At 38.9% G+C, this 72,089-nt stretch overlaps 2 non-coding genes across 2 annotated transcripts; both read right to left on the minus strand.

Moving 5' to 3' along the window:
• Nucleotides 1–35,907: 35,907 nt before the first annotated feature.
• On the minus strand, nucleotides 35,908–36,014 carry LOC141418280 (U6 spliceosomal RNA). The gene has a single exon (XR_012442963.1). It is a non-coding gene; the product is annotated as a U6 spliceosomal RNA (small nuclear RNA).
• A 6,881-nt stretch (nucleotides 36,015–42,895) lies between these two features.
• Trnat-agu (transfer RNA threonine (anticodon AGU)) lies at nucleotides 42,896–42,968 on the minus strand. Its single transcript has one exon. It is a non-coding gene; the product is annotated as a tRNA-Thr (tRNA).
• Nucleotides 42,969–72,089: the final 29,121 nt, after the last annotated feature.

A 72,089-nucleotide genomic window follows, 5' to 3' on the forward strand; every position in this document is an offset into this window, starting at 1 on the left:
TTTTTTGGCGAAGATCTCACATTTTTTGCCTAGGATCATGATCCTCCAACCTACACCTCATGTGTACCTGGAATATTGGTGCTTACTACCAATATTTTTGTTTGTTTGAGATGGGTTTTTGCTAACTTTTTGCTTTGGTTGGCCTCAAACCTCAATCCTCTCTATCTCCACCTCCCCAGTAACTGAGATTATAGACATAAGCTGATATACCAGGCAAGAAGGATATTTTTAAAAAAATCATTCCTACCTTATGGCTGAGAAACCCTTGTCCAAAGTCACATAGATAGGAAGCATGTTTGAACCCATGTCTGGCTTCAGAGGCCAGGTTACAGAATCAGCAGGAACACTGCCTGAAGTCAGGAGAAGGGCCTACGATGGGTGCACAGTTCTGGGGACATAACACAGGAAACTTTGGGAGGCAAGGCCTCAGTAGGAGTCTGTGTTCACCCCCCAAGTTGCATGACAAGGCCAGACTTTTACTGTTCTGGCTAATGCATCAGGAGCAAAGACAGCCCCAGCAGAATTTCCCAAGGGCCAGGGATAAGGGAGGAGCTTCTGGGAGCTGGGACCCTTGTCTTGGGAGGAGGGTGGCTGGGGCTGGTTTGAGAGGGATCAGGACTTGGAGGGTCTGCCCTGAGTAAAGGAGAGAACTGTGCTGGGCAGGAAAGTCCCATTGTGTGGGCTAAAACCTACCTCTGCTATTTGTGACCTTGAGTAATGTAGCCTCTCTGTGCCTTTCATCATTTGTGGGGACAATATGATATATGTTGCACAAGGTTGTCTTGGATAGCAAATGAATTGATGCAGGTAGAAAGCTGGTAAATTGTGAGATGGACCATGTACCAGCCTTGGTATGTCATTGTTCTCTCAGCTGAAAAACATACTGGCCACAATATTGGGGCAAGGGTTGAAGAAAGATGCTAGTGGCTTAGCTTAGGAGTAGAGAAGCCATCCTTGTGTTTCTGGCCAGGTTCCCTGGACCTTTGACTCTTTTATTGGTTTTGCCTAAGATGAACTGTCAAGTGTTGTTAAATAGCACATTTCCCAAGGTTGGTCGAGTTCCTCCAACTTAACGTGGTTGAAGGCCAATCTTTCAGGATAGTAGAGGGGCCTTCCATGTTCCACACATGTTCTTTGATTTTTCTTTGTTCTCTTTGTCAAAGATACTGAGTCGGGCTCTGGAGGAACAAGCCAGCCAAGATCCTTACCTTTGAGGAGGTCAAGTAAGAAGACATCCATTCATTGACTCAGGCATTCACTCAGCTACCATGTACCGAGCATTTACTTTGTGTCAGGATCTTCTTAGGCCCTGAGAACATAGCAAACATTAGCATGACAGAAAAGTTTGCTTTTGCCGTTGAGGCCCATGTGCAAGACTGATGGTTTGTATTTCCAGGGTGGTATGAGGATGCGTTTGATTTGGGTTGAACAAACTGACTGTGAGTCCCAACTCTTGGCAGTCACTGGGAATCAAAGGCTAGACAAGATGGCAGGTTGATAGCCTGGTCTCTGGAATCGGACAAGCCTAGCTTAGTATCTTGGCTTGCTCTTTACTAACTGTGGGACCCTGGGCAAATTGCTTTGTCTCTCTAGACCTGTTCTTTGTATATAAAATGGTAATAATTTTACCTTCTTCACAGGATCATAATAAGGACTAAACAAAATAACACATGAGAAGTGCTTAGAACAGGGCATGGTGCATGAGGAGTGCTTGCTGAGTGTGTACCTGCTGGTACCACTGTCATGACTCTCATTCCTGCTTGTAGTGCTCACCTGACACTCAGGGATGACTCTCCTTCCCATTTATTTTAGGGCTTACTAAATCCTATACTATAGATTTCTATAGTATAGTAACTCTATACTGATGGTTACTATAACCATTGGAATAGTCAAGCACATAATTCTAGTCCAGTTGATTAATTTCCTGAGTTTATAAATAAACTTTAAAACATCAACTTAAAAAGACAAACAATTCAGTGGAAAGCTAGGTAAAGATTTGAACAAGAGGTTCAGAGAAAAAGGTTTTATAAGCAAATGAAGTACTAATTAGCAAATGAAAAGCAGCTCAATCTTATGTTTTAAAAACTGTCTATTAATGCAGCAAGATACAGTTTTTGCTTTGCAACTGATGAAGATTTAAAAATTTGATGATGTATTTTACCAAAGGGGTGTGGAGAGACAGCACAGTCAGACATAAAGGGCAGAGAGTGAAAATTGGTCCAGACTTTTGGAGAAAAGTTGGGCCAGTTCTACAAAACTGCATTGTTCTTTTGACTTAGGAATTCCATACATAGGAAATTATCTTATGGATATATTCTTAAATGAATGCAGTCAGTGATTCATTTTATCACTGTTCATGATTTTTTTTTGGTGATACTGGGATTTGAACTCAGGGTCTCATTCTTGCTAGGCAGATGCTCTACCACTTAAGCCATGCCACCAGCTCCCATCACTGTTGATTATAACAAAAAAATGGAAAAAACTATACATGTCCACCAATAGAGGGCTGATTAAACTAAGGCACTTCTGTACAATGGATGACCTATAGCCATTATGAAGAATGTGCTGGACTATAGTATATCTTGGAAACATATTTCCAAGGTGTGTTAAGTACAGAAAAAGGAGGGTATAGAGCACTACATAAAGAGTACTCTCATTATATTAAAATATATTTTTCCATATGTGTTTACATATAGAGAATATACCCTAAGGATGCATAAGAACTATCCACAGTGATTGCCTCTAGACAGAGGAGTCCAGATAGGGAGAGAGGTTTACTGTTGTCAGAATTTTTATCATAGGCACAAATTACTTTTATAAATATAAAGAAAAAACTCATTAGCAGAATCTTCACATTCATAGTTAAGAGATGATGTGCTGCTCCAAGAATTGTGGGTGTGTTGGACGGATACAGTGTTTTACCTCTCAAGTCCTACTAAGGTATTCATTAAAAATGTCTTTCACCCCTTTAGCTAGTTCAAGCATAAACTGGAGTGTGGCTGTGCTTTGGCCAATGTGAAGTAAAAGCCAAGGGGCTGGCTCTGAACTTGCCAGTGGGCAGGGAACTCTGTCCTGCCAAGTGCTTCAAGAATAGGCACAGTTCACAGAGTGAAGGCTGCAGATCGTGGTACATCCTCAGAACCAACTTCCCCCCTGTGCTGGTTCATAGGTGTCCTCTAGGGAAGAGACTCCAAATTCATGCTGTCTTGGGGAAAGTTTGACTAATGGAGTCCTCCAAATGGGTGAGCAAATCTGCATTTCCTGTGAGAGCCACCAGACAGCTTTCATATGCATGGGATTTGAGATGCAATTTGTATACTATATTCCCTGAGTCTCCAGAAAGGAGAGGAGCTTCTGCCAGGAAGACAGAGAAGTGGGAACCTCTGAAACAGGATCAGGTCCCACTGATATGTGGCTTCTAGAAATAGGACCTCAGAGCTCAAAGCAACTGTGTGTCTTTCCCAGCTCTTCCACTTCCTCTTCAACTCCTCCTCATTTTTTCCCTACTTAGAGTTTTTTTTCAAATTAATTTTTGGTTTTATTTCATTTAAAAATAAAAACTACCTTTGTATAAAGAGAATCGTAGCTCTTGAATGCTTGTTGCAAACATACCCAGGTACATAATCCTGGACTTCTGTCCTTTCTCCCTCTTTCTACCTCCCAAAGGCATCCACTGTTAGTAATTTAGACTTTGATATTATCCCTGTATCTCTAAACAACATACTTATATTTATGTTACTTTAAATTTTCACTTTCTCATTTCTGTTGACTTTTCGCTAGGGAGAATGGAGTTCCAAGTTAGCTGTTTTTCATCACTGCTTGTCAACACCCACACTTACCATCTCTCATCTCTCAAAAACTGTTACAAGGTAATGTTATTAGATCAGCATTCAGTGGTTGCATTGTTTGGACCCGGAACACACTACTCACAGCTAAGCTGTGATGATTTGTACTTTCTCCATCAACATTTCCTCCCTGGAGTTAAGCTTTTCCCTCCTCTGCTTAGGTTATTTATGTCTCTGTTTCTAATTCAATACCAGATTCTGTTTCAGTTGAATAAGATTCATCTCTAGATTATATTCTTCTTCTATCTTCTTGAGGCAGTCTCTCCTGGGACCTTCCGAACCCAGCCGGATGCTTCCTAGAGCTTTTGGACAGCCATTTTTTGGAGATTGCGCTTCGTAAACTTCTTGGCAATTCTCTTGGTTTTCCTTTTCTGCTAGGTCTGCTTTTCTGAACTCCATGTCCATGTCTTTCTTGTTTTGGTGGAGCACATTTTTTTTCGTTAATTTATAAAGAGGTCACCAGATATGGTGTTGCGTGATGATAATCCCTGATACTTGGGGAGGGGAGGCAGGAGGATTGAAAGATTGAGGCCAGCTTGGGTGAAGGTAGTGAGACCCTCTCAAAAACAAAATAAAACCCAAAGGGCTGAGTGTGTGGCTTAAGTGATAGAGCACTTGCCTGGCATACAAAAGGCCCTGGGTTCAATCCCTAGTACTGCAAAAATGAACAAACAAACCAACTAAAGCGGTACATGGTATTTTTGAAACCTTACATGTCTGAAAATGTGTTTTTTTCTGCCTCATGCTTATTGATGATTTGGCTGGGTATAAAACCAGAACATGGATGGATTTGAACTACTGGTTTCAAGCTACCAGTGCTGCAAAGGTAGTCATTGCATGGAGTCTGTTTCTTTCTGAGCCTTTCTACTAGAGTAGATTTTCTTTGTCCCTGTTATTTTGAAATAAGATAATGTTTGGAGTGGATCCATTTTGCATATTGAGCAGGATACAGGGTAGATCTTCTCAATCTGGAAACCTACAACCTTCAGTGCAAAGTATTTCCTTGAGGAATTCTCATTTTTTTGTTGGCGCCAGCAGTGGGACCTTGCCTGTGTGAGTTGGTATCTGGCCTTGTGAGAAAGCCAGATGTCCAGAAAAACAGTATTCAAGCTTCCCAGATGGCTTCGTGTCCTTCAGATGTAAATAAGAAAGATATGCTGACCGTGTGCGTCTCCTGCTTCTCTGTTCCCATTTTTGAGGAGATAAAGAGTTAATTTTAACTGTGCTTCCCTGTACTAATGCAACCTTGACACATAATACTTGGCTTGCTTTTTCTGACCAAATGCTCTCTGTGTAAAAGGAGTTTATAAAAAGCAATGTATACTTCATTAAAGTGGCTATTGAGCAGGACTCAGTAGTCCCCTCATCTTTTTACGGCTTGGGCCACCCAGGTTCCACTGGTAAATGGCATTACAATTTTTTCCTTTGGGTTCCACCTTCATCCTTCCATCCTGAATTCCTGTTATTTGTATGTAGGATCTGCTGAACTATTTCTCCTATATAGGTATTTTTCCTATTTCCATATCTTTTTAAAAAAATTATTTATTTATTTAAAAAATTTTATTCATATGTGCATACAATGTTTGGGTCATTTCTTCCCCTTCCCCGGTATTTCCATATCTTTGTCTTCCATTTTCCAAGTCATTTCTTTAACTTTATCCTTGGAATTTTTATTATACTTATTTATACCATCATTTAAAATTTTTACCAAAAGTTCTTTTCCATTTTCTAAATGATACTACTTAAACACACATAATTGCATATATTAAAGGGTTACACTGCAGTTTTTTTATACATGCATGCAGCACACATCAATTATATCCAAACACCTTTCTTCTCCCCTCACCCTGCCCTCCATTTTCCAGTATCTAGTAATCATTATTTTACTTTTAGGTAGACTTTTTTTTGTTTCTGTATATGAGAGGAAACATGCAGTACTTGTCTTTCTGTGTCTGGCTTATTTTACTTAACATAGTGTCCTCCAGTTCTACACATTTTGCTACAAATGACAGGATTTCAGTTTTCTTTATGGCTAAATAATACTCCATTGTGGATATATACAACATATTTTCTTTCTCCATTCATCTGTTGATGGGCATCTAGACTGATATCCTAACTTGGCCATTCTGAATCAAACCTCAATAAACATGTTTTTTTTTTTTTATGGCCATTCTAACTGCAGTGAAGTGATATCTCATTATAGCTTTGATTTGCATTCCCCTGATGGATGATGATATTGAACAATTTTTTACATATTTATTGACCTTTGTATTTCTTTTTGAGGAGTGTCTGTTCATATAATTTGCCCATTTATTTTGTAATACTGAGGTTTGAACTCAGGGCCTGAAGTCAAGCTCTATTCCTCTTGAGCCACACCTCCAGCCTGTACATTTTTTTTAAAGTTTTTTGAATTCCTTCTATATTCTGGATATTAACTCTCTGTCAGATGGATAGATGGCAGATATTTTCATTTTCTCTGCTTCTGTAGGGGGTCTCTTCCTTCTGTTGAGTGTTTCCTTTGGTGTGCAGAACCTTTTTAGTTTGATGTGATCTGTTTTTGTTTCCTGTGTTTGGGAGATTCTTCCAGAAAAATCACTGCCTTTAGCAACGTCTCAAAGTGTTTCCTCTATGTTTTTCTCTCATAGTTTCAGAGTTTCGGGTCTTATATTTAGGTCTTTGAGATTTTTGATTTGATTTTTATATAGGGTGAGAGTTAGGGATTCTAAATCTCAGTTTCTGGCATGTGCATGTGGGTATCCAGTTTCCCCAGCACCATTTATTGAAGATGTTGTCCTTTCTCCAATGTATGCTTTTGGTACCTTGTTGAGAACCAATTGGTTCTAGACGTGTGGATTTACTTCTAGATTCTCTATTCTCGTCCATTGGTCTTTGTGTCTGTTTTTATGCCACTACTATGCTATTTTTTCTTACCATGGCTCTGTAGTGTGTCTTAAAACCAGGTGTTGGGATAACTCCAATTTTGTTATTTTTCCCAAGATTATTTGGCTATTCAGATTCCATATGAATCTTAGGATTATTTTTTTCTAGTTCTATAAAGAATTTCAGTGGTAAATTCCACTGGAAGGGTAGTTACACACACACAAAAAAACACAATAGAAAACAATCAAACATTATCAATACTGTAAACTCAATCAGAGAGGGACAAAAGAAAACTCAAAGCAACTAGAAGAAAATGAACAAAATGGCTTACGTCCATGCATTTCAATAATAACCTTGAATGTAAATTGACTAAATTCTCCAATTAAGTGTTCCTTTAAAAAAACAGCATCTTAAAAAACAGTTCCTTTAAAAAATGTGATATAGTTAAAAAACTGTATCACGTGATATAGTTTCTGATATTAATAATGTTAGTGAAGTTTTTTCCTCCTTACCTGTTTGTTTTGGTCTTTCTGTTATTTTCCTCAAATACCTAGTGATTCTTAATTGTTTCTCACTTGTTAGAGGGGAGGAAATAGAAACGCTGACGTGAACGTGTACTTGGATGGGGCTGTCTTAAACTATGAGCTTCTCTAAGTGTCATCTGGCTGGACGTTTTCATAGGGAATCCTCGATGTTGGTGGCTTTTTTCTTTTTCTACTGGACTAATCAGATTTTCCAGAAAAGTCTTCTCCAGTCTTTTGCACGGCAGACACATTTGTGACTGCCAGCATTCTGGGATCTTTGTAGAGGAAGGCCAGATGTCTCTTTATTCAACATGTGTATCTTGTATGACATCTTGCGATGTCATAATAAAATGCCATAGGCTGAATGGCTTAAACAATAGAAATTTACTTCTTGCAGTTGTGGAGGCTGGAAGTCCAAGTTCAAGGTGCAATAGAGTTGGTTTCAGGTGAGGTTTCTCTTCCTGGTATGTAGATGGCTGCCTTCTCATTGTGTCCTTGCATGGCCTTTCCCCTGAGCACCCATGGAGAGAGCTCCCACTTCTGGTATCACTTCCTCTCATAAAGAGACATCCTATCAGGTAAAGGTTTATGACATCATTTAACCTTAATTACCTCTATAAAGGCCCAATCTCCAAATTGCATTGGGGTTTAGGGCTTCAGTGTATTATTTTCGGGGACACAATTCATTCCATAACAGTATGTAAAGTGTCATTTAATCTTTTTGTTTCATTCTGGTACTTCTACCTTCAACTGTGCTTTGTGATCTTAAGAATGTTTTATCCTTTCCAGAAGCTAATCTTTGAGTTTTCTACTGGAGTGGTGACTGCAGGGAACAGCCATGGTATCTGAAGGTTTGGCAGTTCTTAAACAGATTGTAAAGCAGCCCCCATTCTTTTAGCTACCCATTCCAGAGCACATGTGCCAGTTGCTGACTGGCCAATTTTTAGCTTTCATTACTGTTGGTTTAGAGCTAACATTTGCAGATCTGCTCAGTTGGTTGCCACTTACTCTGCTTCCCAACTGTTCTCACTGTTGTCTTCTCTCCTGTTCTGGTTGAGGATGGGAATTATACCATAACAACATTTCAACACTTAGTTGAGTGGTGGTTCTGGAGGGAGAGGAGGTAAACATATACTTGTTCTATCTTTAGCTAGAAATTAATGTCCCCTTTCATGACAGCAAGTGGGAGCACTTCAAAGGTCAGCTTTGATTCCAAGTCTGTTGCTTCCTCAAATCAGGTGTTTCCACAGAATGTTCTGCTGCCTCCATTTTCGTTTGGCAGTGATGTGTGCTTGGCCTTTGAGGACAGATGGTCTGGTACTGCTTGATCAAAGGATATGGTGCTCACTCTGGGCTCATCACAAGTGTCCAGATGTCTTAATAAGCTCAGACAATTGTTTGTGCTTGGATTGAACAAGGCCACCACATTTTCCTGAGCACCATTTCCCTACAATTTATTTTATTCTTTTTTTTTTTTGGTGGTATCATGCTTGTAGGGCAAAGACTTTACCACTTGAGTCACACCTCCAGCCCTATTTCCCTATATTTTAAAACTTAGTGTATCTCTAGGGGAATGTAATCCATATGTATCTTGTTTCTTTTTATTTTTTGCTTTTAGTACATTATAATATTGCTTCAGCAAGCACTGTTGAAGTTAACAGTCTTTATTGGCTTTTAACTTATGTAAACTTTTCTCTTAGCTTTTATTAAAACTACATTGTTCAAAACTTCCCAATCATAGAGTCTAACTGAACAACCTCCTGCAAAGAGCTGAGTTTTATTTGAAATTTTGACTTTGGTTGGGCATAATTCGAGTAAACCCATGTTCACTAAAGTTTTGTGGGCTCTGTTTGTGTTTCTCAGCTAAGCAAATCTGCACCCAGAACACATTTCACAATGCATCTTACTTCGTGGTGGTTTTGGCCACGAAGGAAGCAGATATTTGTGAGTCCCTGCAGCACACTTATCATTGTGGTCCCCTGTTACCATCAGGAAGACAAAAGTAAAAGCAGATATGGCCCCTGCCCTTGGGGGACTCTCAGCCTCATTAGGGAAGCTAGAGAAAAAAGGACATGCACCTACTGCATGTCAGGTGCTGAACTAGCCATTATTGTGCTAGTTAAACCTAAGCATAAGCATTATTATTATCTATATTAAGTCTTCATAATAATCCTTCAGAAGAAATAGAATTATTATCCCCACTTACAAAAGAAGTGTAGTGAGGCTTGGATAGTTATTAAACTTGCCCAAGAATGTACCATTAGTACACGGTAGAGGTTGGTTTAAAATGTAGGTGGGATGCCAACACATGGAAATGACCTCTGAAAGCGGGAAGATGATTCAGAACCTGGCGCTGAGCAGATGTGCAATCATGTTTGTGGAATTAACATAATAGGGTCAGCGATACATTGCCGTAAGAGGTAGGAGGAGATTTATGATGACTGTCCTCCTAAGAGAAGATGTTGTAGAGAAGACTGTTATTTCAGATCTGCTTCAGTCTTCACTATGACCACAACAGTCCAAGTCACTGTCATCTCTTCCCTGGATAACTGCAGCTGCTCTTCCTCTCCATCTAGCCACATTCCTGTCTATTTTTCATTTTTATTACCATAGTTAGTTGTACAAAGGGGTTTCATTGTCATGCTTCCATACATGCATACAGTGTACTCTGATCAAATTCACCCCCTCTATCACTTCCCCCTCATCCCTGTCTTCTCTTAAAACAATTTCAGCAGGTCCTATTTTCATACATGTATAAAGTACATCTACCATGCACACCCCTCCACACACACCACACACCCCTCCACACACACACACCCCTTCTTCTGCCTTCCTTCCTCTCACTACCCCCCCTTGCCAAACAGAACCGGTTTTATATTTGTGTCTCTCATTTTTAAGGACTGAATTCTGCATCTGGGAGAGCACATGTGGTTTTTTTTTTTTTCAGTCTGTTTTTTTTTGCTTAACATGACGGTGTCTAGTTCCATCCATTTTCCTGCAGAAGGATTTCATTCTTTTTTATGATTGGATAATACTCAGTTGTGTATATATACACATTTTCTTTATCCAGTCATTGGTTAATGGGCACCTAGGCTTTTTCTATATATATTGACTATTGTGAATAGTGGGTATGCAGTTATCTTGATAGTATGTTGACTTACATTCCTCTGGATATATGCCCAGAAGTGGTATAGCAGGATTATATGGTAGTTATAGCTTTAGTTTTTTTGAAGAAACTCCATACTGATTTCCATAGTGGCTGCACTAATTTATATTCCCAACAAGAGTATATAAGGGTCCCCTTTCCCCTACATCATTGCCAGCATTTATTGTTTTTTTGATGATAGCCATTCTGACTGAGATGGAATCTCCATGATGTTTTGATTTATAGTTCCTTTATGGAAAGAGATGTTGAACATGTCTTCATTAGTTATTTGTACTTCTTTTAAGGTCTGTTTGTTCAATTCATTTGCCCATTAATTGAATTATATATTCTTTATGGTGTTTACTTTTTGGAGCTCTTTATATATCTGGATATTCTTTATCTTTTGAATAACTGGCAAAGATTTTTCTTCCTTTATGTAGGCTTTATTTTGATTCTGGTAATTGTTTCTTTTGCTGTGCAGAAACATTTTTAATTTGATGCAATCCAATAGTTCAATTATTATTTTTTGGGAAGTTGGGTTTCTATTCAGAAAAGTATTACCTATGACTGTATCTTCAAGGCTTTTCCCTATGTTTTCAAAGTTTCTGGTCTTGTATCAAAACCTTTGATGTATTTGGAATTGATTTGTGTCAGAGTGAGAGATAGGTGTCTAGCTTCAGTCTTTCACATGTGAATCTCCAGTTTTCTCAAGACTGTTTGTTGAAGAGGCTGTCTTTTCTCCAATTTCAGTTTTTGATGCCTTTGTCAAAAATAAAATGGCTGTAGCTGTGTGGACTTATATAGCTGTCTGGATATTCTGTTCTATTCCATTAGTTTACATATTTGTTCATTGCTATGCTGTTTTTATTACTATAGCTGTATAGTACAATTTGAAGAAAGGTATTTTGATACCTTCAGCATTGCTCTTTTTGTTCAATATTGCTTTGGCTGTTCCAGGAAATTTTTATTTCTAAATTAATTTTAGAATTGATTTTTCTATTTCTGTGGAAAACAGCATTGAAATTTTAATGGGGATTATATTGGATCTATAGATTGTTCTTGGTAGTATAGCCACTTTCATAATATTAATACTGCTTATTATGAACATGGGAGGTCTTTCTGTCTTCTAGTGTCTTTGTCAATTTCTTTTTTTAATATTTTATAGTTTTCATTATAAAGATCTTTTATCTCTTTAGACTTATTCCTAGCTATTTAATTTTTTGAGGCTGTTGTGAATGGAATTGTTATCCTGATGTCTTTCTCAGCCTGTTCATTATTGGTATATAGAAAAGCTACTTATTTTTGCATGTTAATTTTGTATCCTGCTACTTTGCTGAAAATGTTTATCAGATCTAAGAGTTTTTGGTGGAGTCTCTAGGGTCCTTTAAGTATAGGATAATACCATCTTCAAATAGGGATAATTTGACTTGTGGTTTGCCTATTTGTATCCCTTTTATTTTTTTTCTTGCCTTGCTGCTCTGGCTAAGAATTCTGCACTACATTGAATAAGAATGTAGAGAATGGATACCCTTGCCTCATTCAGTTTTTCCCCATTGTGGATGACATTTGTGATATTTTCTTCATATGTATCCTTTTTTTCTCTGTTGAGGTATGTCCCTTTTATTCCTAGCTTCTTTAATCATAAAGCGATGTTGAATTTTGTCAAAAGCTTTTTCTGCATCTATTGAAGTAATCATGTGATTTTTGTCCTTGCTTCTGTTTATGTGCTGTAAAACATCCATTGATTTGCATGTGTTGGACTACTCTTGTATCTGTGAAATGAAAGCAACTTGATCATAATTTATGATCTTTTTAATGTGTTGTTGAATTTGGTTCTGAGTATTTTGTTGAGAATTTTTGTGTCTGTGTTCATCAGGGAAATTGGTCTATAATTTTCATTTTTGTCCTGAGTTTATCTGCTTTTGTTATCATGGTACACTGATAGTATACCTTGATACCATTGGTAGTGTTCCTTCCCTTTCTATTTTATGGGATAGTTTAAGGGGCACTGATGTTATCAGATCCATCTGGATCTTGGCTTTTCTTTTTTGGGAGACTTTATTATTTAAGTCTCATTGCCTGTTATACTTCTAATTATGTGGTTTATATTCTTGTGGCTCAATTTTGGTAAGGCAAATGCATCTAGAAATTTATCCATTTCTTCTAGATTTTCCAATCTATTAGAATATAGGTTTTCATAGTGTTCCCTAGTGATCCTCTGGATTTCTTTGGTGTTTGTTTTGATGTCCCCATCTCATTTCTAATTCTATTAATTTGAGTCCTCTCTCTCTTCCTTTTGTTAGTTTGGTTAAAGATTTGTAAATCTCGTTTATTTTCTTAAGGAACCAACTTTTTGTTTCATTGATTATTTTGTTCTTTTAGTTTCTGTTTCATTAGTTTCTGCTCTGATCTTTGTTATTTCTTTTTATCTACTGCTTTTAGGTTTGGCTTGTTCTTTTTTTTTCCCTAAGAGCTTGAGATACATTGTTAGGTTCTTTTAATGTAAGCATTCCTATCAGCTTTTCTCTTATCACTGCCTTTGTGTATCTCAAAATTCTCATAAGTTGTGTTTTTGTTCTCGTTTGCTTCTAGGAATTTTTTATTCCCCATTTATTTCTTCAATGACTCACTGACTTTTCAAAAGCAAATTGTTCAGTCTCCTAGTATTAAAATACTTTTAAAACTTACCTTGTTATGGATTTCTAGTTTTATACCATTGTGATTTGCTAAAATATAGGAAGTGATTTCACTTTTCTTGTATGTGTTAAAACTTGTTTTATGACCTAAGATATGATCTGTTTTGCCAAGAGTTCTGTGGACTGCTAAGCAGAATGTATATTGGGTGGAATATTCTGTAGATTTCTGTTATGCCCATTTGATCCATAGTGTCGACTAATTCTGAAGTTTTCTTGTTGATTTTTTTGTCTGGAATAGATATCTATTGATGAAAGTTACTATTATTGTTGGGGTCTATCTAAGTTCTTATGTGTCATAGTGTTTCCTTTATAAAATTAGGTGTGCCAATATTCAGTGAGGACATGCTTATAATCATTAATTCCTTCTAATGAATTGTTTCCTTTATCCATATGAAGTGACCTTCTTTGTCTTTTCTAATTTTGGCTTGAAGTCTGCTTTGTCAGATATGAGTATAGCTACTCCTGCTTTCTTTGGGGCTGCATTTGCTTAGAAAATCTTTTCCCATTTTAAGCCCATGTTTGTCTTTGTCAGTGAGGTGCATTTCTTGTGGCAACAAATGGTTGATTCTTGTTTTTTAACAATCCACCAATCTTCACATTTTGATTTGATAATAATTGAGACCATTAATATTCAGAGTTACTATAGAAAGATATGTAGCAATTCCTGAAGTTTTATTGTATTTGTGGTGTTTGATTCTTCCCACATTTGATTATCTATCCATTACTTTTTCCCATACTTTCATGGTTGCATTTATCTTCCTTTTCTGTGTATAGGATTCCTTTGAGTATCTTCTGCAGTGCTGGTTTAGTGGTCATAAATTGCTTTAATGTTTTTTTTTTTTATCATGGAAGTTTCTTATTTTCTTTCAATTATAAATGATAGCTTTGCTGGGTAGAGTAATCTAAGTCGGCAGTTATTTTCTTTCAGAGCTTGAAATACATTGTTCCAATGCCCTTCTTGCTTTTGAGATTTCTGTGGAAAAATTTGTTATTCTGATGGGTTTGCCTTTATAGGTGATTTGGCACCCCTCCCTTGCAGGTTTCAATATTCTTTCCTTGTTCTCTATAATTAATATTTTAAGTATAATATGATGTGAAGAGATTCTGTTTTGTGCTTGACTGCTTGGAGTCCTAAAGGCCTCCTGTATTTGGATGGGCATCTCTTTCTCAAGATTTTAGATGTTTCCTTCTATTTATTGAATATGTTTCCTATGCCTTTAGCTTGCATCTCTTCTCCTACTATACCCATGATTTGTAGGTTTGATCTTTTCATGGAATACCAGAGTTATTTCATATTCCATTTGTACTGTTTTTTCTTTATCGTCATCTGGTTTTTCTAGTACATCTATCTTGTCTTCAAACTCTGATATTCTGTCTTCCATTTGGTTCAGTTTCCTGGAGAGGTTCTTAACTGAACTTTTGACTTACAGAGCTTTTCATTTCCAGAACTTCACTTTGATTTTTTTCAGGATTTCCATATATTTATTGAGTTTCCCTTTTTGGACTTCCATTGTCCTCCTTGTTCAATTTGTATCCTCTTTAAATTCACTTAGCTGTTTATTTGTATTATTTTTAAATTATTTAGCTGTTTATTTGTATTTGATGATTTTATTGAGGTGTTCATAAATCTTCTTATATCTGTTGATCATTTTTACCATTCTTCTTCTGAGATCAATATTTGAGATTTCATATACTTCACTATCATTCAGATCTTTTATGTGATTGATCACTTTTTCAGGTGTCATGTTGACTTGCTTTTCATATTCGTCATGCTTCTGCATTGATATTTGCTCATTTGAAGTCAAACTAAGGTTTGAGGCTTTAATCTCATAAATTCTTTCAGTTGAATTATTCTCTATGTTCTGGCAAAACTGGGTAGTGACACTGTTTATTTGCTATTTCTCACCTCTGTTCTAAGGGTATAACTAAGCAATAACAAATTTGGCAATTCAATACCAAACCAGATATTTACATGAAATAAAAAACCATGGGTGCTATTATCTATACCACCAGTCATGTTATATATGAAAGGCACTAGTGTTCTTATATAGTGTAGTATGGGGTTAGGAAAAAATTATTTGTGTATGAGTTAAAAATTAAGCAGTAAAAATAAGGGGGTGAGGAAAGAAATAAGAAAGGATGATGGGGAGAAGGGAGTGAGGTGTGTGGGTTGAAAATAACAAAATAACAGTCTGCAGGAATACAGTTCAATTATTGTGTGGAAAGATGCTATAGTTAGGAATTGCAAAGAATAGAAAAGTTAATAATAATTTTAAAAATGAGGTGGAATAAGTCACCAACAGAAAAAATTTGTGAAGGGCTGGCAGAGTGGCTCAAGTGCCACTGCCTAGCAAACATGAAACTCTTGAGTTCAAGCCCTGCTACTGCCAAAAAACAAAAAACAAAAACAACAACAACAAAATCTAGCAACATTCCTTTAAAATAAGTCTTTCTTCTACTGATTGGATTGCTTTGACTCTTACCAAAATTTTTGTATGTGTGAATCTATTTCTGGATTATCCATTCTATCCCACCTGGTTATATTTAATTATCTTTACACTAACACTACACTGTATTAACAATGATAACTTTATAATAAATCTTAAAATCAGGTGGTGAAGTTCTCCAAATTTGTTCCCAAATTTATATTTTTATTGCAATAAAAATGTACTTCAGGTAAACATATGAAGTTTTGATGCATAGTGAAATGGTTGGTATAGTTGTGCAAATTAACATCTATCATTTTATGTAAAATAATGCAATATTTTCTGCATAAAAATAAGTGAGATCCTGCTTTTATCTTGTGATCAAAGTCCAATCCCCTTGTTGTGTTTGCCCTTGATCTAATGTCCACATATGAGGGAGAACAATGATTTTTGGTCTTTTGGGCCAGGATAACCTCACTCAGAATGATGTTCTCCAATTCCATCCATTTACCAGCGAATGATAACATTTTGTTCTACTTCATGGCTGCATAAAATTCCATTGTGTGTAGATACCACATTTTCTTTTCTTTCTTTTTTTTTTCATCCTTAACTATTTTTTTTTGTGCTTTGGTTATTTTTTTTTCTTTTTTATTATTCATATGTGCATACAAGGTTTGGGCCATTTCTCCCCCCTGTTCACACCCCCTCCCTTACCACCCACTCCACCCCTCCCTCTCCCCCCCACCCCCTCAATACCCAGCAGAAACTATTTTGCCCTTATTTCTAATTTTGTTGAAGAGAGAGTATAAGCAATAATAGGAAGGAACAAGGGTTTTTGCTGGTTGAGGTAAGGATAGCTATACAGTGAGTTGACTCACATTAATTTCCTGTGCGTGTGTGTTACCTTCTAGGTTAATTCTTTTTGATCTCACCTTTTCTTTACTTCCTGGTCCCCTTTTCCTATTGGTCTCAGTTGCTTTTAAGGTATCTGCTTTAGCTTCTCTGTGTTAAGGGCAACAAATGCTAGCTAATTTTTTAGGTGTCTTACCTATCCTCATCCCTCCCTTGTGTGCTCTCGCTTTTATCAGATACCACATTTTGTTAATCCACTCATCAGTGTTGGGGCATCTTGGCTGTTTCCATAACTTGGCTATTGTGAATAGTGCTGCAATAAACATGGGTGTGCAGGTGCCTCTGGAGTAACCTGTGTCACAGTCTTTTGGGTATATCCTCAAGAGTGGTATTGCTGGATCAAATGGTAGATCAATGTTTAGCTTTTTAAGTAGCCTCCAAAGTTTTTTCCAGAGTGGTTGTACTAGTTTACATTCCCACCAACAGTGTAAAAGAGTTCCTTTTTCCCCCGCATCCTCGCTAACACCTGTTGTTGGTGGTGTTGCTAATGATGGCTATTCTAACAGGGGTGAGGTGGAATCTTAGCTTGGTTTTAATTTGCATTTCCTTTATTGCTAGAGATGGTGAGCATGTTTTCATGTGTTTTTTGACCATTTGAATTTCTTCTTTTGAGAAAGTTCTGTTTAGTTCACTTGCCCATTCCTTTATTGGCTCATTAGTTTTGGGAGAATTTAGTTTTTTAAGTTCCCTATATATTCTGGTTATCAGTCCTTTGTCTGATGTGTAGCTGGCAAATATTTTCTCCCACTCTGTGGGTGTTCTCTTCAGTTTAGAGACCATTTCTTTTGTTGAGCAGAAGCTTTTTAGTTTTGTGAAGTCCCATTTATCTATGCTATCTCTTAGTTGCTGTGCTGCTGGGGTTTCATTGACAAAGTTCTTACCTATACCTACTAACTCCAGAGTAGTTCCTACTCTTTCCTGTATCAACTTAAGAGTTTGGGGTCTGATATTAAGATCCTTGATCCATTTTGAGTTAATCTTGGTATAGGGTGATATACATGGATCTAGTTTCAGTTTTTTGCAGACTGCTAACCAGTTTTCCCAGCAGTTTTTGTTGAAGAGGCTGCTTTTTCTCTATCGTATATTTTTAGCTCCTTTGTCAAAGATAAGTTGGTTATAGTTGTGTGGCTTCATATCTGGGTCTTCTATTCTGTTCCACTGGTCTTCATGTCTGTTTTTGTGCCAGTACCATGCTGTTTTTATTGTTATTGCTTTGTAATATAGTTTGAAGTCAGGTATTGTGATACCTCCTGCATTGTTCTTTTGACTGAGTATTGCCTTGGCTATTCGTGGTCTCTTGTGTTTCCATACAAATTTCACAGTAGATTTTTCAATCTCTTTAATGAATGTCATTGGAATTTTGATGGGAATTGCATTAAACATGTAGATTACTTTTGGGAGTATCGACATTTTTACTATGTTGATTCTACCAATCCATGAGCATGGGAGATCTCTCCACTTTCTATAGTCTTCCTCAATCTCTTTCTTCAGAAGTGTATAGTTTTCCTTGTAGAGGTCTTTCACATCTTTTGTTAGGTTTACACCTAGGTATTTGATTTTTTTGAGGCTATTGTAAATGGAATTGTTTTCATACATTCTTTTTCAGTTTGCTCATTGTTAGTGTATAGAAATGCTAATGATTTTTCTATGTTGATTTTATATCCTGCTACCTTGCTATAGCTATTGATGATGTCTAGAAGCTTCTGAGTAGAGTTTTTTGGGTCTTTAAGGTATAGGATCATGTCGTCTGCAAATAGGGATATTTTGACAGTTTCTTTACCTATTTGTATTCCTTTTATTCCTTCTTCTTGCCTAATTGCTCTGGCTAGGAATTCCAGTACTATGTTGAATAGGAGTGGAGATAGTGGGCATCCTTGTCTGGTTCCTGATTTTAGAGGGAATGGTTTCAGTTTTTCTCCGTTAAGTATAATGCTGGCTGTAGGTTTGTCATATATAGCTTTTATAATGTTGAGGAACTTTCCTTCTATTCCTAGTTTTCTTAGAGCTTTTATCATGAAATGGTGTTGGATCTTATCAAAGGCTTTTTCTGCATCTATTGAGATGATCAAGTGGTTTTTGTGTTTGCTTCTGTTAATGTGGTTTATTACGTTTATTGATTTTCGTATATTGAACCACCCCTGCATCCCTGGGATGAAGCCTACTTGGTCGTGGTGAATAATCTTTTTGATGTGTTGCTGAATTCGGTTTGCCATTATTTTGTTGAGGATTTTTGCATCAATGTTCATTAAGGAGATTGGCCTATAGTTCTCCTTTTTGGAGGTGTCTTTTCCTGGTTTTGGGATAAGTGTAATACAGGCTTCATAAAATGTGTTTGGCAGTTTTCCTTCCCTTTCTATTTCATGGAACAGTTTAAGGAGGGTTGGTATCAGTTCTTCTTTAAAGGTCTGATAGAATTCAGCAGAGACTCCATCAGGTCCTGGACTTTTCTTTTTGGGGAGACTCTTGATTGCTGCTTCAATTTGATTTTGTGTTATAGATCTATTCAGGTGATTAATTTCCTCTTGGTTCAGTTTTGGATGATCATATGTATCTAGAAATCTGTCCATTTCTTTAAGATTTTCAAATTTATTTGAATATAGGTTCCAAAGTAGTCTCTGATGATTTCCTGGACTTCCATGGTGTTTGTTGTTATCTCCCCTTTTGCATTCCTGATTCTACTAATTTGAGTTTTTTCTCTCCTCATTTTAGTCAGGTTTGCCAGGGGTCTATCGATCTTGTTTATTTTTTCAAAGAACCAACTTTTTGTTTCATTAATTCTTTGTATGGTTTTTTTGGTTTCTATTTCATTGATTTCAGCTCTTATTTTTATTATTTCTCGCCTTCTATTTGTTTTGGGATTTGCTTGTTCTTCTTTTTCTAGGAGTTTGAGATGTATCATTAGGTCATTGATTTGGGATCTTTCAGTCTTTTTAATATATGCACTCATGGCTATAAACTTTCCTCTCAGGACTGCCTTAGCTGTGTCCCACAGGTTCCGGTAGGTTGTGTTTTTATTTTCATTGACTTCCAGGAACTTTTTAATTTCCTCTTTTATTTCATCAATGATCCATTCTTCATTAAATAATGAGTTATTTAGTTTCCAGCTGTTTGCATGTTTTTGTCTTTACTTTTGTTGTTGAGTTCTAGTTTTACTGCATTGTGATCAGATAGTATGCACTGTATAATTTCTATTTTCTTATATTTGCTGAGACTTGCTTTGTGCCCTAGGATATGATCTATTTTGGAGAAGGTTCCATGGGCTGCTGAGAAGACTGTATATTGTGTAGAAGTTGGATGAAATGTTCTGTAGATATCAAGTAAGTCCATTTGATCTATTGTATATTTTAGATCTTGGATTTCTTTATTGATTTTTTGTTTGGATGACCTATCTATTGATGATAATGGGGTGTTTAAGTCTCCCACAACCACTGCGTTGGTGTTAATATATGCTTTTAGGTCTTTCAGGGTATGTTTGATGAAATTGGGTGCGTTGACATTGGGTGCCTACAGGTTAATGATTATTATTTCCTTTTGGTCTATTTCCCCTTTTATTAGTATGGAATGTCCTTCTTTATCTCGTTTGATCAATGTAGGTTTGAAGTCTACTTTGTCAGAGATAAGTATTGCTACTTCTGCCTGTTTTCGGGGGCCATTGGCTTGGTAAGTCTTCTTCTAGCCTTTCATCCTAAGCCTATGCTTATTTCTGTCGGTGAGATGGGTCTCCTGTAAGCAACAAATTGTTGGATCTTCCTTTTTAATCCATTTCATCAGGCGGTGCCTTTTGATGGGTGAATTAAGTCCGTTAACATTAAGTGTTAGTACTGATAGGTATGTGGTGATTCCTGTCATTTAGTTGTCAGTTGTTTCAAGGTTTGATTGTGTGTACCTAAGTTGAGGTTGCTCTCTACTGTCTTGCTTTTTCTTTTCCTGTGTTTGGTGCTGCCTGTCTTTTCATGGTTAAGTTGGGTTTCACTTTCTGTGTGCAGAATCCCTTGAAGAATTTTTTGTAGTGGTGGCTTTGTGGTCACATATTGTTTTAGTTTCTGCTTATCATGGAAGACTTTTATTGCTCCATCTATTTTGAATGATAGTTTTGCTGGGTAGAGTATCCTGGGGTTGAAGTTATTTTCATTCAGTGCCCAGAAGATCTCACCCCATGCTCTTCTTGCTTTTAATGTTTCTGTTGAGAAGTCTGCTGTGATTTTGATGGGTTTACCTTTGTATGTTACTTGTTTTTTCTCTCTTACAGCCTTCACTATTCTTTCCCTAGTTTCTGAACTTGTTGTTTTAATGTTGATATGTCATGGGGTAGTTCCATTTTGATCTGGTCTGTTTGGTGTCCTGGAGGCCTCTTGCATCTGTATGGGAATATCTTTCTCTAGATTTGGGAAATTTTCCATTATTATTTTGTTGAATATATTACGCATTCCCTTTGCTTGCACCTCTTCTCCTTCTATGCCCATGATTCTCACGTTTGGTCTTTTGATGGAGTTGGTGAGTTCTTGCATTTTCTTTAACAGGTCTTGAGTTGTTTAATTAATAGCTCTTCAGTTTTTCCTTTAATTACCATTTCATCTTCAAGTTCTGAGATTCTGTCTTCTGTTTGTTCTATTCTGCTGGATTGGCCTTCTGTTTTGTTTTGCAGTTCTGTTTCGTTCTTTTTTCTGAGGTTTTCCATATCCTGGGTAGTTTTCTCTTTAATGTTGTCTATTTTTGTCCTGAGTTCATTTATCTGTTTATTCATCGTGTTCTCTGTTTCACTTTGGTGTTTATACAGTGATTCTATGGTTTCCTTTATTTCTTCTTTTGCTTTTTCAAATTCTCTATTTTTGTTGTCTTGGAATTTCTTGAGTGTCTCCTGTGCATTTTGGTTGACCCTATCCAGTATCATCTCTGTAAAATTCTCATTGAGTACCTGTAGTATGTCTTCTTTTAAATTATTCTTGTGGGCTTCATTGGGTCCTTTGGCATAGTTTATCTTCATTTTGTTGGAGTCTGGATCTGAGTATCTGTTTTCTTCATTTCCCTCTGGTTCCTGTACTAATTTTTTGCTGTGGGGAAACTGGTTTCCCTGTGTTTTCTGTCTTCCCATCATTGTCTTTGGTGTTGTTACTGTCCCTGTACTGTGTGCAATTAAGTATTTTCTAGCTTGTAATAATAACAATGGTAATATTTAGAATGGAAGGGTGAGTGGAGATGGAAAGCAAGCAGTTAAAGAAAAGGGAAAAACAAATAAATAGACAAGAAGGAGAAAACAGAACAAGGAATCAGACAAGAAAGTTTCAAAGGTATAAACTGGGAGTGTTAATGTACTAATTGACAGTAAGCTGAATAGGCATTAGAGAGACAGAGAGAGGATTGAAAATAAAAAATAAAAATAAAGATAAGAATAAAAATAAGCAATAAGTAAATGAAAGAAATATATATATAAATAAAATAAAATAAAATGAAAAATAGAAAATTTAAAAAAACCCAAAAAACCAAAAAACCAAAAAACCTCCAAGTTCAAATGCAATGAAGTTTCAGTCTTAGTAATTTGGGTGTCTGTCTCAGTCTCTAATCCTGGAGATGGTGCCTCAGATGTTGTTCTGTAGTTGTCTCATCAATGGGGATGCATAAAGTAGAACAAAACCACACACACACACACACACACACACACACACACACACACACAAAACTCCACCAAGTGTCCCAAGTTCAAATGCAATACAGTTTCAGTAAGTTTTTCAGCATGCAGGTGTAATTTGGTTGTTCTCTCATCAAAGGTAGGGAGAAAAAGAAAAAAAAAAAAGAGTCTGGAGACAGTTCTGAGAATGGTATCTGCGGCTGTGGCTTGCCTGCCCGCTGCTGTCAGCCTGCTGTTGCTGGAGGCATTATTTATGCAGATCTCTGGGGTGAGCTTAGCACTCACCTGGCCCTGCAGGCTTTGTTTACTCAGAGTTCTCCTGTACGTGAGCCTCTGGTACAAGCTTTCCCCTTTCCAAGCACACTGGGGAAGGTGACACTGCACTCCCTTTCTCAGGCCTGTGTGTTTATTTACAGTTCATGTGGGAAGTGGGTCTTCCCCCTCTCCTGTGGAGTTTTCCCCCCTCCGCCACTCTCACAAGCTTTCCTGCTCCTGGTTGCTGGGTGCATGCTCCCGCTCCCGCCAGAGCCTCTCCTGCCCGCCTGGCTTGTTTATTTACAGTTCCGGGAAGGATTCCCTTCCCCCAGTCTTCGGCGCTCAGTGCGCCCCACCCTCTTTCCCATGTGTCTTCATTGTTCTTATTGTTTATTACTCAGTTTCTCTTTTTCCCCTGGGTGGAGGTTGGTCTGTCCAGGGGGCTATGCTGCTCTGGCCCAGGGTTGTCTGTGGGAGTACCGCGGTACTGTGAAGCTCACCTTGTCTGTGTCTTCCCAAGCCATCTGGGTGTGGGCGACTGGCGGCCCGGGGGCCCTCCTTGTTTCTCTGTTTAGCATGAAGTAGAGATGCTCTGCACCGGCTGGAGGTGTGGAGGGGTCAAAGTTTTACCTCTTCTCGGTGATTTTGCCTGCAAAGTGTGTCTCCAGCATCTCTCCAAGATTTCACTATAGGAGGCTCGCTTTCTGCTTCCTCCCTCTAGCCACCATCTTGGAATCTTGGGAATTTTTTTCTTAAGATTTCTTCCATGAGTTTCATGGCTTTGGGTCTTTGTTTAGATCTTTTATTTATTTTGAGTGGATGTTTGCTTATAGTCTATGATAGGAGTCCAGTTTGATGTGGATATTCAGTTTCCCAACACTGTTCATGGAAGAGACAATACTTCCCCTACTGTGTCTTTCTTGCTGCCTTTGTCAAAAATTAGTTGAGCATGTATGGTTGGGTTTATTTCTGGTCTATTCCACTGATATATGTATCTGTTTTGTGCTGGTACCATGCTGTCTTGATTTACTACTTTTGAGATATAGCTTGAAATCAGGAAATGTGATGGTTTTAACTTTGCTTTTGTTTCTCAAAATTGCTTTTGTAAATTCAGGGTCTTTTATGGTTCTGAACAATTTTAGAATTGTTGTTTTGTTTCTGTAAAGAATACTAAAGAAGTTGGGCATAGTAGCACACACCTCTAATCCTAGTACTTGGGAAGCTGAAGCAAGAGGATTGTGAGTTTGAGACCAATCTGGGCTACATAGCAAGATCTTATTTCAAGACACCAAAAAAAAAAAAAAAAGATAGAGACTGTACTGAATCTGTATAATCTATATATTGCTTTAGGTGATATGGAAATTTAAACAATATTCTTCCTATCCATGAATAAATGATATCTTTCTGTTTATAAGTGAAATTATTAATTTTTTCATCAGAGTTTTATAGTTTACAGAGTACAGCTTTTATGGCTCCTTGTTTAAATTTATTCCTAGGTTATTTTTTCTTTTTGATTCTATCATAAGTGATATTTCCCCCTTGATTTCCTTTTTGGATAGCTGGTTATGGTGTATAGAAATACAACATTTTTTTTATTATGAAACTATTGAATTAATTTGTTCTAACATTTTTCTGGAATCTTTGGGGTTGTCTACATATAGGATAATGTTGTCTATGAATAGAGATAATGCTACTTCTTTCTAATCTTTATGCCTTTCCTTTTTCTGATTGCTCTTGCTAGTACTCCCTGTATTAAGTTGACTATAAGAGGCAGCAGTGGCCATCCTTTTCCCGTGCTCTCTTAGAGTAAAAGTGCCCAGCTTTCTGGACACTTTGTTGGCAGTGAATTTTTCATAAATTATTTTGAGGAAACTTTCTTCTGCCCTGAAATTGTTCACAGTTCTTAAACAAAGGATGTTGATCTTTGTCAGTTTATTTTTCTACATAAATTGAAATGATCAATCTTTTTAAATCTTTCATTCTGTTAATGTGATGTATCACATTGTGAATTTAAAAACCTTCTTGATGTGTTGAATTTACTTTGCTAGTGTTTTGATGAGAATTTTTGCATTTATGTTCATCAGAGATATTGACCTCTAGTTTTCTTTTCTTTGTCTGGCTTTGGTAGCAAGGTGGTACTAGATAAAATGTGTTAAGAACTACTACCTCTATTTCTGTGCTTTAGAACAGTTTAAGAAATAGTGCTTTTAATTCTTTGTTTTGTAGAACTCAGCCATGAAGCCATGTGGTCCTGGGATTTTATTTGTTGGGAAGTCTTTAAATTCCTACTCCAATCTCTTTATGGGTTACTGGTGTGTTCAGGTTTTGTAGCTCTTCCTGATTCAATCTTAATAGATTGTATTTCTCTAGTAATTTATTCCTTTAGGTTATTCAGTTTGTTGGAATGTAATTATTCACAATATTCCTTTTGTGTCCTAAATTCTGAAGTGGTTATTGTAATAGCTCCACTTTTCTGTTTTTATTTGGCCTCTCATTTTTTTTATTTTCAATAGTATATATTAATTGTGCAAAGGGCTTTCATTGTGATATTTGCATATATGTATATAATGTACTAGGATCAAGTTTGCCCCCTCTACTTCTGTTTCTTATCCCCCACCCTCCTCTTCTTTCTTTGTCTCTTTCTGTTTCCTTCTCTGTTTATCTTAGTCTAGCTGAGCATTTGATGATTTCATTTTAAAAAGCCTTTTAGTTTTGTTGAGATTTTTCTATTCTCTATTTGATTTATTTCTGTTTTGAGCTTTATTATTTCCTTCCTTCTGCTAACTTTGGGTGTATTTGCTTTTTCAGGCCATTTGTGTGAGGTCTGTCTTCTTTTTTAATGTAGGTGTTTATTGCTATTAACCTGCCTCTTAGAACTGCTTTTGCTGCATCCCGTAAGTTTTGGTATTTTTATTAGTGTGTATTAATTGTACAGAATGGTTTCATTGTGATATGTCCATACAAACACATCATATGCTTTGGCCAAATTCACCCCCTGTATTACTTTCTGATGTCCCTCCCACCCCACTTAAAAAAACTTTTTATGGGTTTTATTACTCTATTTTCATACATACATATAAAATACTTGGCTTAGATTCACCTTCTATCACCCTCTCCTTTTTCCCTACTCACACCCAGTCCTTCTTTTACATCCATGTCATTTTAAAGGTGTATTTCCAAAAATGAGAGGAAACATGGTATTTGTCTTTATGAGTCTGGCTTACTTCACTTATCATGATGATCTCCAGGTCCACCTTTTTTCTTACAAATGACAAAATTTAATTTTTCTTTATGATTGAATAATACTCCATTGTGCTGCATATATACCAGATTTTTTAACCAATTCATTTGGATAAGGCTGATTCCATAATTTTGCTATCATGAATAGTGCTGCTGTAAATATGGGTGTGCAGGTACCTCACCTATATGCAGACTTTCATTCCTTAGAATACTTGCCCAGGAGAGGTTTAACAGGATGATGTGTTTAGTTCTTGAGGAACTGCCACACCATTGTCAATAGTGGGCTGTACTAATTTACATTCCCACCAACAATGTGTAAGGGTTCCTTCCCCCCCTTCCCCCCTGTACACTCCCCAGCATTGGTTGTTTGTATTCTGACAGGTGATGTGGAATCACAATGTCTATTTTATTTGCATTTCCTTAATGACTATGAATGTTGACCATTTTTCCATGTATATATTAGCCATTTGCATTTCTCTTTTTGTGAACTATCTGTTCATTTGCCCATTAATTAACTGGATTATTTATTATTTTGATGTTTCTTTTTTTTTTAAGTGGGACTGGGTTTGAACTCAGAGCTTTGTGCTTGCAAAGCAGGTACTCTACTACTTGAGCCACACCTCCAGTCCATTTTATTCTGGTTATTTTGGAGATGGGAGTCTCATACACTATTTGCCCAGGCTAGCCTCAAATCTTGATCCTATGATTTCAGCCTCTCAGTTAGCTAAGTTTATAGGTGTGAGCCACTGGTGCCTAGCTTGGTATTTAATTTTTTGAGTTTTAATATATTGTGGTTATTCAGCCTTTTTCCAAATTGTAGGCTCTCGTTTCATCCTGGTAATTGTTTCTTCTGATGTACAGAAGTTTTTTTAATTTCATGAGCTCCCGTTACAATTTTCAGAACAATTTCTATTCAGAAAATCACTGCCTATGGCTATATCTTTTAATGGTTTTCCCTATATATTTTTTTGTAGTAGTTTCAAAGTTTCAGGCCTTATCTCAAGATATTTGATCCATTTAGAATTCAGTTTTGTACAGAGATAGGGATCTAGTTTTAGCCTTCTACATGTGGATATTCAGCTTCCCAATGTTATTTATTGAAGAGGCTGTCTTTTCTCCAACATGTTTTTGGCACCTTTGTCGAGAATCAGATGTGTGTAGCTATGTGGGATTATTTCTGAGTCTTCTATTCTATTGGCCTAAGTGTCTGCTTTTTATGTCATTACAATGCTGTTTTTGTTACTGTGGCTCTATAGCATAATTTGAAGTCAGGTATTGTGATACCTCCAGGATTGTCCTTTTTGTTCAGAATTACTTTGGCTACTTAGGGTCTTTTATGCTTCCATATGAATTTTAGGAATGTTTTTCCTATTTCTGTGGAGAATGACATTGGAGTTTTAATGGGTATTGCATAATAATTTTCTCAATATTAATTGTGCCATCCTTGAACATGGAAAGTCATTCTATATATTCTAGTGTCTTCTTCAATTTCTTTCTTCAATATTTTATAGCTTGCATTGTCTAGTGTTTCACCTCTGTAGTGGAGTATTTTTTAGGGTATTGTGAATGGGGTTATTTTCCTGACTTCTTTCTAAGCCTATTTGTTCTTGGTATATAGACAAAGTACTGATTTTTTATATGCTCAACTTGTGTCCTACTTTGCTGAAAGTGCTTATCAAATCTAAGAGTTTTTTGGTAGAGTCTTGAAGGTCTTTTAAGTTATAGGATCATATCATCTGGAAATAGAGATAATTTGAATACTTCTTTCTCTATTTTTATTCCTTTGTTTCTCTTATCTGATTCCTCTGACTGAGAATTCAAGTGCTATATTAAGTAAGAGTGGAGAGAGTAGACACCCTTGTCTTGTCCCTGAATTTAAAGGAAATGGTTTAAATTTCTCCAAATTAGGTATGATGTTGGCTGTAGATTTGTTGTATATAACCTTTATTACATTGAGGCATATTCCTTATATTCCAGGACTTTTATCATGAAAGGGTGTGAAATTTTGTCCAAGACTTTTTCTGCATCTAATGAGATGATCATGTAATTTTTGTGCATGATTCTGTCTATGTGCTGCATTATATTTATTGATTTATGCATGTTGAACCATTCTTGTATCCCTTGGAGGATAGCAGCTTGATTATGTTATATGATATTTTTAATGTGTTCTTGAATGCAATTTGCCAGTATCTTATTGAGAAATTTTGCATCTCTGTTCCTCTAGGAAATTGGACTAAAATTGTCCTTTTTGGTTGTTGTGTCCTTATCCAGTTTTGGTAACAGGGTAATTCTGGTTTCATAGAATGAGTTTTGTAGTGTTCTCTTCCTTTATATCTTATGAAATAGTTTGAGGAAGCATTGGTGTTAGTTCTTCTTTAAAGGTCTGGTAGAATCCAGCAATGAATATGTCTGGGTTTTTCTTTATTGGGAGACCATTACTACGTCAACTTTATTGCTTGTTATAGATCTGTTTAAGTTGTTTTTATCCCATTGATTCAATTTTGGTAAGTCATATGTGTCTAGAAATTTATTCATTTCTTCTAGATTTTTTCAGTTTATTAAATGTAAGTTTTCAAATTCCCTAATGGCCTTCTGAATTTCATTGGTATTTGTGACGATATCCCATTTTTCATCTCTAATTTTATTAATTTGGATCTTTTCCCTCTTTCTTGTGCTTAGTTTGGCTGAGGGTTTATATTGTTCTATTACTCTCCATTTTGTTAAGTTTGCCCTGATCTTTATTATTTCTTTCCATCTACTGCATTTAGGTTTTACATGTTCTTAGTTTTCTAAGAGCTTGAGATGAATGGTTAGGTTATTTGAGATTTTTCTGATTTTTAAATGTACACAGTCATGACTATAAATGTTCCTCTTAGCTCTGCCTTTTCTGTGTCCCAAAGGTTCTTGCAAATTGTGTTTTCATTCTCATTTGCTATAGGAAATGTTTTATTTCCTCCCTTATTTCTTCAATGACTTTCCAAAAGTGAATTTTTCAATCTCCATGTGTTATAATTCTTTTTGTAGTTTCTCTTGTTATTTATTTATAGTTTTATACCATTGTGGTTTGCTAAAATACAGGAAATTATTTCAATTTTCTTATATTTGTTGAGACTTACTTTATGTCCTAAAACATGATCTGTATTTGAGAGAGTTCCATGGACTGCTAAGAAGAATGTGTACTCTGTGGCTGTTAGGTGGAATATTCTGAGGATGTCTATTAAGTCCATTTGATCTACAGTGTCAATTAATTCTGAAGTGCATAACTAGGTTGTTTAATTGAGCTTTCTCTGATTTTTTAATTTAGGCATTCATAGCTATAAACTTTCCTCATATCACTTATGGCCTTTTGTGTCTCAAAGGTTCGGGTAAGTTATGTTTTCATTTTCATTTTATTGCAGGAATCTTTTGGTTTCTTCTTACTTCTTTTCTGATCCACTGATCACTCAGAAGTATATTGTTTGGTCTCCATGAATATTTTCTGTAGTTTCTCTTGCTTTTGATTTCTAGGTTTATTCCATTGGGGTTTGATAAAATACAGAAGGTTATTGCAATTTTTGTGTATTTGTTAAGACTTGCTTTATGTTCTAAAATACCTACTTCTGAGAAACTAGTGTGTACTGCTGAGATTGTATATTCTGTTACTGTTAGTTGGAATATTCTGTAGGTGTTTTTTAAGTCTATTTGATTGATAGTGTCATTTGATTCTGAAGTTTCTTTGCTTATTTCTCTAAAATACTTATCTTGGTGGGGATGAGGTATTAAAATCACCCACTGTTATTGTGTTGGGGTCTTTCTGTGTTTTATGTCCATTATTGTTTGTTTTATGAAATTGGGTGCATATATGTTTCCAATGGTTTTATCCCCTTGATGGAATGTTTCCTTTATCCATATGGAGTGACTTTCTTTGTCTCTTCTGACTAATTTTAAAGTCTGCTTTGTCAGTTATGATCACAGCTACTCCTGTTTGATTTTGGGGCTCTATTTGCTTAGAGTATCTTTGTCCATCCTTTTGCTTTAAGCCTGTGTTTGTCTTTGCCAGAGGGACATGTTTCTTCTAGACAGCAAATGAGTGGGTCTTGATCATTAATCCAATCTGCCACTCTGCGTGTTTTGATTAGAGAATTGAGACCATTAACATTTAGAGCGACTACTGACATGTATTCTTAGTGTTCATGAATTCCTTTAGTTTTTGTTTATCATAGAAGGTTTTTATTTCTTCTTCAACCATGAATGATAGCTTTGCTGAATACAGTAATCTAGGTTGGCAGTTATTTTTCTTTCAGAAAATACATCATTTCCTGCCTTCCTTGTTTTCTGAGTTTCTCTTGAGAAATCTGTTGTTTTTTTTATTTGTTTGCTTTATATGTGACTTGTCACATCTTTTTTGAAACTTTCAATATTCTTTCCTTCTGCATAATCAATCTGGTCTTGTCTGTTTGGTATCCTAAAAGCCTCTTGTCCCTGGATGACCATCTTTCTCAGATTTTCAAATTTTCTATTGTTGGTTTTTGGTGGTACTGGGGGCCTCACACTTCCTAGACAGGCACTCTACCACTTGAACTATTCTGCCAGCCCTCTGCTGTTTTATTAAATATGTTATCCACACCTTTAGCTTGCACCTCTTCTCCATCTTCTATCCCCATGATTTGTAGGTTTGTTTTTTTGGTGGTGTTCCAGAGGTCTTGTATATTACATTCATATTTTCTTGTTTTTGAAAATGTTTACCTGAATGTTCTAATTCATTCTTCTTTTCTTCAAGCCCTGATACTCTGTTTTCAATTTGATTTAGACTATTGATGAGACTTTCAGCTGAGACTTAAAAAAAATTTCATTGAGCTTTTAATTTGCAGGATTTCAGTTTTTCCCCATTATTTCTATATCCTTATTGAATTCTTCTTTCATATCCTTCATTGTCTTCCCTATTACATTCAGCTGTTTATTTGTATTTTCTTTGAATTCATTCAGGTGTTCATACATGTGCTCTTAATTTTTGTTGATCATTCTTATAATCATACTTTTGAATTCTTTGGGATTTCATCCATTTCACTTTCACTTAGAGTCCATTCTTTTTATTATTATTATATTATTGTTTTACCTGGGGTACATTGTGACATTTACAAAAAGTTCTTATGATATATCATAGTTGAATTTGCCCTCTCTATCATTCTCCTTTATCCCCTCTCCCCCCATTCCTGGATTAGCTGCCATCTTTTGGAGGTGTTATGCTGTATTATTTTGTTCATATTTCTTATATGTCTGTATTAAGATTTGTGCATCCAAGGCTAAGATTCGTTGGGAATTTTCACCACCTATAGTCTTTAAATTCCAGTATTCTCAATGTTCATACTGGAATATGTAGGGCAGGGTTGAGGTGAAGTTTCTCACCAGTGGCTTGGTGGGTATAGCTCAGTAGCCAAGCATTTGACTCATACTTAGGACACTGGGTCTGATCTCTAGCACCACATAGATGGAGGAAAATTATCTAGGATCTCTTTTAGTTCCTAGTATACAAATTGTTGGTATATGTGGGCTCAGGACTTTGCCAGTCAAGGGCCAATTATCCACTTCTGGGCTGCTTTCACTTTAGTAGCTCCCTTTCTTTGTGTACTTGGACCTGTGACTGGCTTCAGGGAACCTTGCAACCTGTGGTCTGGGCAGGTTCTCACTTGCTCCACAAGACCTCCCCCAGTCCCCCATTCCTCCAGGGACAGCAAGTTTCCAAGCCTAGAGGTGTCCTCCAAATGTATCGGGTGGGGGGAAGCAAACAGCACTTAGTACTGCACTGACTGGGGAAGAACTGATGGACTCAGGTATGCTTACTGCCAGACCAAGTGCTTTCAGATTTCACCCAGTAGATCACTACCCTGTGAGAGGTAAGAGATAGGGGAAATCACATGATCCATGGGTCCTGGGCTCAGAGCTCTCAGTCTCATCTGGCAGCAAATACATGCAACCAGGAGGCAGCTCCTAGAGATTGGTCTCAGTGCTTGCAGATTCCAGGCAGCAGTTCCCTACTCTGTGGGGGATGGCTAGGGGAAATCATGTAATTTTCTGGACCTGGGATCAGTGCTTTTAGTTTCACCTAGAGCAAACACATGTAGCTGGGAGGCAGTTTCTAGAGGCTAAGCACTCAATCAGCCATAGGACAGTGCTCTGTTTCCACAATGATACTCAAGCAGTGGGACTTGCTTCTTGCTATGGAGGGTGGAGCCACTGTCCACCATGCCCTTCACTACCTGAGCTCCTTACTGCATAAACTTCTCTGTGCTATTCAGATGTCCTTTCACCTCTTCTGTGATTCCTGATGGTCTTCCTCTCTTAAGCTCTTCAGAACATAGTCTTTCCATTGCTACCTCAACTCTCTTCATTCATGGAGTCAAATGGAAGATGCTTGTACTCTACCATCTTGCCCCATCCTCTTTCATTTCTGTGTTGTGTTTTCATTGCCATTTGTTTTATGATATGTTTTAAATTTCCTTTTGACTTCTTCCCTGACTTATTGATTTTTTCCTTATCTTTTTGAATCTTCCCAGATTCCTCCTCTTATTGATTTCTAGTTTCAGAGTATTTTGGTTAGAAACAAATTGATGTTATTTAAATCTTCTTGAATTTGTTGAAAATTGTTTTTTTGCCTCCTATTCGATGTAGTCTGTGAATAGTGAGGAGAATGCATGCTTTCCTGCTGTTGGATGGGATGCTCTGTGTCTGCCTATTTGGCTCATTTAGTTTCCAAATTTGACTTTTGTCATAATTGCTTGGGCTATTTTAGGTCCAGTATGGAATTGAATGGAATAAGTGAGGGTGCATGGGCTTTTGTAGTTCTCTATTTTAACGAGTAAGACTTTAAATATTTAACCATTAAATATAATGTCAGTACCACTAACTTTAGTTTTTCACATGTACTTTTGGTAGTAGGCAGTCTCTAAGATATTCCCTAAAGATCTCACCTGTTAATCACACTGCTATATTAGTTCCTTTCCTTGCATGTTGGCTGGACTTACTGACTTGCCTCAGTGAACAGAATACAGAAGAGGTGATGGGACTATCATATTCAAGTTTAAATTAGAAGACTGTGGCTTCCATTTCAGGTCTCATCATCTCTTGCTGGCTTGCTCTGGGGGAAGCCAGCTGTGTTGTTGTGAGCTGCCACATTGCAAAGAACTGAGGGAGGTCTTCTGTCAATAGTGAAGAATTAAGGTCCTCCATTCAGTAGCTTTCAAGGAACTGAATCCTCCCAACAGTCATGTGGGTGACTTGGAGGTGTATCCTCTGCCAGTTGAATCTTCAAAGGAAGTGGACTACAGCCCCAGCTAACAGCCTGGTTGTAGTTTCGTGAGAAAACTTGAGCCTCAGACATCCATTTAAGCCAAACCTGGACTCCTGACCTGGGAAACTTTGAGATAATAAATGTTTGTTGCTCTTTTTCATTCCTAATGTTCTGATAGTTTTCCTCATGACTGGCACTGAATTTTGTCAATTTGGGTCCACCAAGATGATTATATGGTTTTTATCTTTTATTCTACTAATATGGTGAATGATATTGATTTTCAAATAAACCTCACATAGCTTTATTACCCTTTTAAAATATTGTTGGAGTCACCATGCTAATATTTTTAAAGGATTTTTGCATGTTTTTATGACAAGTATTGGCCTGTGGCTTTCATTTATTGATATATAATTCACGTACCATAAATAGTACTATTTAAAAAGTATAAAAAAGTATTTAAATAGTACTATTTCAGTTGATTTGCAAAGTTGTGAAACCTTCAGTACTATTTAATTCCAGATCATCTTCATTACTCCAAAAAGAAACCCTATAGCCATTAGCAGCCATTTCCCATTCTTCCTTCCTCCAAGCCCCAGGCAACCACTAATCTACTTTATATTCCTGTGAACTTTCTTATTTTGAACATTTCAGGTAAGTGGAATCATACATTATGTGACCTTTTGTATCTGATTTCATGCACTCAGCATTCTATTTTAAGATTAATCCACGTGGCAAACATGGAATAAAAGCACTGAAGCATGTAATAGTACTGTATTTCTTTTTATGCTGAATAATATTTCACGGGCTAGATAAGCCACATTTTGTTTATCTGTCTGTGAGTTGTGGACATTGACATTGTTTTCTTTTTGGACTATTAAGAACAATGCTTCTGTGAACATTCACATACAAATTGTGCAGACATATATTTTCAATTCCCCTAGGGATGTACTAGGAGATTGGTGTGGCCAGCTGGTAAGTCTATGCTTAACTATCTGAGAACCCACCAAATTGTTTTCCACAGATGCAACACCATTTTGCTTCCACCAGAAATGCAGAAGGGTCCCAATTTTCTGATACTTGTTATTATCTGTCTTTTTTGGTTATATCCATCCTCATGAGCTCAAAGAGGCACTCATTGTGCTCTGAGTTGTATTTCTCTGGTAGCTACATATGTTGGATATCTTTTCATGCATGTTGGTCACTTGTGTGTCTTCTCTGGAGAACTATTGATTTAGATCTGTTTTCTGTCTTAACAATTATGTTACTTATTATTTGATTATTGAGTTATAATAGTTCATTGTGTATTCTAGACACATTGCATATTCTAGATAGATTATTTGCACATATTTCATCCCAATCTGTGAGATATCTTTTTACTTTTTTTTAGTTTGTGTTTTGGTGGGACTTTTTTTGTTTTTAAAAAAAAAAACACAGGGCTTCATGCTTGCAAAGCAGGCCCTCTACCATTTGAGCCACACTTCCAGTCCATTTTTTTGCTTTGGCTATTTGAGAGATGGTTTCTCGCAAGCTACTTACCTGGACCAGCCTTGAACCATGATCCTCCTGATCTCAGCCTCCCCAAGTAGCTAGGATAAGAGGCATGAACCACTGGTACCCAGTTTCTTTTTACTTTCTCGAAGATATTATTTGAAGTAAAAAGATTTAAATTTGATAATGTCTAGTTTATCTTTCTTTTGTATCTGCTGGAAGTTTATCTAAGAAACCATTGCCTAATCTAAGACTCCTTGTGATTTTAATTTTCATTTCACTAATGATTAATAATGCTGGGCAGTGCCCTATGACTCTGATGGCCACTACCCATATGACCTTTAAGATTTCTCGGGGGCTGCACATACTACAAATGATGCTAGTGGCTTTCCTGGAGGGGTATGTCATGTTGTTCATCGTTCTACTTTTATAGAGTCCCCTCTGCAGCTCCATGAGGCATTACACCACTGGGTGTTCTCGCTAGGGGACCCAATCCTGTGGCAAAACTCTGCTTAGATTCCCAAGCTTTCCTTTGTAATTGTGGTGGTAGCTGCCATAACTGTATAATTCTTGCATCCTGTGCACCTGCAAAACCAGGATAGTATGGATACCATGCACACTGTGGTTTGCCACCTGCATAAGCTGCACTTGGGCAGCTTGAACCATGGCTGTAGTTACTGAATGCTTCACTGGCTGAATGCAGGGAAGTAAATTCTAAGGGAGTCATGAGCAATAAATCCACAGAGGGAGAGCACCCAGGGTTTTATGAAACAACTCTTCTCTGGGAGTTCTCTGGGCTTATGATGGGAAGAATGACTTTCAATTCTGAGATGTCCTGAACCCTTTTTCCAATTGTCCTGATGCAAAGCACTGGTTTCTTTTTTAATTTTTTTATTGTTTTATTGGATGGGGGTATCTTGTGGCATTTACAAAAGTTCTTATAATGTATCAAATATATCATACTTGAATTCACCCCCTCCACCACTCTCTTCATCCCCCCTCTCCCATTCCTGGAACAGTTTCAACAGGTATCATTTTTCCATTTACATACATGTGTACACATTTTTTGCACCATATTCACCCTCCCACACCCTTTCCCTGCCACCTCATCCCTCCCACTGGTACCAACCTCCCTCCCTAGCAGGACCTGTTCCACCCTCCAGTTCTTTGATTTTGTAGAAGAAAAAAGGAAAAAAAAAGAAATTTTGGTTTTGCTTATTTGAGATAAAAGTAGTTACACAGGGAGTTTCCGTGTGATATTTCCATGTATATATGTATTATAGCCCTAATTTGTTCATCTTCTCTAATTTTTGTTGTTGTTGTTCTGCCTTGGTCCCTTTCTTATGGTGGTTTTAGCCACTTTAGGAATTCTATACCATTCTTGTGTAGAGAGTATATCAACCATATTCACCTTCTTAGTTTCCTTTTTTACCCTCCTTCTCATATATGACCTCCCCTTAGCATGACCTGTTTTTCATAATATTGCTGTATTTGTGTTAGGTCTGTATTTCACATATGAGAGAAAACATGGAGCTTTTGGCCTTCTGAGCCTGGTTAACTTCACTTAAGATGTCTTCAGTTCCATCCATTTACCTGCAAATGAAAAAATATGAAACTTTTCATGAATTTGTGTGTCATTCTTGCCCAGGGGTCACACTAATCTTCCCTGTATCATTCCAGTTTTGGTGAATATGCTGCTGAAGTGAGCACACTTGGTTTCTTTTTTATCCATGCTAATTAATCTCTTTAGCAAGTGGCTTGGCTGACCCATAGCCCCCTGAATGCTCATTTTTGCTCCTTTCCTGGCCAGGCTTCAAATTTTCCAAATGTATCCAGTCTGCCTCCCTTTGCTCCTTGATCTGTAAATATGACTAGAAGTGGTCAGTCATACCCATGCCACAGTCAGAACTCTTTGTTTGAGATCCCCTTCACCAAACAAAGTAGCTTATCATTGGCCTTCCTTGAGTCTGAGGGCATAGGCACAATGCATCCAGGTTCTTTGCTGCACTGTAACAAGGGTGGCCTCAGGTCCAGTTTCCAATAGAATCCTCATTTCCATCAGCATTCTGGTTATGACCGCTTATCCAGTCTCTAAGATGTTTCTCCCTTAGTTACCTTGTCTTCTGAGTACTTCTCAGAATCACTCCTAATGCTCCAGTTAGAGCCTCTAGGCTATTCTTAGCTTGGTCCCAAACACTTTTTTTTTAATTTTTATTTTTTTATTATTCATATGTGCATACAGTGCTTGGGTCATTTCTCCCCCCGACCCCACCCCCTCCCTTACCACCCACTCCGCCCCTTCCTTCTCCCCCCCCACCCCCTCAATACCCAGCAGAAACTATTTTGCCCTTATCTCTAATTTTGTTGAAGAGAGAGTATAAGCAATAATAGGAAGGAACAAGGGTTTTTGCTGGTTGAGATAAGGATAGCTATACAGGGAGTTGACTCACATTAATTTCCTGTGTGTGTGTGTGTTACCTTCTAGGTTAATTCTTCTTGATCTAACCTTTTCTCTAGTTCCTGGTCCCCTTCTCCTATTGGCCTCAGTTGCTTTTAAGGTATCTGCTTTAGTTTCTCTGCATTGAGGGCAACAAATGCTAGCTAATTTTTTACGTGTCTTACCTATCCTCACCCCTCCCTTGTGTGCTCTCGCTTTTATCTTGTGATCAAAGTCCAATCCCCTTGTTGTGTTTGCCCTTGATCTAATGTCCGCATATGAGGGAGAACATACGATTTTTGGTCTTTTGGGTCAGGCTAACCTCACTCAGAATGATGTTCTCCAATTCCATCCATTTACCAGCGAATGATAACATTTCGTTCTTCTTCATGGCTGCATAAAATTCCATTGTGTAACAAAATTAGAAATAAGGGCAAAATAGTTTCTGCTGGGTATTGTGGGGGGAGAGGGAGGGGGCGGAGTGGGTGGTAAGGGAGGGGGTGGGGGCAGGGGGGAGAAATGACCCAAGCCTTGTATGCACATATGAATAATAAAAGAAAAAGGAAAAAAAATTCCATTGTGTATAAATACAACATTTTCTTAATCCATTCGTCAGTAGTGGGGCATCTTGGCTGTTTCCATAACTTGGCTATTGTGAATAGTGTTGCAATAAACATGGGTATGCAGGTGCCTCTGGAGTAACCTGTGTCACTGTGACACAAGTCCCAAACTCTTTTTAACCTCTTTGCATCACCCAGTTCCAAACTGCCTCCAGATATTTAGGTATAGTTAATGACCCCATTCATCCTACCAATTTTTTGTATTGGTCATTTTGTTGTTGTTGCTATAATGAATAACCCGAGGCAGGCCAAATTTGTATATAAAAGAGGCTTATTTAGCGCACAGTTTTGGAGTTTTTGGCGTGCTCTGGCTTAGCTCTCTTGGGTGCATCACATCAGGGTGGGAAGTATTGATCACATCACAAAACAGAAAGCCAGAGAGAGGAGTACTGCAATCCCTTCAATTAACTAAAGGACTTTCCACTAGGTGCCACCTCTTAAGGGTCCCATCACCTCCCACATTGCCACATGGGGAATAACCCTCCAACACGTGAGTCTTTGAGGGATGCATTTAAATCCACCTAATCATGGCTATATGGCAACATCCATCTATCTATCTATCTATCTATCTATCTATCATCTATGGTTATATCTAGCTACACACACACACACACACACACACACACACACACACACGCGTCAACTCAGTTCCATTGGCATTATCACATTATTTCTGATTATTGCAGAAAATAAGAATTTTTAGGGTGAATTCATTGATTAATTATAGAAAAATTTGACATTTGGAGGGGCTAGAAATGTAGCCTAGTGGTAGAGCACTTACCTAGCATATGTAAGGTCCTGGGTTCAATATCCAGCACTGTTACATTTTACTGGTGGAGTGGCTCAAGTGGTAGAGTGACTGCCTAGCAAGTGTGAGGTCCTGAGTTCAAACCCCAGTGCCACCAAAAATTAAAAAAAAATGTTTTGAAATTGTGTCAGTCTTCCAACTTTGTTTTCTTTTTTAAAGATTGTTTTAATTATGCTCAGTCTGTCACATTTCCATATGAATTTTGGCATTGTTTTGTTAATTTCTGCAAAAGGGCAGCTGGAATTCTGACAGGGATAGCATTGAATCTATGTGTAATTCTGGGGAATATTGCCTCAGAGACAATATTTTAAGTCTTCCAACTCATAAGCACAAGATGTCTTTCCACTTAGCTTTTCTGTAATTACTTTCAGCAATGTACTTGTAGTTTCTTTGTATTGTCTTCATCTGTTTTATTTTTGTACAAAGGTAATGCTGGCTTCAAAAAAATTAGTGGGGCTTGAAGTCAGGGTCTCATGCTTGCTAGACACGAGTGCTTTACTGCTGGAGCCACTCCACCAGCCCATTTTTGTGCTTGGTATTTTTGAGAGGGGGTCTTGAGAACTATTTGCCTGGGCTTGCACCCAGCAGTGTTGGGAATATTTTAAACTATGAACTTGATGTTTTTAAAGCTAGAACTGTCTAGTCCACCAAATGTCAATTTTACTGTATGTTAATTTTAAACAAAATTAGAAAAAATGTAGGTCTTTTTGTATTTTTTATTTCTTTTTGAGTCAATTCTGATAATTAATATCTTTTAAGAAACTTTATTTTTAATTGGGAAAAATATTAGTCCAAAGTTTGCAATGCTTCCTTTTTATCACTTTATTTATTTATTTATTTATTTTATGACTTGAGCAACTCCAGCAGCCCTGTTTTTTTTTCCTTTTTCTTTTATTATTCATATGTGCATACAAGGCTTGGGTCATTTCTCCCCCCTGCCCCCACCCCCTCCCTTACCACCCACTCCACCCCCTCCCTCTCCCCCCCACCCCCTCAATACCCAGCAGAAACTATTTTGCCCTTATTTCTAATTTTGTTCTAGAGAGAGTATAAGTAATAACAGGAAGGGACAAGGGTTTTTGCTGGTTGAGATAAGGATAGCTATACAGGGTATTGACTCACATTGATTTCCTGGGCATGGGTGTTACCTTCTAGGTTAATTCTTTTTGATCTCACCTTTTCTCTAGTTCCTGGTCCCCTTTTTGTATTGGCCTCAGTTGCTTTTAAAGTATCTGCTTTAGTTTCTCTGCATTAAGGGCAACAAATGCTAGCTAGTTTTTTAGGTGTCTTACCTATCCTCACCCCTCCCTTGTGTGCTCTCGCTTTTATCATGTGCTCATAGTCTAATCCCATTGTTGTGTTTGCTCTTGATCTAATGTCCACATATGAGGGAGAACATACGATTTTTGGTCTTTTGAGCCAGGCTAACCTCACTCAGAATGATGTTCTCCAATTCCATCCATTTACCCGCAAATGATAACATTTTGTTCTTCTTCATGGCTGCATAAAATTCCATTGTGTATAGATACCACATTTTCTTAATCCATTCGTCAGTGGTGGGGCATCTTGGCTGTTTCCATAACTTGGCTATTGTGAATAGTGCCGCAATAAACATGGGTGTGCAGGTACTTCTGGAGTAACCTGTGTCACAGTCTTTTGGGTATATCCCCATGAGTGGTATTGCTGGATCAAATGGTAGATCGATGTCTAGCTTTTTAAGTAGCCTCCAAATTTTTTTCCAGAGTGGTTGTACTAGTCTACATTCCTACCAACAGTGTAAGAGGTTTCCTTTTTCCCCTCATCCTCGCCAACACCTGTTGGTGGTGGTGTTGCTAATGATGGCTATTCTAACAGGGGTGAGGTGGAATCTTAGTGTGGTTTTAATTTGCATTTCTTTTATTGCTAGAGATGGTGAGCATTTTTTCATGTGTTTTTTGGCCATTTGAATTTCTTCTTTTGAGAAAGTTCTGTTTAGTTCACTTGCCCATTCCTTTATTGGTTCATTAGTTTTGGGAGAATTTAGTTTTTTAAGTTCCCTATATATTCTGGTTATTAGTCCTTTGTCTGATGTATAGTTGGCAAATATTTTCTCCCACTCTGTGGGTGTTCTCTTCAGTTTAGAGACCATTTCTTTTGATGAACAGAAGCTTTTTAGTTTTATGAGGTCCCATTTATCTATGCTATCTCTTAGTTGCTGTGCTGCTGGGGTTTCATTGACAAAGTTCTTACCTATACCTACTAACTCCACAGTATTTCCTACTCTTTCCTGTATCAACTTAAATTTGGGATCTGATATTAAGATCCTTGATCCATTTTGAGTTAATCTTGGTATAGGGTGATATACATGGATCTAGTTTCAGTTTTTTGCAGACTGCTAACCAGTTTTCCCAGCAGTTTTTGTTGAAGAGGCTGCTTTTTCTCCATCGTATATTTTTAGCTCCTTTGTCAAAGACAAGTTGGTTATAGTTGTGTGGCTTCATATCTGGGTCCTCTATTCTGTTCCACTGGTCTTCATGTCTGTTTTTGTGCCAGTACCATGCTGTTTTTATTGTTATTGCTTTGTAATATAGTTTGAAGTCAGGTATTGTGATACCTCCTGCATTGTTCTTTTGACTGAGTATTGCCTTGGCTATTCGTGGTCTCTTGTGTTTCCATATAAATTTCACAGTAGATTTTTCAATCTCTTTAATGAATGTCATTGGAATTTTGATGGGAATTGCATTAAACATGTAGATTACTTTTGGGAGTATTGACATTTTTACTATGTTGATTCTACCAATCCATGAGCATGGGAGATCTCTCCACTTTCTATAGTCTTCCTCAATCTCTTTCTTCAGAAGTGTATAGTTTTCCTTGTAGAGGTCTTTCACATCTTTTGTTAGGTTTACACCTAGGTATTTGATTTTTTTGAGGCTATTGTAAATGGAATTGTTTTCATACATTCTTTTTCAGTTTGCTCATTGTTAGTGTATAGAAATGCTAATGATTTTTCTATATCACTTTAATATCCATAGAATTTATAGTGATGCACTCTATGTTATTTCTGGTATTGGCAATTTGTGTCTTTTGTATTTTCCATGAAATGTCAAACCAGTCTCACATTAGGGTTTTTTTTTAGAAAAACAATATTATCTACTTTTGGTTTAATGATTTTCCTCTGTTCATTTTTTAGTTCATCGATCTCTGCTCTTTAATATTTTCTTCTTTTTAATTATTTTGAGCTAATTTTGCTTTTATCTAGCTTCCTAAAGTAGAGCCTTCAATCTTTATTTTAGACCAAATTTCTTTTCTAATACAAGCATTTAAAACTGTAAATTTCAGCCAGGCATGGTGACTTGGTGGATCAATGAGTTTGAAGCCAGCCTGGACTATGTAGTGAGATGCTCTCTCAAAAAATAAGAAGCAAAATAACAAGAATAAACTACAAATTTCCCTTTAAACACAAGTTTAGCACTTATTTTTGTTACATTCAAAATATTTTCTAACTTTGTGTATTTTGAAATTCTGTTATTCAGGGCATACATATTTAGGATTATGTATTTGTTTTGTTTTGAGATGGGGGGTCTCACCGTGTTGCCCAGGCTGGTCTTGAACTTCTGGGATTAAGTGATCCTCTTGCTTCAGCCTCCTGAGTAGGTGGAACTATAGGCATGTATCACTGCTCCCAGCAAATTAAGTTTTTACAAAAAGCAAATGAACCTATTTATTATTCTGAAGCACCCCCTCCCTTTGTCTGATATTGTTCCTCACCCTATAGTTTACTTTGTCTTTTATTAACAAAGCTGTTCAGCTCTCATGTGATTTGAGTTTTTATGTATTTTAATGTATATCTACTTTTAATGTCTTAAAGTAACTTTCTTATAGAGAACATATGTTTTGGTTTGTTATTTTGTTTACATTTATTGGATGTTATTGGACTGTTTAAAATTACATTTAATTTAATTATCACTATGGTTGAGTTGGGTAATTCAACCATCTTGACCATTTCTTCTTCCATTTGGTTTTGCTGGTTTGGGCCACTTTAAAAGAACTCTTGCTGCCCTTTTGGAGTGATTGAAAGTTTAAGTTATTTCATCTCTACCCATGGCTTTTCATTTGCATCTTCATTTTCGTGCATTTTCTCTTGTTTTAGTGGTTGCTTTCAATTATAAAATACATATCTTTAGCTTTTCACAGTCTGATTTCAAAAATTTCATGCCATTTAATTTATAATGAAAGAATCTCACTGTGGTACAGCTCCATTTACTTCCTCCTCTCCCTTGTGTTATTTTAAATTGCATTTTATTTTGATACATGTCATCATATATAAATTATAAAATCTCTTTTAAATGAAATTTTAAGACTTTTAAAAGTAACTTAGACTTACAAGAAGATTGTAAAATTACTTCAATGAGTTTCTGTATACCTTCACTTCCTCTAATGTTAACTAGCTTCTTGCAGAACCCTAGTACAAGTCTTAAGACTAAGAAATTAACATAGATACATTTCTGTTAACTGACAGCCTTTATTCAGATTGCTTCATTTTCCCACTAACTTTGTAGGACAGTTAGTGGGAAACTTCTAACTTTTGTCCTTTTCCTGTTCCAGGGACCAACCCAGCTTCTACATTGCCTTTGCATGTGTGCGCGCCCGCGTGTGTGTGTGTAAGTGTGTGTGTGTGTAAGTGTGTGTGTGTGTGTGTGTGTGTGTGTGTGTGTGTGTGTGTGTGTTTGTGTGTGTTTTTTATTGGGGTTCCTGGGGATTGAACCCAGGGCCTCATGCTTACTAGGCAAATGTTCTACCACTTGAGCCACACCCCCATCCCTGTGATCTTGACACCTTTGAAAAATTATTTTATAGACTGTCTCTTAAGTCGGACCTATTCTTTTCTCATAATTGGAAGGACGTTTGCACATTTTGGGTAAAGATACTCTGAAAGTGCAGGTCCCTTCTCAGCTTGTCCCATCAGGGACAAGCACGTGATATCAGTCTTATTAGTATTAGTAAGTATTATTCGTATTAATGTGAATCACCTAGTTCAGGTGTTGTCTGTCATAATAATCTTCTGAAATGCACTGTCTTTCCATTTGTAATTAATAAATATCTTGGAAGAGAGATTTTGAGACTGAGTAAACATGCTGCTTCTCAAAACGTCTCTTGCTAATTTTAGAACCATTATTAGTCTTGTCTGCCCTTCACTGCAGTGTGCTGATGGTGACTTTCTCTCCCTGTGTTCCTTCTGTTTGTGCTAACTGGAATTACTCTGTAAGAAGAGCTTCCCTTCTCGCTATGTAGTTATTTAGTTACTCGTTTATTTGCATCAGTATTGACCCTCCTATGTTTATTCTGATATGTAGGATTTTTTTGTTAATTTTGTTTTTATTAGCAAATTATTTTGTACTGGGGATACATTGTGGCATTTACAAAGATGCTCAGAATATATCTTAATTAAATTCACTCCCTCCATCATTCTCCTTTACTCCCCATCACCCTCTTCTTAGAAGTTTCAGCAGGTCTCATTTTTCCATTTTCATACATAATAATTCAATCATATTCATCCTCCCACACCCTTTCCTTCCCACTTGTGCCTACCCCCAAATAGGACCTTCATTTTTGAAAAAGACATTTTTGTTTGTTTAAGAGGGCTATACAATGTGTTTCAGTATGACATTTCCATGTATATATGTGTTACATGCTGAATTGGTTCATGCCCCCCATGTTTTCTCCCTTCTACCTTAATCTCCTTCTTATGGTGATTTCAACAGGTTTAAAAATTCTAAATTCATTCTTGTATAGAAAGTACATCAGCCACATTTACTTTCTTTTACCCTCCCAGGATATTCTTTTGCTGTGTGTTTTCTCACTCGCGTATTTTCACTCTAGACAATGGCCATTCTTTGAGGTTGGCTCCCGTGTTCTTCCCATATGTCCTCATCCTTTCTGAGCACTTCTTTACTTTCTGGTATTAACTATTTGTCCAAGGAACAAGGATTCTGGTTTGTTTGTTTTAAAGTGCAGAATGGTATTTAGAAGCTAAGATCTGAGCAGCAAATGTCCTCATTGTTACGGGGATGTCATTGGTTCTAGATTCTATCAATGTACAGAACTTGGAAATATTTGTTCAGTGCAGTAGCTTACACATGCACTGATTTATATTTATTTCCATGCCTAAGTGAGTATGTTTCAAAATTATTAGCTTACATTGATACTTTTAATTCTAGCTCCATGTCACAGAGTTTACTTTAGCCTTCCTCATTTATCTGTAATTGCATTCTTAGATGATAAGAAACACAGATTTTAATGTTTGTAATTGTATCAACTCATTTGTTCAACTCAAGTGTACATATAAAGTTGCTTCAAAATTGCCCACCTTACATCTGGTGTAAACAAATTTACTAAATTATAACATAGGATTTGAGTACAGTTCTTTTTTCTTTTGTTTTACAGAATCTAGCCAAAATGTATTTTTTTGTTACATAAGTTCCCCATCTCTTTCATTGTGCTCAGTCATTTGTAATGCACTTATATTCTTCTGTTATGATTTGTATTCCTCATTGGGTTCTCTCCACATCCTGGTTAACTTTATTTTATATAAATTTGCACACAGGAAAATTTACTCTTTGTAGAAAGTTCTAAGAGTTTTGGCAAATGCTTACAGTCATGAATTCACCACTGTAGTCATGATGCAGAACCCTTCTAATACTCGCTCAGTTCTCTTACACTATGTCTTAGGGTGGGCCCCTTCTCCATCTTCTGAGACTATTTTTCTCATTTGCCTTTTTCAACATGTCACAAAAGTTGAGTCATATAATAAGTAGATTTTTAGGCTTGTCTTTTTTTTTCATAAAGCATAATGCATTTACTATTCATTCTGTGTTTGAGTCAATGGTTGTTCCTGATTAGTCTTCCATTTTGTGTCATACCATTGGGATGGAGTTATCGATGCACTGGACAAAAGGCATCTGGATTGTGTTCATGATTTTGAATAAAGATGTTATATAAACATTCACTCACGGGTTTTTGCATGTCATATTTTTATTTATCTTGGATAAATACCTAAGACTAGGATTGCTTGATCTGATGACAGCTGTATGTTTAATTTTACTTTTAAAAATAGACAAACCATTTTCCACAGTGTCCATACCATTTTATGTTTCTACCATCAATGTATGATTTCCAGTTATTTTTCTCCCTGGCCAGCAGTTGAGATTGTCATTTAAAAAAAGAAAGTTGTAGGCATTCTAATAAGTGTGGTGTGATGACTAACGATAGGGAGCATTTTCATAAGATAATTTGGTATCTGTATGTCTTTGGTTAAAGTTTTTGTCATTTTAACTGTGTTGTTTGTTTTCTTACTGTTGAGTTTTTGAAGGTACTTTCTATGTTCTGTAAACAAGTCCTTTATCAGAAGTAATGATTTGGAATATTTTCTTCCAGGCCATGATTTATCTTTTCATTCTCTTTACTGTATTTCTCAGAGAAAAACTTTTTAACTATGAAAAATTCTGACTCACCCATTTTTCTTTTCTTTTGCTTTTGGTGTCCCTGGAACAGTTTGTGAATTAACATTTGAATAATATTGAGTCTTCCACTGCATATAAAGATGGCATATCTCTCCACTTATTTACATCTTTGACTTCTTTCATCACCAATTTATAATTTCACCTACAGATCCTGAAGATATTCTGCCACATTTACACTTAAGTATTTTGTTGGAAGTAATGCTAACTTCATAATGTTGAATTCCAGTTGCTCATTGTCAATACAGAGAAATACGATTGCTTTTTATATATTGACCTTCTATCTCACGATCTTGTTAAACCTTCTAGTTCTAGAAGGCTTTTTGTAGTTTTTTTGTGCATAATTTTCTTTGCAGACATCTGTGCCATCTGATAATAAAGTTTTCTTACTTTACAATTGCCTGCCTTGTACCTCTTTTCTTGACTAATTGCACTGGCTAGGACTTCTAGTGATAACTGTGTGGAAGTGGTTAGAAAGGACATCCTTGCCTGTTTCAAGTCTTACATGGGAAGGCACTCAGCCTTTCACCATTAAATAGCTTATGAATGGTCTCTTCTGGTGGATGCCCCCTTTTCAGCTAATTCCTTAATTGTCCTTCTTTATTTTCTGGATGAAATCATGTGGAATAAATTGCCATGAGTTCTTCCTTCAATGTTTCTTTGCTATGATTTTTTTCTGTTCAGTCTGCTAATACAATGATTTGTATTAGTTGAATTTCAAATATTAATCCGGTCTTCTTTCTTAGGTCACCATTATTCTTTTTATATATCGCTGGATTTGACTGTGTAGTGTGTATTGAGGATTTTGTATCTGTGCTCATGAGCACTGTTGATGTGCAATTGCTTCCCAACCCTGGGATGTGCATCCCTGCTTTGGGCATTAGGCTGTACCAGTCCAATAAAACAAGACGCTAAGTATTCTGTCCTTTTCTATTTTTTTGAATGAGGTTGTGTGGAATTGTGGTTAGTTCTCACTTAAATGTTTGGTATAAATGACCAATGAAGCCATCTGGGTTTGAAGTTGTATTTGTTGGAAGGCTTTTAAATATGAATTCAATTTCTTTAACAGACAAGGAATGTTCAGATTATCTACTTTGCCTTGGGTGAATTTCTTTCAAGGTTTTTGTGGTACTTGGGATTGGACTCAGGACTTTACACTTGCTAGGCAGGTGCTTTATTGCTTGAGCCATGACTCTAGTCCTTTTTGTTCTGGCTATTTGGTGGCTGGGAGAGAGTGTTCTCACTTTTTGCTCAGGCTAGCCTGGAGCATGGTCCTCCTATTTGAGGCTTCCTGCCATCACTGGGATGACAGTCACATACTGCATGCCCAGCTTTTTTCCCATTGAGGTGGGGGGTCCCATAAACTTTTTTTTTTGTCTAGATGGGACTGGAAGTGCAATCCTCCCAATCTCAGCCTCCCATGTAATTTGGGATGACAGGCACACACTACCATGCCCAGCTATTGGTTGAGATGGGAGTCTCATGAATTATTCACCCAGGTTGGCCTAGAACCATGATCCTCCTATCATGTCTTTTTGCCTATGCATGTCTTTAACCTATGTATGTCTTTATTTTGTTTTTTGAGACCACACCTCTCTATCTAGCCCTGATGGGCCTCGAACTCACAATGTTCCCGCCTCAGCTTCCCATGTGTTGTATTTGTCTTTATATTTAAAATAGGTTTCTCATATTACAGCGCGTGTGTGTATGTAACTGTTTCTTTAAATCCAATCTGATGATCTCTACTTTTTAGTTGGTATATTGAGACCCATTGCATTTAATATAATTACTAATATGAATGGATTAAGTCAACCATTTTATTGCCTTTCTTCTTTGTGTTTCGTTCCTCTGCACACATCTCATGCCACCTTTGGGATTACTTGAATTTTTTTTGCATTCCCTTTTCATTGATCTGTTGGCTTTTAAAAAATAGAATCTTTTGTATCTTTTTTAGTGGTTGCTCTAGAGATTGTTATACAAACTTAACTTTTCAAGGCAGAGGCAAGAGGATTTAAGTTCAAAGCCCACCAGAGCTACATCCCAAAACCCTACCTCAAACAAACAAAATTGTATCAAAAGGCCTAATTTTTCAATGCATTTAGAATTAGCATTTTGCTATTTCAAGTAAAATATAGAAGCTTTACTTTAGCAAACCCAAACCTCCCTTGCTTGAGTTATAGTTTTCATGGGTAGTGTATGCACTTATATTGGATCCTTTTCTCAATGTCATAATTTTTTTTTCTTTCTGTTTTTAAAACTTAAGAAGAGGACTGTGCACCAGTGGCTCATGACTATCATCCTAGCTACTCGGGAGGCAGAGATCAGGAGTATTGTGGTTCAAAGCCATGTCTGCGCAAATAGTTCATGAAACCCTATCTCAAGAAAACCCATCACAAAAAAGGGCTGGTGAAGTGGCTCAAGGCGAAGGCCCCAGTACCATCAAAAGAGAAAAATAGTCTATTTATCCATCATCCTTCATTTCTTAGGACCCCACTTTCCCTTTGGGATAATTTTTCTTTAGCCTGGAAACTTCCTTTAGTATTTATTTTAGAATAGTTCTGATAGTGACATATGCTCTCAGCTTCCTTCATTTGAAAATATTATTTTGTTTTCATTTCTGGAATACATTTTCATTGGATACAGAACTCTGGGTTGAAGTTTTTTTCTGTCAGCACTAAAAGGATGCTGTTTCATTGTCTTCTGACCTCCATAGTTTCTGATATAAAATCAACACTTTCTTTTAAAAAAATAGTAACATTATTTTTGACATAATAATTATATACACTGATGGTATGTTATCCTTTAATATGGGCATATATGTGGAATGATTAAGTCAAGCTAATTAATGTCTCCATCACCTTGCTTACATACCATTTTTATGGTGAGACATTTGAAATATATATATAGTACGTTATTATAGACTATTGTCACTCTGCAATGCAATAGATCTCAACATCTGTTCTCTTATTTATCTGAAACTTTGTACTGTTTGATTACTCACTCCCCACTCCCTCCTTCTCCAACCCCAAGCCTCTGGTAAGCATCATTCTTCTTTCTACTTGTAAGAGTTTTCCCCTTTTTAAGATTCCACATGTGAGACTGTGCGGTATTTGCCTGTCTGTGTCTGGCTTATTTCATTTCACATAATGTCCTCTAAGTTCACTTGAGTTGTCACAAATGACAGAAAGTCTCACCCCTTTTAAGACTGAATAGTTTTCACCCATGGACACTTTAGTTGACTCCTTATCTTGACTATTGTAAATAAGGCTGCACTGAACATAGGAGTGTGGCTATGATTCAACAAATTGATGTAGTTCCTTTGACTGTATAGCTAGGAGTGGGATTACTGGATCCCAGGGTAGTTGTATGAGAAAATTCCATCTTTCTTTTTTTTAAAATGGCTGTACTAATTTACCTTCCACCAAGTGTGCAAAGGTTATCTTTTCTCCACATCCTCATTAACACTTATCTTTTTTATTTTTGGCAATAACCATTCTAACACGACTTATTGTGGTTTTAATTGTATTTCCCAAAGATTAGTGATACTGAGCAGTTTCTCATGTACCTGTTGGTGGTTTGTATATCTTCTTTTGAGAACTACCTGTTCAGTTCTTTGTCCAGTTTAATTTAAAAAAATCAAGTTCTTGTTGAGTTCCTTTTTTTGGATATGAACCCCTCATCAGAAGTATAGATTGTAATTAAGTTTTCCCCAGTCTGTGGCTTGTCTTCACTTTGTTAATTGTTTCCTTTGCTGTGTAGAAGCTTTTTAGTTTGATGTCATCCCCTTCATCTATTTTTGCTTTTGTTGTTTATGCTTTTTGAAATCATACCCAAAATCTGTTGTCCAGACGAGTGTTATGAATTTTCTGCTCTATATTTTATTCTAGTAGTTTTGTAGTTTTAGGTCTTAAATCTCACCCATTTTGAGTTGATTTTTACATGTGCATATGGACATCCAACTTTTCCAACACCACTTACTGGAGAGACAGTTCTTTCCCCATTATGTGTTCTTTGTACCTTAGTAAACAATTCATTGACTGTAAATGCATGGATCTACAATAGTGTTTCAAATAATTGTCCTCTTTTTCTAATGTTTTGTTGTTCTTCTGGCTGCTTTCAGGTTTTTCCCTGTTATCTTGAGTGTTTGGCAGTTTGATTTTTATGTGTCTGGGCGTACTGTTTAAGTTTACTCAATCTGGCACCTTTATTCTGTAAACTTGTGTTTTTCACCAAATTTGCTAAATTTGACAATTACTTTTTACCCCGCTTTTCTACTCATATATTTTCTCTCAGGGGCTCCCAAAAATGTGGATACTAGACTTTTTGGAATTTGCTTACCCATTCCTAATGTCTGTTCTCTTTTTTTTGTCTTAATCCTTTTCCCTCTGTTTTTTAGTTTAGATAATTTTTATATAGATTGAGGTATGCAAATTCTTCTGGCATCTCCATACTACTGAACCTGTCCTGTGATTCTTAAATTTCAGATTCTATATTTACCAACTCTACAATTTATATTAGCTTCTTTTTTCATAACATCTGTTTCTTTGCTTAGATGTCTATATTCCAATCATCACAAGACTGTTTATCTTTACTTCATGGAAGATAATTAGGTAGCTACCTCCAGATCTTGGTTTGATAATTCTAACATCTGAGTCATCCTGGGGCTGACATCTATTCATTGTCCTTTCCCTTGTTCATTGGTCAGATTTTCCTGGTGATTCCTTTGCTGAATCACCTGGGCACTCTGTGTATTAAGTTTTGAAAGTGGGGGTTTTGTCAAAATATTCTGGATACTATTGATTGTTTTGCTCAGCAGGTAATCACCTGCTTAGATTTGAACTATAAGTTCTGTCTCACTTTTCTGGACGATGCTTCCTGTGCTATTCCTATGCACACATGCAGCATGAACACAAACTCACAGGAGCTTGGGATTTTATTGGCTTCTACATGGAATTAGGGGCCACATTTCCTAATCTTCCCTTAATATGATTTCCCCTGCTCCAGCTACCAGCATCCCCTTGAAAGATAGTATTTTCTCAGTGTTTTACTTATTGCCGTTGGTGCACAGCTTTGCACGACAGGGTCCATCCAGTCACCATAGGAAAGCAAAACAAAACAGAGTGGTACCCCATTCCCACAGGAACAGGTTCCTTTCAGGTTCATTAAAGCCACTGCTGGACTAGTCAGTGTTCCAATTGCTCCTTCCTTAGACACGGGGCATCCAGTGGCACATCCCTCAGGCACAAGGGCAGTCAGCATCACTGAAGGTCAGTGGTAAGAAATAAAATGTGCCCCAGTTAGAGCTGACTCACAACAAGTCTTGGTTCAATTCTCTGACCATTCCAGTTATGCACGTCTCCTGTGTGCATCCAGGAATGGAAATGCTCCTGTGCTAGACAGACCAACCAGCAGTACTGTCAGGTTGTCGATCCCGGGCAGAGCACTTATTTGAGAAATGAGGCTTTGGTTAGAAAGATGGGAGTGGACTAAAAGCCAGATCACAGGGAATGGGGAGTACTTTTATTTTTTTAATGTCAAGACTGGTTTCCTAACTTCATTCTTGTGGCCACTACAGCTGACATTGTTCACCAATTCCTTGGTGGACAGTGGCCAAAGTTACAGTAAATTCTAATAAGTCATTTGCCATGTGTGCCATGGTTGTGAAGCCACTTCTCTCTCCATTATCTCTATGCTTACAATATTCATAGAAGAGGGAAGAGAGGAGGAAGAGGAGGAAGAAGAGGAAAAGGAGGCAGAATAAGGAAGAGAAGGGGACAGCAGGGAATGGGGAGGAGTAAGAAATGACAGGGAGGAGGAGGAAGGGGAGGATGATGGTGATGATGATTCTAACATCCAGTGTTGATGTCCAATGCACTTTACCAGTACTTTCTCATTTAACATTCACTAGCATGCAGGTTACTATCCTAGGTGTATTTCAGAGAAGGTTGATGCCAGGCAGTTAGTGGCAGGGTAGGTCTAAACCCCAGGCCCACTCTGGTCCTCTCTCCACTGTCTCCTTGGACCCTGCCCTGAGTACAGTGAGAGTCAGGGTCCTGTTAGTGGTCTGACTCCAACCACCTCTTAGAGCACCAGCCAGCAAGGTGCTAAGCCCTCTTCCTTACTTCCCACCCCACTTCCCACCTCCCCCCATCTTAGGCACAGACAGGTTCCCAGCAAAGACCCCTCTGATGCCCAGCTTTCCTGTGCTGTGACCTTGGTCCTGTCTGGGAACATGGTCTGTGGATTAGTGTGGCCCTCATGCTAGCTGGGGAGCACTCCTGAGGTGTTCCACTGGGCACTTTGACATAGCTGGTTAATGGTGCCATTCAGAAGCATGACATGTTGTCATTCAGAAGCATGACATGTTGTTGAGTTGGCTGTTTTGACACTGGGACATTTTGACATGGTCTAAAATTATATGCTGAGGTTGCTAAAACCTATAATATAGTAACACATTTTGAGAGAAAGGGAAGGAGGGAGAGAGAGTGAGAGATGGACAGGCAGGGAGAAAGAGAGAGAGGGGGAGAGGGAGAGAAAGAGAAAGGTCTTGGAACATATCTGTCACAGAATGGAGAAACTTCTGTCTTTTTCCCAACCCACTGTTTCTTTTTCTATTCTGGTAACAGTTTCTGTTAACCGTATCTTTTTTCGTTTTTGCAGTACTGGGATTTGAACTCAGGGTCTACACCTTGAGCCACTCCACCAGACCTTTTTTGTGATGGGGTTTTTTTCTTGAGATAGGGGTTTATGAACTGTTTGCCCAGGCTGGCTTCGAACCTCAATCCTCCTGATCTCTGCCTCCCAAGTAGCTGGGATTACAGACATAAGCCACTGGTGCCTGGCTGTTAAAAGTATTTTTTGCAGAACAGTGGAGCCTCTAAGAGGTGTGGCCTAGTTGGAGAAAGTTAGGTTGCTGTGGATGTGCCCTTGAAGAAGATATTGGGACACTGGTCCTTTTCTGTCTTTTTGATTACTGGCTACCATGTACTCCCACCATGTGCACGGCCAGAGGCCCAAAGGCCGTGGGACCAAGCAACCATTGGACTAGAACCTCTGAAACCATGAGCCAAAGTAAAGCTTTCCTTTTTTCAAAAGAAAAAAATATTTTTTATTGTGCTGGGGGTACATTTTGGCAATTACAGAAGTTCTTACAATGTATCAGGTATATCATACTTGAATTCACCCCCTCCACCATTTCTCCTTTATCCGCCCTACCCCCCTATTCCTGGAATAGTTTCATCAGACATAATTTTTCCATTAACATGCATGTGCACACAGTATTTGCACCATATTCACCCTCCTTCACTATTTCTTTACCTCCTCCCCCCTCCTACTGGTACCAACCCTCCCAGGCAGAACCTATTCCGCCCTCCTGTTCTCTGATTTTATAAAAGAAAAAAAAAACAAAACCCTTTTTTTAAAGTTGATTTTTTTCTGGTAATTGTTATAGTAATGCAAAGCTGACTAATTATACAATTGTGAAGTTGGAAAATGATTAAATCAAGCCATTGTAAGTCAGAGATGGTTTGTAATTGAGTATGTTATCACACACTTCTTTTTTTTTTTATTCATTTATTCACATTGTTATCACACACTTCCGCTTAAAGAAAACTCCAGGCCCAGGTGGTTTCACTGCTGAATTCTATCAAGCATGCAGGAACAAATACTAGGAATCTTTAACTCACTCAGAAAATAAAGAAGAAATACTTCTTATTTCTGAGAACAGCATTGCCTTGAAACCAAAACCTGACAAAGATACAAGAAAACATATAGATGATATAGACCAACACTGTATGTCTAATTAGCAGACACAAAAATCGTTAATATACCTTTATCAACTCAAATCTAGCAATATACAAAATAGATAATATACCATGATCAAACAGTGTTTATTCAATGAATGTGAGGTTGGTTTAATATTTCAAAATCAATATAATTCATGTTAATGAAATAAAGGACAAAAAAGCCATGTGATTCTCTCAAAGACAGAAAAACATTTGCCAAAAGTTGACACCCTCATCATAATAAAACTTCTCAGAAAATTAGCATCTAAAGGAACTTTTTCAGCCACTAAAAGGGTATGTTCAGAAAACCTATGGTTTACCACACAGCTGAGGGTGAAATATAAACACCTTTCCCTAAGGTTAAGGTTTTCTCCTCTGATCATTTCTCTTTAATATGGAACTACAGGTTCTAGCCAGTAAAATAACTCACATAAAAATGAGGTATACACAGATAGGAATGGAAGTATTAAAACTTCTTCATTCATGGACTGTGACTGTGTCTGTAGAAAATCTTAAATCAATGAAAAAGCAAATAGAACTAACAAGGTGACTTTTGCAAATTCAGAGAGTAGAAGTTGTTACAAAAATCAGATTTCCTACAAGCTAGCAACAATTCGAAAATAAAATTCAGTGTAAAGTTCTCCTTATAATATCTTAAAAGCTATAAACTAACCACATAAGGGATATGTTATGGTTTGAATCTGATATGTCCCGCACAGGCTCATGTATTGGGGGCTTAGTTGCCAGCTAATGGGCTTTTGGAAAGTGATTGGACCTTAAAGGCTCTGATCAAACTAACAGATTAATCCCTAGATGGAGTCATAGTGTGACGGCATTTTTGGAAGGTGGTAACAAGTAGGAAGTGGGTCTCTGGGGGTATGACCTGGAAAGATGTATCTTGTCCCCTGCCCCTTCTTGTTCTGCCTCCTGTCCATCATGAGGTGAGTTTCTTTGCACCATGCTTCTCACCGTGATATTCTGCCTCACCATGGGCCAGAAACAACAGAGCCAGCTGGCCACAGACTGAATCCTCTCAAACTCTGAGCCAAAATAAATCTTTGCTCCTGAGTTGTGTCTCTGAGGTATTTGTCACAGTGATGAAAAGTCTGACTGACTGAGGAAAAGTTTAACAGAATATGTGTAAGAACTCTTTGCTGAAAACGACAAAGCAGTATTGAGGAAAAGAAAAGATAAGTAAGAGGTACAGTGCAGTGCACGCCGTGTTTGTGAACTGGAATGCTCAACATGACTACAACACCAGTTCTCCTAGGCTGACCTGTGCAGTCAGTGCAACCCAAATCTGTCATACAAGCTAATTTGTTTTGTAGATGTGGAAACACAGAGGTCATCAAATATCAAAGGCAACCTTGAAAAAGAAGAACAAAGTTGGAAAACTTAAGCTACTTGATTTTAAAACTTACTGTAAGTGTACAGCAATCTCTAGTGCAATGTTGCTGTATTAACAGATCTGATCAAAAGAATGGGATAGAAGGACCACCTATCCAGTGAACTGAGTTTCAACACAGATTACAAAAGAATGGATATTTCTTCAAAAGCTCTGTGGAACAACTGATGATCTTCATGTCACATACAAAAATTAACTTAAAATGGATCATGGAGTTCAATGTAAAGACTAAAATTTAAAACTTCTTGAAGGTAGTCTATCCTAATGTTGCAAAGATTTCTTTGGACACACTCATCATAAAATTTTATAAATTGTATTTAATAAAAATTAAAACTTCTTGCTCATCAAAAGACAATAAAATGAAAAGGCAAGTTACAAACTGAAAGAAAATGGTGATGTTACATATATCTGATGAAGAACTTTTAGCCAAAATATGTAAAGAACTCATAAAATAAGGTAAGACCAAAAAAAAAAAAAAAAGCCTAGTATTGAAATAGGCAAGGTATTTGGATAGACATGAGAACTTGTACGGATGAATGGTAAGCACGTAACTAGAAGTTTTCATTGCAGGGGAGTGAAATGAGGTTACAATAGCCACTAGCATGGCTGCATTTTTAATAACTGAAAATGCCAAGTGTTGACAAAAAGCACAGAACAACTGTTATGCTCACGCCATACCGATGTATGCATTGTGTGTGGGAATCCAAAATTTTATCACCACTTTGGAAGAGAGTTTGAGTTATTTTTTGGGCTTTATTTTTGTTGGCTGTGTTTTATAAAGTTAAGCATGCTTTCAATACATTCAGCCACTAAGCTTGTTATTTACCCAAGAATAATGAAAACCATGGCCATAAAAGGCTCGCACATGAGTATTCTTAGAAGCATTACTCATAATATCCCAAGCTGGAAACAATCCAAAGACCATCAACCCATGAATGAATAAATTGTCGCTATCTACACTGTGGAATACTAGTTGGTAATAAAAAGGATTAAAATATTCACATGCAACAAAATATGTGAATCTCAGAAGTATTAAGTGAAACAGATCACGCATTGCGTGATTCTGTTAACGTGACTGTCTGGGAAAGGTAACATGAGAACAGATCAGTGGAGGCTGGGGGTCCAGGATTGGGGAGAGGATCAACTGCAGAGAGGCTTGGAGGAACATTTTGGGGTGATAGAGAAGTGTTAATTACAGATCTATATCTTTTTTTTTTGGTGGGAGTAGCACTGGGGTTTGAACTCAGGGCTTCATACTTGCTAGGCAGGTGCTTTTACTGCTTGAGTCACTCCACCAGTCGTATCTATATCTCGATTGTGATTATGGTTACAAAACCATATACAATTACCAAAGTTGATTAAACTGTGTCCTTAAAACAGGCAAATTTTATTGCCTGTAATTTATACCTCAATAAATCGGTGGAATAAAAATATATTTCAAATGTAAAAAAAAAAACTGAAACAAAACAAGAAACTAGCAATTCCAAGTGCTAGTGAGGAGAAGAAGTAACTGGAAGTGTCGTATGCTGTTTGCTGAAGTGTAAAATTGGGCAGCCCCGCTGGGAAAAGAGCTGGCAGTTTCTTTCAAAGTGAAATGCACACTTAACCATATTCCATTCCCAGGTATTTATTCAAGAGAAATGGAAACACATGTTCACCAAAAGAGTTTTATATAAATATTAATAGCAGCTTTATTCATCAGAGCCCAAAACTAGAAAGCACAGAAACAGTCATCAGCAAGTGAACATTCATCCAATCAATTACTACTTAGGAATAAAAAACAATGAACTACTGATATACTTGACATCTCAAAAACATGCTGAATTTAAAAAAGAACATGTCGTACAATTCCATAGAGCAAGCAAAACTTGTCTGGGGTGACTGAAAGAGGCACGAAGAAACAGGTGGAGATAGAAGTATGGCTCAAGTGGTAGAGCACCTGCCTACCAACTGTGAAACCCTGAGTTCAAATCCCAGTACCACCAAAAAAAAAAAAAGAGAAATGTTCTTGCCCTTGTCATTCATCCAGAAAAATGTATACATTTGTCAAAATGCCACAAGCTGTACACTCAGTAGGTGCATTTTAGTTTACCTTGAAAGATCAAAGATGTCAACTAAGATTTGTTGACAGAAAATTTCACTGTATTATCAGAATGAGTACATAATTTGGAATTATGATTTTAAATACTCTGGGTTAAAAACTAAAACCAAAAATTAATTTGGAAAGCCTCTTTCTTTCAAGGTGAAGTTGAAAGATAAAGTCACATTCATGGAGAGTTTTAGTTCCTACCATCTTAACATGAATTTCATACCTTCTGGCAGATTCTCTTTAACTTGATTCTCTGTCTGGAGCAAGTTACCATGAGATGGGAAACTGGGTTTGTCTCCCACTTTCTGCAAAGGCAAGGGCATCCTTCCATCTTTAGGAAATATGACCAGGGTTCAGCTTTTCAACCAGGGCTACTAGGCCCCCTGCTTATCAGTCTGTGCACACACAGGAAACTTGAAGCTTACTTAGATAATTTCTATGGAGTAGAAAATCCCATGTTATTTCAATTATCTAGCGATAGTCATTTAAAAAATTATTTTGCTTTATCTGGATAATTGATCACCTGGCCTACTTTGGGGATGAGGGTGATACAGATATCCTGTATTTTGAAATGAACTCTCGTTGAGGGAAGGGGACAGATGTTTCTGCAGAGCCAGTGATGTGCCAGGCCCAGGGCTCAGTTCCTCACAAGCATCGTGTTTAATTTCACTGTCATCGTAGGCCTCTTGGGCAGCTCACAGCATCTCCAGCTTTCGCCTGTAGCTGAGGCTCAGATAGAATAAGTCATGGCGGTCAAGTAGGACTTAAACTGGGATCTTATTGACCGCCTAAGCCAGTGACACCTGCTATATCTCACCGCAGAGACTACATTACAATTCTAAGAGGAACAGTTCCATTTTCCTAAGATCTGAAGTGACATCTTGCCTACATGTCCCCTGGCATATGAACAACTGAGGACCACACCAGAGAGCAAGCCACCACCACCCCTCCATCCGACAAGCAACCAGTGGGATTTTTCTCTGAAGTCCCCCAAAGTGTGACCTGATCTGTTTCCCCCCATAATTTTGCAGAATATGTGCCTCCCAACCTCTCAGCCCACCTGAATGATCCTGTAATTTTCTTGTGAAAAGACCAACAAAAAGTTCTCAGGGTTTTAAGAGGTTGTGTTACCCCCTCTTCTCCCGAGCACATTTTACACTGGATTGAATTTCCCTCTTTACACAGGAACTCAGTACTGAGCGCAAAAATACTACCAGAGTCAAGCATATGAATATCACATTTTTCTTCTGCACCCTAGTGTGGGACACAGGTAGCCCCGCCAGGCAGGTGTGTGGTTCTGCATGGATCTGCCTGGGTCCCTGGGCTCCCCAATGGGGACAAGGGATGCTGGGCTGCATGGTACACATTGCTGAGGCAGAGAAATGCTTTTGTGCATGCTTGAGGCTGGAGGAAGGTTCACGGCCAGGTCACTGCGCCAGCATTCTTTCCTTGGCCACAGCAGCACGGCAGGCCCCCAGCCGGAGCAGCCCCAGTGGGGTGTGGGGCTTTGGAGGGAGAGCTGCAGCTGCTGTGTTTGGTTTCCCTTTGGTCCTGGGGATTTAGATAAAAGAGCTGCTTTTATTGATTGGGGGAATCGGTGGAGAGGGGTTCTCTAGAAGTCAGCCTTTGCCTTTTTGTTTTTCTAAGCAAACATTTATTGAGCATTTACTGTGTGCCAGACGCCCAGCCGAACGCTTTTCATGCGTTGTCGGGTTTAACCCTCATGACAGCCCTGCTGTTATGGTCTCTTTTTAACCCAGGAGACTAAAGCTCAGAAAGGTTAAGTAATCCACCCAAGGTCACACCACTTATAAATGGTAAAGAGAGTGGGCCTGGGAGTGCTCTCTTACCTGGATGGTTGCAACAGCCCCTCACTGCTCTCTCCTCTTTCTTCCTGCTCCCCCATCTGCCTGCTCCTCTGCCATAGAAGTGGCTTGAGAACTCAGCCCTGTGGCTTCTGTGAGTCCCCCTCTCACAAGGTGCACAGTCTATCTGGTGAGCTGAATCCAGCATTTTTCCCTCAGTCAACCCACCAAGCTGTGTTCTTTCTCCCTGGACTTCCCTCCTGTACCTCACCTGCCCCTGGAGAACTCAGACTCCTTCACCACCCGCCCCCCATCACAGCTCACCTGCCAGCTCCTCTGGACCCTGCATGCTCAGCTGCAGGGGTGGGGTGCCAGAGGCCGGCTTACACAAGAGCTGGCTGTCCATCGGCTTACATAGAATCATTTGTCATCTTGTCCCTAGTGCCCAAGGAACCTCATGGCTGTTGCCTGCCCTTCCCAATATCATGTTGGGTCAGGACTATCCCAGACCCTCCCCAGTTGGCTTGGGCCCTATGCCTAATGAAAGGATAAGTTTAGTGGTTGTTCCCTGCCCAGTGATAAAGTCATAAAGAAACTGGCCAGTGGTCATAGAGGAAGGCATTGCCCTTGTGGGCAGACTTCTAAGTTGGGTGTGCTGGCGGGCTGAAGCCATTGGCAAAAAAAGGACTCAAAAGGTTACAGTGGTGGTAGTACAGGGCTAGGTCATGGGCTGAGGCGCTGGCTGGCTCTGGGTGGACTTCGGAGGTGCTGGGGTAACATTTGAAGAAGCTGAGAAGGGAAGTCAAACCCACACAAGGCACAAAGCATTATCCAATTTGAGATCACAGAGACAAAAATGCATTGGATGCCACTTGCTGAAATGAATTAAGACCCCAGCTGGGTGTTCAGGTTGCAAAAAATAAAATCTCAAAGTGGTATTGGCGGGGGGGGGGGGTGTTAGTGTTACACACTCTAGATAATAAGATGCACTTTTATGGGAACACTTAGCTATGCCTCATTTCCTTCATGAACCCTTCTGGAGCCTCAGTTTCCTCATCTGTAACTTGAGGGCGTGGTATCCTAGTGCCAGACAGGTGGTAGGGTCCAGATGGAGAGACTCCCCAGCCCTGTGCTGAGGGCAGGGGGAAGGGGCCGCCTGGATGTGACCTTTCTTGGATCATGACTCACAGTCCATCATCAGTTCCTCCAAGGATAGGATAGTGTATGACCAACCCTTCACTCTGCAGTGGTTACGTTAAATTGGTAAGTCACATCGATTCTGAGTTCCAGTAAAGCTGTGGACTTCACTGTTAGGTAGCCAAGTCTCTTGCCATTGGAGGAAGGTGATCTGCACTTAGGACATAGGTTGATCAACATAATTCCCAGCTGCCCTCAGACAGCAGGGCAGGGAGGAGGATCTGGTATTTTCATTAGTAAAGTGGAGCTGTTGTCACCCAGATAGGGCAGATGACCAACCCAAGGCACACAGACCAGTGACAAGAGACAGGTGGAAGTAGGTGTGGCCCACCTGAGTGCTGTGACATAGATTGCTCTCTGTTTTGTCAGTCTCTTCCCTCCCCTCTGACTGTGGCAATGGACAGGCCTCACCTGTACTTGGTCTGGACCAGACTGATTCACTTATCCATCTTTTCCTTGGCCCTTCCAGAGCGCACAGATGACAATGTATCGATCATACTTCCCTGCTCCCAGCCCTAGGATTATCTGGCGTATTGTAGTCAGGGTAGCCCTTGTGTTCCTGACCTGAGCTCCCTATGTGTGACCAACAACTCTGCTCTGTCTTTGGATATCACACTCACTCCTGATGGAAGCGGCTGGGGGAAGCCTTGCTTTGTTTACTATTAGTTCCCAAGTTTGATGATTCAGATAACAAGAGAATGACACTCTTTGATAATACTGACAGCAGATGGAGGAGGCTGACAGAACACTTCCACACCAGTAGTGAGGGGAGGATGGCTTTGCTGATGGATGTCAGGTCGTCATTTGTAACGATTGGTGCCTATAGCTTGCTAACCACAGCAGTGTGGACACCAGGAGCAAGGCAGGAGTGTGGGTAAGAGCCCAGGCCTCTGTCAAACAGATGGAGCTGGCTCCAGATTCTTTGTAGCAAGTTGCTTGGCCTGCCTTTTTGTGTAATGGGGTGATGGTGATGATGGGGCTCCCAGTGTGGTGCATGTGAGCCAAGCAAGGCGCTCAGGTGTGATGGGGGAACAGAACATGTCAGGCTACTGATAACATCCTGGGTGAAGTGGGTCTTTCCTAACCTCACCCTGCAGCAGCCTGGGAGGCCGCAGGGCAGATGCTGACCCTGAAGGACAGGTTCCTCCACTCGTTGGGTACTGTGCCTGCCCAGAGCCTCTTTTGCACAGGCGACACATGGAGATCGTGTTAAGGCCTCAGCGTCCATTGTTCAATCAATCAGGCTAATCTGCCTGCCCCTCGATAAGGGGAGTGATCAGGTTTCAGGGAGATTTTCCCTGGATTACTTCTAGTAGCCGCTCAGTCTAGACAGGCCTCTCAGTTACAGGGGTGCAGACAAAGGCAAGGATCGGGAATGCCTGGCCGTGAGGCTGGCCCAGATCCCTTCGGACGCCTCCTCCCTCCTCCCTGCTCCTCCATCTTCCTCCTCTCTAACTGGGGGGGTCAAAGCAGGGAAGAAACTGGCCCATTGGCCTGAGGGTCCTGGTGCCCAGGGGGCCCAGGGAGTCCAGGCTGGGAACCAAGGAGCACTACAACATGAGTGATGGGTATCTCTAGAGCATGCCCCATGAAGGGTGTGGGGAGAAGACAGTGCGTGCATTGGCCTGTGTGTTCTCTGGAGTGCTCTTGGTGAGGTGGCCGCACATCTTACAGATGAGGATAGCTAGTCACAGGATGGTGTGGTTCCACACCTGCAAAGAGGAGGAACTGGGACTTGAATGGATACCTGTCATTGAGGCTACCCTGGAAACATGGAGCAGGCTGGGTTGTCCCAGTGCTGAGAGGTCAGGCAAGAAGAAGCATGTTGACCCCATCTTTGAACTCTGGAGTTATATGCGTGTGAAACGTTTCTGAATGTTTGTTTGGATTTTTGTTTGTATTTTGAGAAAGGATTTTTCTTTGTAGCCCAGGCTGTCCTTGAACTCATGAGCCTCGTACTTCAGCCTCCTGAGTTCTAGGAGTACAGGTGTGCATGTATGTGAAATATTTCTGATGCATTTCTCTGTAGCACACTTTTCCTGTCACAAGTGAACCTAGAAGACTCCAAAGGTAGGCTGTGTGTCACACCTAGATGCCTCCATTCTGCATTCCAGCCTGGGTTAGCCAGGTCCTGGCTTTGTGCCCTAGACAAGTCACTCTTGGACATTAGTGTGCTTGTCTGTGAAATGGGCAAGAATGTCAACCTTGTCTGGCAGGAGGTTGTCGTGTGAGTCTCCAGAGAGGGTGAAACTGAAGTGCTGTGCCAATGCCAGTTATTAGTTCCCAGCATAAAGTTGGCCATGAATAAGTGAGTGAAAGAGAATGATCCTCCTCCTAAAATAGGATTGGTGAGTCTTGTCTACTCCTTTCCTCAATCTTCCTAACTCACTGGCCCTGAAAAAGTGGAGAGCAATCCTGCAGGCCAAGTGACCTCAGAGGTCTCACCCCAAGACCACAGGAAGAGGCAGCTTGATTCATTTACTCTTGTCTGGTTTTCCTGAAGGGTAAGAGACAGACCCAGACTCTTCCTGGTGTCCTGGAGACATGCAGGTGTGCCCCTCCTTCTGAGGTACTGCTGTGTGAGTGTGGGAGGGAACCGAGTACATGATCTGCCCTTCCCAGGTCATTGCAACAGAGCCTGGACAGGGGGCCTTGAGGACACTTTGACTGGAAGCTTGCGTGTAATTTTGGCCATGTACATGTGTACATGAGAGAGAACGAAACAAATGAGGAGACAGACATCGAGCTTCCTTTTATGACTCATCTATCTTGAATTTGAAACAGGTTCTGATCTAATTTTACATTGCTTTCTTATTCTCTACCTCTTTCCCTTGTACACTCTGACAGACTTAAAAACTTAGCCCAAGAGAATAAGTGATCACTCATTTAATGGATTGACTTCTCCCAGAGCAACAAAACCAACAGCAAAACCTACAAGTCCAGGGAGCCCCCAAGCCATTGCTCTCCTACAGAAATGTCTTTGACCTCTAAGTCAGCTTTGTTTTGAGGACCTCAAATCAGAAGTTGACCTTGTACATGAACCTGGAAGGGAAGAGGCTTCATGGCTCTGCACACCTCTTCGCCTAAATGATACAGGATACACCTTAGGCACTGTGCCCTCAGGTTGGGAGACAACCTGAGAGGGGCTAGGCCAGAGGAGGGATTTATGTGGCAAGAGACACTGGGGTGAGGTATGAGGCACACAGTAAAGTCTCAATGACTTAAGTTTGAGGCCCAAATTAACTTAGGAAAAGTCAATCAACCACTCTGAGTCTCTGCTTCCTCATCCAGGAAATGGGGAGAGTGATGGGAGTGCCATGAGATCCTTGTGGAGGTTTTTCAGAAGTAGTGGGTGCAATTGGGATGTGGGCGGATGACAGCCCCCTTGGAGGGTGCTGTCCTGGTGAGCCTGAGCTTGTCAACTGTTGGGAGGGCAATGAATCCACTACTGAGGCCTTCGTTGTGCACTCTAGGGGTGTGTGTGTGTGTGTGTGTGTGTGCTGGTGCGTGTGGGGAGGGAGGACTTGATTTACTCTGTGTAATTGGCCTTGGGTGCCTTGATTCATTTACATTTTTACGAAAGCATTAAAAATGCCACTGGGCTCTAAACAAATGCCAATTTAACCAAAGCATGGCTTCCTCTCTGCACTGGAGAGTCTTGAATCTCCACTAAGCCATGCATGGCTGCTCCCAGCAAGATGAGTGAATGATAATGAACTCAGCATGTGCTCATGGACGTTGACTGTGTTATTAGCATCTCTGGATTGGATGAACCTTAATCTTTTCCATGGTCAGTGAGTGAACAGTGTCAGTGAAAGAGAAGTGGGAACCATGCCTATGGGTGGGAACCAGCGATATCCATGGAAAGAGAGGAAATGGTGACAGCTCTGTTACCTCCTGTCTGTATAGCTTTCAGTGAACCACTTGGTAGTCACAGGCCTCAGTTTTCTTGGTCTGCCAAATGGAAGATTTGGTCCATCTTTCCACTGGGCTGATTTGAAAGTTATGTTGACAAGATATTAGAAAGAATAAAGTATTGTATTCTTACATAGAGTTGTTACTGATGAAGAACATGGTGGTATATGGATACCCACTGGCAAGATACAATTTGTGAAAATCTATGAAGTTTAGGTTTTTGAAACTTATGAGGACTTGGAAAATGTGTCAAATAAGACAACAGCTTACATTGCTAAGCACATATGCTCAGGTTTTTCTACTTAACTACATTTCCTTTTAACCTCTTCCATAGAGCAGAGCAGACAAGGACAGCCTAATCTTGTTCACCTGACCATTAGGAATATTGTCAACGATCACATGTGTTACCTATATTATCTTATTTAATCCTCATCACAAACCTAGTAGGCAAATCCTAGGACAATTAATATTTTATAGTGAATAAACTAAGACTCAGAAAAGTGGGACAACTCGGCATAAATCACACAGCTAGTAAGAAGTGCCTATATGACAACAGGCATCCAGCCTACGTGTCAGAAATCTGCTGTCCAGAAATCTGAGCAGGGAATGCCCTCCAATATGTTTAGTAAGTCAGTAGCAAATAGTTGGCCTTTCCTCCTTTCCTTTTGCTTCCCTTTCCTTTCCCTTCCCTTCTTCCATAATTCAGTCAAAAATCCACTGCATTCTGCTTTGGCATAGTAAGAAGCTTGGCAAAACTGCTCTCCAAAAAACAATGATGAAACTGGACAAAAAAATAAAAAACAAATTTTTAAGGCTCTAGAAACTGACCAAGCATACATTTCTGGAAAGAATGTAAAATGGTACAACCACTTAAAAAGTATATTTCTTAAAATTTAACCATAAACCTACCGTTCAACCTAATATCCACTTTCAGGTATCTACCTGTATTGGTTTTCTATCATCACTGTAACAAATTATCACCAATTTAGTGGCTTAAGACAATAAAAATTTTATCATCTTACATTGTGAAGGTTGAAGGTCCAGTGGAGTCTCCATGGCCTAGCGTCAAGGTGTGGGCAGCCTTTTGGAAGTTTCCAGGGGGAAACTTTTCCCCCTGGCCTTTTATACTTCTAGAGGCTGCCCATAATTCCTTTCCTCTTGGCCATCCTTTCCATCTTGAAAACCAGTAACAGTGGGTTACATCCTCCATACATCACACCACTCTGACTTCCTACTCTGCTCTTCCACTTTAAAGCATCTTGTGATCACCCTGGGCCTCCCAGATAATCCAGGATAATCTCATTTTCTTAACAGGCAGCAGATTAGCAACCTTCATTACATCCTCAATCTTAATTCTTCTTTGCTATGTAATACAACATTCACAGGTTCTGGAGATTAAGGCGATATAATATAAAAATAATCCAGGAAATCTTGCTTGCTTAAAGTCAGCCAATTAGCAACCTGCCTTTCTCTGGGATTCATTATTCTGTCTACCATGCTACCAACAATAATGAAAATAAATACGTACATATCTACTTGTACATGATTGCTCATGGCAGTACACATTATAGCCCCCAAATGGCAATAATCCAAATGTCCATCCATCAACTGGCTCATGGATGACAGAGCGTGACATCCATTAGGTGCAACGGATATAACAATAAAAATGAAGGAACTACTGGTACGTGTCACAACACGGATGAACTTCACAAACATTTTACTGAGTAAATTAATACAGATATAAAAAAGACATTATTCTCCTTTATGTGAACTTTCCAGCAGAGGCAGATCTACAGAGGAGGCAAGAAGATTCATAGTTGCCAGGTGTGGGGATGGCTGCAGAAGGATGCTTGACAGTTTATTGGTGATGGAACTGTTTTAAAACTGGCCTGTGGGGAAGGTTGTACAACTCAATGAATATATTTAAAATCAATGAATCAGACACTTAAAGTAGGTTAATTTCATGGTAAGTAATTTATAATTCATTAAAGCTTTTTTTAAAAAAAGTGTTTAAGTAAGCCCAACAGGGAATTTGGCTGGACAGAGGTTGAAAGCCATGTGTGGAAGGTGATTGAGTGGGGTGGCAGCCTAGTGGGTTTGGGGATTTAGTTATGCAGAAGGGGGTGAAGATACTGGAGGCTGGTTTTCTCACTGTTGGAGAAGGGAGTTACAGATACAGAAAGGGGAAGGTAGAACAAACAAGTGTTATGGGAAGTGTTGGTGTAAATTCACAATTTCTAATATAGATCAGTATAGAAACAAGCATAAGTGCAGCACACAGATATTTCTGAGCTCTTCCCAGTACAAGGACCTAGAAACATAATGACACCTGTTTAGCAAATAGCATAGCTACTTGTTCAGATAATGGTTTCTACTAAATTTTTTACTAAAGGGACCAGGATTCCTTAGAAAAATGGCTGATGTTCAGGACTGTGCAGAAGCAGTGCAAGGTGAGTCTAAAGCATCTCATCGTGCCAGAAATTAAGGAAGGACTCAGAGAGGGGTGCAGACATGTTAACAGGAGAGGGAAGCAACTTGAAGTGCTCCCACTGGCTCAGTCTGGGACATGTGTGTGTGTGTGTGTGTGTGAAAGGGAATAGATTAAAAGCTGTCAACCAGCAATCCCTGAGCTCAAGCTTGTATAAATAAGTAGGTGTGGAGAAAGACCTAATGTATTCTCCCCATAGAATGCCAACTGGTCAGTGGGAAAGGAGTGATGCCACTAGACAAGTACCTGTCTAGCAGCCCATGTAATAATAACTAATTTTACCTGAATTAATTGCAATTATCACACATTTAAAAATTAAAAATATATGTTTGCCAATGAAACCCCAGCAGCACAGCTCTTAGTTAAGAGATAGCATAGATAAATGGGACCTCATAAAGCTAAAAAGCTTCTGTTCATCAAAAGAAATGGTCTCTAAACTGAAGAGAACACCCACAGAGTGGGAGAAAATATTTGCCAGCTATACATCAGACAAAGGACTGATAACCAGAATATATAGGGAACTTAAAAAACTAAATTCTCCCAAAACTAATGAACCAATAAAGGAATGGGCAAGTGAACTAAACCGAACTTTCTCAAAAGAAGAAATTCAAATGGCCAAAAAACACATGAAAAAATGCTCACCATCTCTAGCAATAAAGGAAATGCAAATTAAAACCACACTAAGATTCCACCTCACCCCTGTTAGAATAGCCATCATTAGCAACACCACCACCAACAGGTGTTGGCAAGGATGTGGGGGAAAAAGGAACCCTCTTACACTGTTGGTGGGAATGTAAACTAGTACAACCACTCTGGAAAAAAATTTTGAGGCTACTTAAAAAGCTAAACATTGATCTACCATTTGATCCAGCAATACCACTCTTGGGAATATACCCAAAAGACTGTGACACAGGTTACTCCAGAGGCATCTGCACACCCATGTTTATTGTAGCACTATTCACAATAGCCAAGTTATGGAAACAGCCAAGATGCCCCAGCACTGACGAATGGATTAAGAAAATGTGGTATCTATACACAATGGAATTTTATGCAGCCATGAAGAAGAATGAAATGTTATCATTCGCTGGTAAATGGATGGAATTGGAGAACATCATTCTGAGTGAGGTTAGCCTGGCCCAAAAGACCAAAAATCGTATGTTCTCCCTCATATGTGGACATTAGGTCAAGGGCAAACACAACAATGGGATTGGACTTTGAGCACATGATAAAAGCTTTAGCACCCAAGGGAGGGGTGAGGATAGGTAAGACACCTAAAAAATTAGCTAGCGTTTGTTGCCTTTAACGCAGAGAAACTAAAGCAGATACCTTAAAAGCAACTGAGGCCAATAGGAAAAGGGGCTCAGGAACTAGAGAAAAGGTGAGATCAAAAAGAATTAACCTAGAAGGTAACACCCACGCACAGGAAATCAATGTGAGTCAACTCCCTGTATAGCTATCCTTATCTCAACCAGCAAAAACCCTTGTTCTTTCCTATTATTGCTTGTACTCTCTCTTCAACAAAATTAGAAATAAGGGCAAAATAGTTTCTGCTGGGTATTGAGGGGGTGGGGGGGAGAGGGAGGGGGCGTAGTGGGTGGTAAGGGAGGGGGTGGGGGCAGGGGGGAGAAATGACCCAAGCCTTGCATGCACATATGAATAAAAATATATATATATATGTGTGTGTGTGTGTTTGCATGCCAAGTTCTGTTTTCTGGTATAATTCAAAACCTACAAAGATACATGACAGTTGGTCCTGTCTTATGGTCTTAGACACGATTCCTTGACTCATGACCATCTTTTCTATCTTTCTGTGTGTATGTATGGTTCTGCATTCTCTCAGTGAGTAGCCATCACCTTTTTGCCATCACCAATGTTGTACTATCAGGTGGCCCTGCCTCATTTGATCTGCTATTCTTGTCTGGGATGACTAGGATGGCCTAGGAACAAGCTTTTGGGGACAGTACTCCTGACTCTGAGATAGTTTTTCTGTCTGGAGGAGGAATGAGCTTCCTATGCATGAAAGTTGTAATAGCTCTTGGCTGTTCGAAGACCTGGTGACCTATTCCTTGGCTTCTGGAACATTCTGAAGAAGGAACATTGCCTAAGAGTTGGATTCCACATTATAAGTTGTGACCACATTTGGTCTAGGGGAACATCCAATTTCTTTTCCTGGAGCAGTTTTTTCTGCACTGTAGTCAGCAGGTTATGTGAGAATTAGCACCTTGGGACCCACCAGAGAGCCCAGAGGTTGCTGAGTATTCAGCTGGCTGTGGAGGGGACTCCACGAGTACCATCCAGGAAAACACCAGCCAGAAGATTCCTAGAATGAAAATAAGCAAAACTCCAGGCCCAACCACTCAGCTCAGAGACCAGAGGTGCCAGAGCCTCTTTATTTGCATGTTGGCTGGGCCATTGTCAGACCTGCAGCTGTGCCTGTCCTTCCCTCTCAGGGCCTGGGAAGAAAGTGTTTGTGGAGACAGATCCCTGGGACAAATGTTGCCTGTGGAGACCACATTTCCAGTGACACTTCTGGGCTTGGGACCTGTGGTGCAAGACAGATGGCCCTGAGCTCTAGGAAGCTGTCCCAGGAAGTTTGGTCTGCCACCCACAAATAGATGCTCATCATTCCAGAGCTGGAAATTTGGTTTCTGGACTCATTTTTATGTGCCATTTGTGTTAGTCACTTTCTTCCAAACAACTTTGGCCAACCACAGAAAAAGAGGGAGATCACGCTCTGTCTACCTTGGAAGGTCATTCCAAGAAGGATGAGTGACTAGTGTATGGGTTTTCTGATAGAGTCAGGCGTGCCACTTCTTAGAGTGGCCTGGTTTGGGGTTGGGTTAGGGCTGTCTTGGGAATGGTAGTAGGGATGTACAGCACCAGGGACCCCCAGAAGCAGTTTCTTCCAAAGCACAGCCATTGTCAGCCAAAGAGACTCTGCTGTGTGGCCCAAGCATCTAGGCATTTGAAGGCTCTCCTTGTCTTCCTCTTCCCTTATCACATACCCGCTTTCAGTATGCCCACCTTCTCTAGGCCCTGTGCTAGAAAACCAGGTTGGGGGTGGGTGATCTGGTCTCAAATCTGATGTCTGCCAAGAGAATAAGAATGTGTATAGAGTTCTCTGCTCCCTTTTTGAACCCTGGACCAGATTAGAAGCCCTCCAACATTTCTTCCAGATAGCATAATACCCATACAGCCCCCTGCCAGGAATTTCTCCCCAATAAATGGTGTATCTGTTCCCACATGTAGCCCCATAGGCAGGGAGCCATGCAAGACAGGCTAATCATATCACATCTTTCCCGGCAACTTTTAAGATCTACTCTTTGTCTTCAGAGTTATATACTTTCCCTACCATGTCTATGTGTAGATTGCTTTTTATTTATCCTACTTGAGATTTCTTGGGCCTCCAAAATCTGAGTATTAGCAATTTTTGCCAATTCTGGAGAAGTACCTGCTATTGTCTATTTCTTCTTCCCCATTCTGTTATCCATAGGAAATCTGATGAGATACATACTAATAAACTTTCTCAGTCAAGCTTCTACTAAATTTTTGAGAGAGGTACTTACAACAAAAACACTTCCATTTCCCTCAAAGATTTGTGGGCTGTCTGTGGTGGCTATGTGCTTCAGGTCTCAGCAGTCCTTAGGTGAGTTCTCTTGCATTGGAGGGCCACGCAAAATCTTAACAGTACCATGCATCATGGCCACTCAAATTCCACTGGTCAAAGGAAGCCACATGGCAAAGCCCAAAATATGTGGAGTAGGAAGTTTAGTGGACCCATGGAAAGGGTTAGAGAAGATGATTATTTGCTGAAATTAATAAAATCTACCTCAAGGAAAAGGAAAATGCAGCAACATTTTTGCTACCACAGTCCAAAGCTCTCATCCAATCACTGCATCAGGTTGAGTCTGGTTATCCATTTCAGTTCCTACTGACCCAGAGGCCTGTAAACCAGACAGACAAGAATCTGTCCCCACCCAAAAAACACAATGTGCAATTCAGTGTTGGGACAAAGTAATCACAACTATCGCTCCCCTTTGAAAGAGAAAGAATGGGAGGCACAAAGCAGTGGTCTGTAGGAGTTCCCCTTCTGGGAAAATATTGTAAGATCCTCTCTTGCCCTGAGGTCAGGGAATCTTCTTTGATTAGGTCCTGTTGTGTCCTCTGGGAGCAGCTACCAGATCCACTGCTCTACAGGGCTTCTAGTTTCTCCCTCTGGGAGCTCCTTCCTTTCCACTAACTTCCTTGCCTTTTCCCATGAAAGCATTAGGAAACAGGCCCTCCTGATAGTGGCTAAGTCACTTTCTCAGTCTTCTCACTGCCTGTAAAAAGCACAGCTCCAGGGATTCCTTGTGTGAGTCAGTTGTAACTAGCTGCATCCATGAGGTGCCACAAAAAAAGAAATGGGCTCAGTAAAGATCTGGCCCATTTGCACACAGAGTCCTGAAGTCCTTGGAATTTTGGAGTGGCCAAATGGGATTGTTTCCTCATCAAGTTAAGGGTGTGGCCATAGAGCAATAGGCCAAAGACCAAATTAAGGCTCAGTCTTTGAGACATTGTCTTAGAATAAAAATCAAATAATAGATGTGGGCATCATAGGACATTTCTTAAAACCTTAAAAGGTCATCCTTGGTAGATTATTCAACAGGACAAAACAGCTCCCCTGGAAGCTTAATAAACTCAGCATACCTATAATTAAGTCAGAGAGAGAGAGAGAGAGAGAGAGAGAGAGAGAGAGAGAGAGAGAGAGTATGAGCCAGTGTATGCTGTCTCAAAAGAATTATGGGTGTGCCTTTGGCACCCATGGCACTGGGTTTGGCAGGTCTTGGGGCTGGGCAGCTCTTGGCTTCAGAGTCACATGGCGCAACCTCAGCTAGCACTTTCAGCACTGGATTTCCATACCCCTTCCTTTTGCTTGCTTGTTTCTTTTCCTTTTTTTCTTTTTTTTTTTTAAGCTGAGTCTTATGTTTATCATGTCTTGCCCAGTACTTCTGGATGTGATGGAGGGAGGGTGGCCTGTCCTGTTCACAGGAGCAGACCTCCTCTTCCAGTTTCCTAATCCCATTCATCCCTAGCCCTCAGCAAATCTCAAGAACTCAGCTCTGGACTGGGCCAGAGGGAGGAGGGAAGAGATCCAAGTTTTCCTTATGAGTTTTCTATCAGGGAGAGATCAGGATATACAGAGACAGGAGATGGGAGAGGAAGTAATGTCCATGTATTTATTAGAAACCTACTATGTGCAAGATTTTGTCTATCCATATATATATATATATATATATATATGTATGTGTGTATATATATATATATATATATATATATATATATATATATAAATAATTCTCATTACAAACTTTGAAGTGTGTTTAAATGAAGAAACCAAGTCTCAGAAATGACCAGGATGTCATGTATGGCGCACTCCAGTAGAAGACTGAGTTGAGAAGACAGGGTTTCTGGATCTGAATTCTACCTCCTTTTCTCTGTCATATGCTTCCTCAGAGACCAACAGTGGATGGGTGTGACTGAAGGGGAAAGGCCATATGGGAGGCAGCCTGGATCAAGTGCCCCCTCAGTGCACGTGGTTCACATGGACAGAGGGCCTTGTGGTGTGGGTAGGGAAGAGGGGTGACTGAGACTTGGTGTCTTAGAGGTTAGTTTCTGAAGCTGCAGGTGACTGGAGCATGGCTGCTAAGATTGCCAGGCCAGAATGTGTGATGGAGTTTGGCTGTGATGCTGTGCTC

This window comes from Castor canadensis, chromosome 16 (assembly GCF_047511655.1).
Source record: "Castor canadensis chromosome 16, mCasCan1.hap1v2, whole genome shotgun sequence".
NCBI classification, from domain to species: Eukaryota; Metazoa; Chordata; class Mammalia; order Rodentia; family Castoridae; genus Castor; species Castor canadensis.